General features: G+C 35.3%; 1 pseudogene; it reads right to left on the minus strand.

Annotated features, from left to right (window-relative positions):
• Positions 1-20,352: 20,352 nt before the first annotated feature.
• On the minus strand, positions 20,353-20,793 carry LOC150007256 (ATP synthase F(0) complex subunit C2, mitochondrial pseudogene; annotated as a pseudogene).
• Positions 20,794-72,089: the final 51,296 nt, after the last annotated feature.

The raw sequence follows: 72,089 nt of genomic DNA on the forward strand, positions 1-72,089 counted from the left end.
AATTCTGCCTTATATATTGAGTCTCTCAGAATAAGCTAAATTATCCTTCAGTCCAAATAACAAGTAACAAAAAACTAAAAAATATTAGTGACATAATACAACAAAGGTTTATCTTCTGCAGTTTCTTACATTATATGAAGGGAATGAATTGATTATTGAGGCCCATGAGAATCCTGAAAATATTTTGAGCAAGAGCAGTAAAAATAGAGCAAGTGTATTGCTACCGAAGTGGGAATCTGAAATGAAGCATTCTAAGTGAGCATTCAGATTGATGTGAAAATCAGTCTCATGAATCCATTGTCATGCCTCATAAAAGTATGTGCAGAAATTATGGGTAGGCTTCTCCAAATAAGCAGCAACAGTGCTAACTCTAAATAAAAATGTTATTTCATTCACCCTCTCTGATGTCTACTAAATACTACTAATAATTCATATAGTACTAATTTGAGTTTAAATAAATGTCTCGTATTTCATAGATGAACTCTGCAAACTTTTCTATGGGTTTTAACCATTCGTAGCTGCACCACCTGGTGCTATAGTAAATATCAATTCTTTATGTTTAAATCTGTCATTAAACAAATCTGTTATTATATATCAATCATGCTAATGATAGCTTTTCTGATTAAAAGATGCACTGATAAACTTCTTTTCAAATTGCAAACAAGTTACTTGTGGGCTTTCTTATGAATTAAAAAAAAATTTTTTCCCCACAGTAATTCCAAGCCTTAAAATAGGAAGAGCAAAGTAAAAGTTAATCTGTAAACAGTGTTTTCATTCAATAAAGTTGATAAGACTACAGCAAACTTGGTAGCTAAAAGGATAATAAAACAAAAAATATATTCCAGAATTAAGCATTGATTAACAAGAAGAAAAGTGAAATATACAGATTAAAATGTCAGATATTGAAGTTCTCTGCCGTTTCATTATTGTTGATAGCAGTAAACATTATAAATCTCAAATTTACCAGGCAGAATGTCATGCAATTTGTCAAATTCAGTTTAGCTAGAATGAGGTTTGTTGCTTACACAAACAACTTGTTAATTCGGTTGGCACCTATTCTACTGCTGCTGCATAAATTCTCAACTATAAGCTATAACATACATTTTAATTTGCTGGCCAACAGATCAAAGACAAGTATTCAGTCAAATGTGTTGTAGTTACACTGATTATTGCCATCTCATTTTCCAGAAGTCTATTTTTTTGTTCAAGTTTTCATTCAAACTAAAGTCAGACTATTCCACATTTCCTCTAATAATCTTGACATCTATTATCCCATACTGTATACATAATCATAATTCTTGAGAAAGTCTATATTTTAGTTGAAGAATTTTCCTTAAATGCATTTTTTTGGTTCTGACCCTATTTAATGATATACATTTTAAAATTATTGTAAAAAACCTTTGAAAACACATAACAACCTACTCTTCAATCATAATGCAACAACCAAAAACTCATATCAGTATTAATTTCACATATTATTTTTTAATGAGCAAAAATAAATATAAGTAAATGAACTGACAAGATTTAAATAAAAATTTGTTTTAGAGATTAGTATGGAATTACTATAAAAGCCAACTCAATTGCATGTCATTGAATGTTAAACATGAGAGAGAATATCCTCAAGTCATTTGTTTTCAAAACAGGAAACAGGCTGAGAGACCTAAATTAATTTGCTCAATGTCAGATAATGGAACCAAAATAAGAACCTGGATATACTCATGACCAGTGTTCATTCCACTGTATCTTAAGTGTAACAGTTCAGCTCTCTAAGCCATTAAGGGGCATTAACGATCTGCAAAGTACTAAATATAAGTTAGTCAAAGAGCTTATAGTCTAATTTAACTTTTTATAAGCTAAGGCATTTTCAGAAGTTAGTTCTGCCCTCCCCGACCCCAAATCTAACTCTAATTGCCTTTAAAAAATAAGTTAATGCCTAGATTCTCACACAGCAAGGACTAGGAGGTAAAATGAGCTCAGGATTGCTTGGTTCAGCCATGCTCCCATGTTAACTCTTTCCACAGCACAAGGTTTATGCACTTGGTGGATGTCAGAAGAATCAGTTAGATTGTCTAGCTCTTAGTCAATGAGACAAAGAAAAAAAACCCACAAATTTTCTTAAAAAAAAAACTAACCCACCACTTTTCCTAGCTCTTTGGTCTAAGGTGACTTAGCTCACCCATTCCTTAACCAGTCGCATATAAGCAACGTAGAGTACTGTAAGTACTTTGGACTAGGTAGGTAGCCAATGCAAAGTGGACATTAGGTACACAAATGTACATTATCAATAATCTCAATTAATTAGTATTGGTCACAGTATATGATTCCCTTCAAAATGCTTTACCTATATATGTGTAAGTTACCCCAAAATTTAATTTTTAAGAAGACAGCTTATCATTTTTTAATTATGGCTCTACCATTTTTACCTGTATGACTCTGGGCAAAATACTTTTTGTGTCTCATTTTACTCATCTCTGTAATAAAAATTATAGTCGCTATCTCATATATTTTTGAATTAAAATAGATAGTATAGTGCTTATAATTATCCATGACATATAGTAAGTACTTTATCAGTGTTATGTACAACTATTATGTACACAAAGATATAAGAAAAATCTTTTTGTTTACAAGTTGTATCTAGTGGGAGCTAACATCTGATGGAACGTGAGTGTTGCTAATGACCTTTTTTACTTACAGATTCTTAACTATATATTCCTCTGTCTACTTCCTCAATAATGTGCTTTCACATCTTCCAACTTAGAAATTAGACTTACAGTAGTAACAAATCACCTCCCCTATTACGCAAGTGGGGTCACAGAACATTTATGTCTACATATTTATCAAGATTTCCTATGTGGAAGCAAGAATATACAATGGAGAAATGACAGTCTCTTCAGCAAGTAGTGTTGGGAAAACTGGACAGACACGTGAAAAAAATGAAACTGGGCCCCTCACTTACCCCATATACAAAACTAAATTCAAAGTGGATTAAAGATTTAAATGCAAGGCCTGAAATTGTGAAACTCCTAGGAAAAAAAAACATAGAGAATGAACTCTTTGACATCAGAATCAGCAACATTTTTCTGGATACATCCCTTTGAGCAATGGAAGCAGAAGAAAAAATAAACCAATGGGACTTAATTAAACTAAAAAGCTTTTGCACAGTAACTGAAACCATCAGTAAAAGAAAGACAACCTACTGAGTGAAAGAATATATTTGCAAATGATATATATGATAAAGGGTTGTTATTCAAAATATATAAGGAGCTCATACAACTCAATAACAAAAAAAGTAAACAAATAATCTGACCAAAAAGTGGGCAGAAAACATGAAGAGACATTTCTCCAAAAAAGACATCCAGAGTTCCAACAGATACATGAAGAGAAGTTCAAAAGCACTTGTAATCAGGGAAATGCAAATCAAAACCAAACAAGATACCCCCTTCATACCTGTCATTATTATGAACAGATATTATCAAAAAGTCAACAAATAACATGTTGGTGAGAATGTGCAGAAAAGGGAACCATTTTGTTTTGCTGTTGGGACTGCAAATTTGTGGAACAACTAGAAAAAGCAGTAAGGATATTCCTCAAAAAATTAAAAACAGATCTACCACGTGACCTAGGAATTCCAGTTTGGGGTATTAACTTGAAGAAAAAAACCCCACTATTTTAAAAACATATGTACCCCTATGTTCATTGCAGCATTATTACAATAGCTAAGATATGAAAGCAACTTAGGTATCTATCAGAAGATAAATGAATAAAAAGTATGTGATACACATACACACACACAATGCAAAACCATAAAAACAGAATGAAATCTTACCATTTGTGACAACATGGATGGACCTAGAGGGTATTATGCTAAGTGAAATAAGTCAAGGAAAGACAAATATTAATTTCACTTATATGTGGACTCAAAAAACAAAACTAACAAAAACAGACTCGCAGATACAGAGACCAAAGGATGGCTGCCAGAGAGAAGGGAGATGGGGAGATGGATGAAACATGTAAAGGGGAATATAGTCAATAATAATGTGATAAATTTGCATGATGGCAGATGATTACTAGAATTAGTGGGGTGATCACATTGTAAGGTATAAATATGTCAAATCACTATATTGTACACATGAAACTAATATAACTAATAAAATAAAAATAAATAAAACCCAATTCATTTAAGCAAACAAACAAACAAAAAAAAAAAACCAAAAGACTACTATGTGTACCACTAGAACTGCCTTGAATATGAACAAGATATATTTCCTATTGTCTAAGACAGGGGTTGCCAAGATTTTTTTGTAAAGGGCCATACAGCAAATATTTGAGGCTTTGTTGGCTCTGTTGCAACTATTAAACTGTACCACTGTAGTGTGAAAAGGATAGACAATATGTAAAGGAGAGGGTGTGACCCTAATCCAATACAATTTAACCAAAAAGTATATGTAAATCTCTATGGCATGAGAAAACTACCCTGATTTTCTCTCCTTAAGAGGTAAATCATACCCTTATGGTTAATCAAGAATGTGGTAAGAATAACAGGTCAAGAGTATTAAAATCTGGGAAATATTAGGGTGCTAAAGAATGCTACTTTCCCATCCAAATGGTTTGTTTCTTTCTTTGGGGGGGGGGTGAATTTCCTTAGAACTAAATTCCTTCTAACTTCACACAGAGAAGGGTGAGATGATAGACCTGGTTTGTGAGGTTAGAATGAGAAAGAAGGCAAGTATAGTCCTTCCATTTTCTTTTCCTTTCTATTTGGTGGCCCCCAAGGACGATTCTCTTCTGCTCTTCCCCAGTTTTGAAGGGGTAAGCTCTGCTTCTGTGTGGGGAAGCCTGTCCTGGTTTATTGTGACTAGTAACCAGGCAAGTAAGTCTGTCTGATTCTCTGGATTTATATTTGGTAACTCAATTGCCTTCAGATCCAAAGTACATTCCAGTATTAGCTTACTTAGTAATAAAGGTGATATTTCTATCTTACACATTTTAACATGTCTATTTCTTATTTTATTTTAAACTTACGTGGGAAAGGGAGGCGGGGTTTAGTGAGTGTGTTTTCAAACTCTAATATCTATTGCGTTGTTCAAGACATGGGCAAGAATTATAATTTGGTAGGGACTTTTGGCCAAACCAGAGCCCACAGCTTTGGACACTAATCAATTATTTTAATGAAGTGATGCCTCTTCATTAAAGGGAAGACAGTCCACGGAGTAGGGGAGAACAGTGCCTCACAAGCTGTGGTTCTTCCCAGGGTTTTGGGCAAGAGAGTTTTATAGAGCTTTAGAAGCAGCAGTGTGGCAACAGGACAGGACTGGCTGGGGTTACTTCTCTGACCTTACTTATCTAGATCAAGGAATAAGAAAATATGTACAGAGCCCAGAGTTCATTGGCCTCTGGATAATTTCTGACTAGCTATACGTACTGAGACTCCAGTTAAGGGGAGCGTTAATGGGAACACAAAAGTTCAGTTTGCTGATGTGACAACCCAGGGCAGGAGTGGCTCCGTCTTGGGCCTTAAAATTTATTTCAGTGATTCTAACACTGCCGATTCCCTGGAGACATAGACCCCAGGATCCTGAAACCTTCTGCCTTAGTTGTACTTTCGAGCCTCTTAGATTTGCCATGCACATGGGGATCCCTCGGCCTGTAAGCCTCTCCCACTGCCCATCACACTGGCCATGAACACCGAGGCCCCATTTTTACCCACGCGCAATTCACTGTCCTGGACCCTGGGGCCTGTGCTGCAGGAACGTGAGCAGGTGCCGCCTCACTCAAGGCTTTAGCAATTGGGTGGAAGTAGGCTTGGGAGGAGGGTCGGGAGGACGCAGTATTTACCTGAGTGGTGTCCATCACTGCAGCCTTGGCATCGGAATCTGTGGGCGGAGCAGGTCAAAGCCTCTGAGACTGAGGTGGGAACCTACCCGGGCCCGTGTGCAGCCTGGTGCTGCACGTTACTGTCACTAAGCATCAGACCCGCCTCCCTAGACAGGAGACTTGACTCCTCTCCTCTCAAGGCGTTTCAGTTCCTCTCGAACCCCACCTAGCGTCCTGGGGTCTCTAGGCATTAAATTTTAAAGCACTAAAGAACATATACACATAACCCAGACAGGGACAACAGTGTGGTGATGGCAAGAAGGAAGAGGGGGCAGGAGCTGGGTAAGGGCTGGCAAAGGAGGAGAAAATGGGGACATCTGTAATAGAGTCAACAACAAAAAAATAAATTAAAAAAAATAGTGTAAAAGGTTATTTTGACCTTGGTGGTTGGTAGAGGATAATATGAGCCATGAAGTGTTTTTAAATAGACTTTTTACTATTGTGACTTGGGCACGTGTCTTTAGACCCTGAATGATGACCACACGGGAGTTACAGCGTGCTGAGATTTGGAGACTGAACCTGCCTCCTCAGAATTCACATGCTGAAACCTGATGTGATGGTATTAGGAGCTGAGGGCTTTGGGAGATGATTATGTCATGAATGTAGAGCCGTTATGATTGAGATTAGCACCCTTATAAAAGAGACCCCAGAGAGCTAGCTAGCTGGCTAGCTAGCACTTTCTGACATGTGAGATTGCAGGGGAAAAGTCTGCCTCTACTGTTTGAGATGGTAAATAACTCGCTTCAGAAGCAGGTTGAATTAAAACCCAGTCAGACCAGTTGGCTGTTAGGAGGAGGAGGGGAAGAAGAAGAGAGGGAAAAGGTACAATAAGAATGCTTTGAGTAGCACATGACCAAAGACTTAGTTTTCATACAACCACAATGCGGACAAGCTTGAGAAACAATGGCAGCAACTTCCTTTGTGACTATTTGAGGGTAATTTTCCAGCTGAAAGAAATGTAGACACTTGAAGGAAAATTCCATAGGAAGCATTTCTATAGCAAGAGTCACTGGCATAAATCTCTATGGTATTGAACTGATTATTTATTTATCTATCTATTTATTTAAATTTTTACTAACTAGACAACAAGAATATGTTGCATAACTCTTCAGTGATCCAAACTGAGGTGGTATAAAAAAGCACTACATGACTCACACCTCTTTCTAGTCTTAAAAGCTACTCATGAACCTGACTTACAAGACTCTAGAAGAAATCCAGGAACTATGTCATAGTTTTATATAGTCTTCCCAATGATTATCAAAGATTAGTTCTGAGCTCAAAAATTGGTAACTACAGAGTGTAACACATCCTATATTAAATCAAGGAGCTATTAGTAAAATTCTAAAAATGAAAGACATCAGATTAAACATTTTACAGTGAATCCAAAGGCAAATATACTTTAATTTATTGGGTCTAAATGTTATTGAATCAGACTATTACTAGTGCCTATTATTTATTTATTCATCATTCAACACATACTTATATTAACACATTATAATTGTATAAATACTTGGATATCTTGAGAGAAAGTAGACAAAAGGAAATTATATTCTGGTTTTAAAGAAGTGACAGCTATTTCAAAAAATTGTCTTTTACTACAACTTTTATTGAAATCAAATATGGTTAAGCATTGTTACAAAGGTCCCAAATTTTTTTGTTATTACAGTGTTTTGAAGTTTTAGAAATAAAAGATTAAGATCTTAATTCCTTACACTTAAGACTGCTTTGTGATATGAAAGTTTTATCAGTTGGTTCAAAGTAAAGGAAAAATTAAGTAATTTCAGTGGCTTTGTGAAAGTCCATATCACAATTCCATAATATTTTAATTTTGAAAGGTAGTATCTTGACTTATCATACAACTATTTGTCAGACAACAGAGTTCAACAACACAAATTAATTTCTAAACATTTTCAAGATATTTTGAATAGGTTATTTTAAATAGATGTAATTTTGTTAATTAAAATATTCATGGTCTATGGAATCTGCACGATCCTTCCCCATGTGGGAAGGCAACCCTCCCCTCCACACCCCCACTATTATTAGGGATTTCTGGACCCAAGGGTAGGTAGGACGACGACCATGTCCAGCTTGAAGCAGCTAGAGGAGCTTGAGACCTTCGCCCATTGTCCTTTATAAGATTACAAAGGGTCTTAATATCTGAGAGGGGGGGATAGTTATTTTTTACGAACCAGGGGTATGGACTTGGGGGGGGATTGCTGGGGGAGGGAGATGCTGGGTGGAGGGGAGTAAAGGGGAGAAAATTGGAACTATTGTAACAATATAATCAATAAAGAAAAGCTGGAAAAAAATAAAATAAAATATTCATGGTCTATATAACTAATTGTCAAAAATAATTAATTAAACATATTTACTGCTAAATGGAGAGAGGCCTCTGGGCACAGTTATTACACTTGATTAATTGCTTACACATTTTCAGAGCAGCAGGCATATGGTTTGTGTGTTTAAAATATGAACTCCGACCAGAACCTGCCCCTGGATCTGTTTCTAAGGAAAACTATCTGTGTGCCCCAAGTGATCGATTCTGGAATAAACTAAAGGTCAACTTAGAATAATATAGAATCATGCATCTCCAAGGAACCCTAAAGGGTTGTCTAATTCAATCCTCTGCTGACTTCACATAAATCACCCAGACTTAATGAATGTAGGGAGTCTTGTAAGAGAGATACCAAGAAAAGGAGATGACCACATTCTCAGGGGGTGAAACCTTCTCTTGCATCAAGTCCATAAGTATTCTGTTGCAATTACACTAATTTATCTTCTTCTAGTTAATAGGCTAGAGAATATAGGTCACAATAACAAATTGCATAGCTGGGATAATCATTCTAGTTAGAAATTTCAGAACATTTGGTTTCAAGGTTTATTCTTCACCCTTAGTCTCACCTCATATTCCATATGGTACACATGAAAAGTAATGCAAAAATAACTCATGGACACTGACAAAAGTAGTGGTAATTGCCAGGGGAAGGGGAAGGTGGGAAGGTGTAGAAGGCTATAGGGGGTTTAAATGGTGATGGATGGAGACTTGACTTGGGGTGGTGTACACACAATACAGTGTACAGATGATGTGTTGTAGAATTGTGTACATGAAACCTGCATACTTTTGTGAACCAGTGTCACCCAATAAATTCAATAAGAAGGGAAAAAACAGAAAAAAGTAATGCAAAGATGAGATTTTCTAGACTCCGAATCATTAAAAGAAAACCATTTAGCATTTGTGTAATAATTGGCCTACAGAGATTCACTAATGATAATCAGAGAGGTATAGTAGTTACAACTTCTTTTTCATGTTAAGCATAAAAAATTAATATTGTATTGAGGCATCACTTTATATAACAGTTTATTACTTCCAGAATATGTTTTACTATAAACTGTTTATCTTTAACCTGAACTCATGTAGAAATAGAGTAAACCAAAGGGGAATAAAAGAAAAACCAATAATTAAGTAGTAAACATGAATGAATCTTTGGGACATATAATGTTGTAGAAAACTGCAGCTTTTTCTCTTATAAGGAATTAATATGAATTCAAAAATGGATATTAAAATCACTTGTATTTCCTAACAAACATTTCAGTCAAATCTCAACTTAAGTGTATTAGAGCTAAAGGAAGAAGACACACTGCTATTAATCCTTATCAGTAATTCATTTCTGATTTTGAAAATATATTTTAAATGTGGGCTACCATAAATAATTTCAGAGTTTTATATTTTTTGTTTGCACTTTCTATAAAATATATGTATATATGTATGTTATTATAAAAAACTATGTAATATGTCTGTGCTATATTATAAAGTTGCAGCTCTATAATAACAGCCTTTGATTTGCATCAGTATATTTTTACGAGTACTGCCAAGGGTAAATGATGGTAATCAAGACCAAGAGATACATAAAAGTAGTTCTAGGCCTCATTTTTCCTAGAATGAATTGTGCAGAATGCAAATCTATTCTTTTCCATGCATCCAGTTACCAACTGAGTGAAATACCTCAAGTCATCAGATGGTCATATGGGATTTTCAATATTTAACTGCCCATGATATCTGTAAGGTCAACTCAATTGTTTGTACAAAGGTAATTGTTTATGATAGTAAGAAAAAAATAAAATTAACTTTGTTATATTTATTCAGTTTGGTTTTAAGTACATAAAATTGTAAAGTTGTTTTGACCTACTTCTGAAGAAGAAAATCTCAGTCAGAAATTTTTAGATAGCACAATTTTTGAATGATATTTTCTAATAATTCAAAATATTAATGTATTCTCTTTCCAGTGCCATGATTTGGACAGGCTCCAAGTCTGAAGTACGAAGTCAAGCAAGTGTCACTTGCTCGGCTTTGCCAAACTTGGGCTTCAGAATCCAAGGAGGTATCACTGTCATACAACCCTATGCTGATAGGTGGGTTCTCCTCTTTTATTTGTAGTGTGATCATAAAGTCAGTTGACAGCCACAGTTCTGTTGTGGTTACTTTATTGTAATAAACTATCATTATAATTAAACAAATGCGTGTCCATTATCTATTATGTGTAAGGCACTGTGCCAAATGCAATGGAAAACATGGGTGACTAAGAAATGATCCTAAAATCAAGTTTGAGAAACAACTCCCATATATAAATAACTTTAGTACAAGGCAGACTGGTAGTGTAATAATAAAAGTAAAGTAGAGTACACATGAATTGATTCTAGGAAGAACTGTTATATTGCCCAAAGGTAGTGGCCTTTTATATTTGCATTTACTGTGACTTTATTAAGTCACAGAATGCCCATGTTTATTTGTTAGAATCAAATTGAAATCACTTGATATTTCCCTTTATTTTATTATGCACAATTATATGAGAATCCTTTGGTCTCACTTACTATACTTCTTTTATAACTTTAATTTGTATTTTTAATTACAGTTTAATTTAAGCATTATTTTGTATTGTTTAAGGCATATAGCATAGTGGTTAGACAATCATATACTTTACAAAGTATTCCCCCTGATATTTCCTGTACCCAACTGGCACTATACATAGTTATTAAAATTAATATTTTTAATCAAAAAATATTTAAAGATAAAACAAACCATTTGCTTAAACATCTCTTGGTAAAAATAAGCTTAGTAAAGGAAACATATGTCACATGATAGAGGTACAACCCCTCGTTATTGTGCCCATGAAAATATGCAGGTTTTGGTACCATGCTTTGCATGTTATTTTTTTCTTTGCTTCTTTGTAATTGGAAGATAAAACCCAAAGTGTTGTTAAGATTTGCATGGTGTCTAACACAAAATAACCTTTTAGAAATTACTTGCTATTATTAGATTTATTTCTATATGATTTTATGCTTTTTTTTAACATAGTGGAGCACATTTTTCATTATGTTATAGTAATTCTTTGAATGCTTTAATTGGAAATGGATGATGATAGAAAAATTGCCACTTCATAGAAAAACGAAAGAACCATGAAGAACCCATATTTTTGTTCTTTAATTTTCAGTGTTCACATATTACTTGTTTAGAAAGAGTTTTACAAAAAAAGGTATTAGAGAACATGCAATGTATGAAAATAGGTTCCCAGTTTTCACTGAAACTTATAATGCATTATTGTCTACGGACCATGAAATGAAACACCTGACTTTATTATATATATACATATATATATATATATATCTTCTTTTCTAAATAAATTTCAACTCTGTCTCAGGATTTTTAAATTATAATTTACAAAATGCTGGTATCTGGTGGTTAGATAATTCAGCTTTTTTTCTATACATGTGTGTGTGTCTATTGTACACATAAATGTGTATAGTTTTTCCCAAGATGTAAGAAAATTCCTTTATAATTTATCCAAAAAAAATTGTTAGATTTATGGCCAAGATGGAGGCGTAGACAGACACACTAATTCTCCCTCCACAACTAAGAAGGAATACAACTACCTCAAAACTAGAAACAACCAGAAGTTCCAGAAAATCAAACTGCATGGAAGTCCAACAAACAAAGATATAAAGAAGAAATACTCATCCAGACAGGTAGGAGGGGAGGAGCCAGGCAGAGAGGACAAGGTGTGGTGGTGGCAGCAGCGGCAGCAGTGGCAGGCCAGCACGAAACACAGTCATGTGTTTTTAAAAGTCAGGAGGTACACCTGGGGAGCATTCCCAGCTCCTCAGAGACCCTGCAGCTCATGGTCCCAGCACCAGGGAAAATCAAGCCTCATTGCTTCTGACTGTGTACACCAGTGGGGGTTGGGGCAGAGGCAAAAACTGCCAGTCTCTCAGCAGAGTCCACTTGTTTAAAGGGCCCCCACAGTCCTAGAACATGCACAGACCCACACACTCAGGTAATAATGGTCAGGGCAACAGCTAGAGGGGACCCGTTCCATATGGAAGTGGGTGAAGTGCCTGGAAAAGGGGAGAGTGCTGAGCATGTGGCATTGTTCCCTCTCAGACCCCTCCCCCACATACAGCACTACAATGTGGTGAAACAGGTCGCCCTGTACTGATGAATCCCTAAGGCTCCACCTCTTACAAAGTAACAGGAATGACAGTTCTACCTGAGACACAGAGGCAAACAAACACAGGAGCCTGTCAAGATGAGGAGACAGAGAACTGTGGTCCAAAAGAGGGAGTGGATCAAGGTTCCAGTGGGAGAACTAAGCAACGAGGAGATAGCCGACCTACCAGATGATGAGATAGACAACCTAACAGATATAGAGTTCAAAACCCTGGTGATAAAGATGCTTGCAGGCTTGACAGATATGCTTGAGTATGGCAAATGCATAAGAGAAGAAGTAAAGGCTATGCCTAGTGAAATGAAGGAAAATCCACACAAAGCCAATGGTGAAGGGAAGAAAATCGGGCTTCAAATCAATGATTTGGAACATAAGGAAGAAAACATCAGTCAACCAGTACAGAATGAGAAAACAAGAATTGAAAAAAATGAGGAGAGGCTTGGGAACCTCTGGGACAACTTTAATCGTGCCAACATCTGAATCATGGGGGTGCTACAAGGAGAAGAGGAAGAGCAAGAAATTGAAAACTTACGTAAAAAAATAATGGGGAAAACTTCCCAAATTTTGTGAAGGAAATAGACATACAAGTCCAGGAAGCATAGAGAGTCCCAGGTGAGCTGAATCCAGAGGGGACCACACCAAGACACATCATGATTAAAATGCCAAAGGTGAAAGATAAAGAGAGAATCCTAAAAGCAGCAAGAGAGAAGCAGAGAGTTGCCTACAAAGGGATGCCTATAAGACTATCAGCTGATTTCCCAAGAGACATTTTGCAGGCAAGAAGGGACTGGCCAGCAGTATTCAATGTGATGAGAAGCAAGGGCCTACAACCAAGATTACTCTATCCAGCAAAGCTATCATTTAGAATGGAAGGGCAGATGAAGTCCTTCCCAGACAGGGTAAAGTAAAAGAGTTCCCCATCACCAAGCCATTATTAAATGAAATGTCAAAGGGACTTACTTAAGAAGAAGAAGATCAAAACTATGAACATTAAAATGACAACAAACTCACAACTATCAACAACTGAATCTAAAAAATAAAAACAAAATCCAACTAAGCAAACCCGAATAGAAACAGAATCATAGGTATGGGGATCATCTGGAGGGTTATCAGCTGGGAGGGTAAAGGGGAAGAAATGGGGAAATGGTGAAGGGATTAAGAAGCATAATTGGTTGGTACAAAATAGACAGGGGGAAGTTAAGAATAATATAGGAAATGGTGAAGTCAAAGAATTTACATGCACGAACCATGGACATGAACTAAGGGGGATACTTGACACAGGGGAGCAAAGGGGAAAAAGAAATTGGGACTATTGTAATAACATAATCAATAAAATATACTTAAAAAAATTCTTGCCAACGTATTGGAAATATAAAAATCGAGTATAAACTTCTAATATTAAATCTACTAACTACTTATTTTTGTTTTAGTTATTTGTTAATGCAATATTTCTTTTCTCATATTGGATTAGTAGACTACTAACTATCACCTAATCAATTAATATTCTCTTTTTTGCTTTTAAAATGTAAATAACAAGGTATAATGTGAACCATTAATTTCCTCATTAGAATTTTCAGGGTTTGTCTTCTAATAGTAACTAATTTATATTCCACTGATTACATGTTGTATATCTCTTCTGATTGTTTTCTTTTTGAATCCATGATTAATCTTTGGAATACACATGCTTCGGGAAGAAGCCTCAGTAATGAATAACATAATGACGGTGACTCTAGAACACTTTGCACAGCCAGGGAAGGCAGTCTTCCAGCAAAGCTATTAATGTCAGAACTAATTCAGTTCTCAGAGAGTTTTGTTAATCATTAGAATGTTTATTCATTGAAAAAATCTCTGTTCCTCTCTAGCATGAACTGAAATTATGAATTGAGAAATGAACAGTAAGTACTCTTCCTTCCCACAAAAGTGGGAATCTGAGTTCCAGGCTAAACTGCAATGTAGGGATCCTGGCTAAGGTAAATGGGCTGAAGTACCAAGTACTACAGAAACCAAGGGAATGATGGTACAGCAATTACAAAGTCATATATAGCAAGCTAAAGAACCAAGCAGAAAAGAGAATTCAGATAGGAGGCCTTAGGAATAGAATTTGAAGGTATTTGAGCTGGAAGCTAGAGGGCAGCCGGGAGAGATTACTGTAGTGTACTTGCTGGACAATGGTTGATGGGCAAAAACAGTTAAGGTGTTACATGTGTATGGGATTTACATTTAACTCCTATATTTCTGAGAAATAATTGAAGGAAAGAAAAAGGAAGAGCTCGAGGAGGGGGAGAAGGAGATATAAGCCATAACTAATAATCTTTGCAGGACATGTGGTATTGTACTGGGCCATGCGGAAAGGTGTTTCATATTTGGTCCCATACCAAAATGCCCATGGAGATGCTTGGTCCACACAACCCACCGACCTAACCCCATGCATCACTACCAGCTAAGCTACTGAGGCAAGAAAGGTTATTATTGGCAGTACAACCACAAAACAGTTATTGGACCAGTACAACATGATAATATTTTTTTCTGTATTAATCCCCAAAAAGCAGAGGTATAAATAAATGTTACAGGCTATTTGAATCCAGGAATGTTTTCTAAGTTTGCACATTTGGACAGGACCAAATATCAAGAAACTTTCACCATGAAACAAATACCTGGGTGTTTTGTACAGGACCAAATGCTCGCTAATTTAAATAAAAATGAAACATTAAACTGAGAAAGAATGGTCAAAATGAATATATATTGAGCATCTATTATGTGCCAAGCACAATACTGTGTACTTACAAAGTATTCCTCCAAGTAAAATATATGCCAAGGAAATATTTTCTTTCAGACTAAATACTGTGAAAAATGTCATGGTGATCTATAAATAGAAGCTAATAGCAAACTGCCTAATTTTACCGCATAAATCAATATTATACAATACACATTGAAAGTGGTTTTTCTCATAAATAACAAAGACAAATTCCTATAACTCTGATTCCAAGTATTTATGCTTTTAACTGCTCCATGATTGATGATGATACAACTTTTGCTGTATGGTATATGTATCTTTTTAGCATTCAAATCAACATGTGACTGCTTCAAGTCATAAGATTACAATAAATATTAATGCAGGGTCTTTTTGAAATTTAACAGAGTGCACTGGAATAAGTAGAATTATGAGAAACGGAGTCACTAGACAGATGAAAGATTTATAAATATTGAAAAAAGCAACAGTACTCCTTAGATATTTTTTAAGAATATAAATAAAACAGTGGGAACTGAGATTAGCATTAATGTTAGAGCCACAGTAAAATGGACAATGCTTAGAAGAGTGCAAGTGTTTTGAAAGACTTTTATGAAAAAAAAGTCTTTTTATTATATACAAATCTACACATTTTAGTTTTAATTATGCATAATATGTGGCAGAACTACTTTTAAAAACAACACTTTTAAACTGTATCAACAAAACCAATGTCTAAACCAATACAAAAATTTTAATTAAAAAATTTGTAGTAGATCTATAGAAATACAATAGTTTTCCCTCCTAGTGAACTATTTATTTATTAGGTTGAAGTGACTAAAATTAACTGGTGTTTAGGGTGGAGAGAAGTGGATATAATGCCAATGAGAATACCAATCAATATGAAAACACTTTTTATAAGATCTATGTCATTGTTTAGAATCAACTATATCCACAAACTCATAATGCAATTTAGGTGTTTAACCTAATTTCAGAAGAAGGATTGTGCTTGTATATAAAGTTTTATTTTCTTAAACAGTTAAAAATCAAACACAGCTATCTAAAAAAAAATATTTAATTGATAGAAATTAGATTTGATGCATTTATTATTTCCTTGGGTATAAAACAAATTTCAACACTATTATTTTTAAATTTTCAGAAACATTATGAATTATCTCTTGGGATAATATGAAAATAATTTTACTCTTACTTAAACATCTATGAAAATAAGAACTAGTAGCAAATATTTACTGAGACTTCTCCATGCTAGCGCTGCTTTAAATACTTTTTTTGACAAAACTCACATTTAATGGCTAATTTAATATTTATAAACTTCTCCATCAGGTACCATTATCTTTTATTTACAGATGAAAAAATATAAACAGACATGGAGAACTTAAATGCATTGCCTCAGATAATATATATAGAGTTTTAAAGACATAATTTAAAACCAGCGCTTATACTCTTCAACTCTGATGAGCTATATATGAAGGCGAATGTTCTGCAGATTTCTTGTAAAAGTAAACCAAGAATTAAATATTAATGCTTAGTCATTAAATATACATCTATATAACACATGCTAATTTCTATTCTAAGTAATTTACACATATTAACCCATTTAATGCCAAGAGGCTAAAAGCACAGCACTTCAGGCCCAGAATGTACGATACCTTTATATTATAGTTAAGAATACTGCATCCAAGAGAAGAGAAGCAACACCCAGTAAAATGTTAATGTGGTTTGAAAAATACCAATATTTGTGCTACTTGTGTTACCATACCTATGACTCAAAGCTGTTTTTCTTAAAAAAAATTAATCCAACAATTGCATTAGTTACATACAGGGTGTGATTTCCCTACATAAGAGATGAGAAAATGGAGAATGTGAAAGATGAATTGTTGGAGCTTCATGAATATGGTAAGTAGTAGGGCTAATGCCTAAAATCTGTGTGCTCATTCTCTAAGTTCTAATGCTTTTCTGCTTGAAAAGTTGTGAAATACCCATATGAGGTTGTTCAAAATTTCTTTCCATTACCACTCTTTTAGAGCCTACTGTATGTCTGAAACTGTGCTGGGCACTTGGAATACAAAGACAAAAATATGCTCCTGTGAGTACAGATTGTGTCACCTGAAGTCCCAGTCCTGTGTTTCTTTCTGTTCAGCATTTGTCTTGAGCAAGAGTACCCTACTGCACTGATGAATTCTTTTGTCACCTTCCTTAAAGATCCAAGAATATCGTCGTCGTCGTCGTCGTCGTCGGCAGCCGTCCGTCTCAAGAGACGATGGTGTAGCTTCTTAAGAGTCTATCTGCACCGCCGAGAATGGCTGTGCAGTCCAACTCGGGAGTGACATGGTATCTGTCTCCTCCCGTGTTGAATCGACATCTTGTGATGACGCTGAAGCTACAGAGCCTGGGCAGGGTAATATGGAGGGTCTGCTGTTGCCCATGCAGCAGACCCCCCCTCTCTTCGCAGCTGAAGGGTCCAAGGGAAAGACGGAGTCGATACAGCTTGGCTTCAGGTGCGCCGCAGGAGTTGCCGGTGTTGACTACAACGTCAAACCGCCTTAGGGACTCCGGCTCCGGATTTTCTGTCGGGGTTTACTCCCTTAGCCTTTCCCCTGAAGAGGTATGCCGCAAGGCAGCGGAGGTTTTTTGGAGTCAGAGTTTTCCTTCTCTGATGTACCCTGACTGGAAGATCGAACCAGCGACACTTAGCTCGCAGGCCGACGCTCAATCCACTGAGCTAAACCAGCCAGGGCAAATCCAAGAATATAATCACATCAAAAAATGTAATTACTATTAAATTTCTTAATATTATCTGGAAGAATGTTCAAGGTATGTTAAAAAGCACTTCAGTCTACCAAGGGAGTTACTTGAAAGACCTACAGCAGAAGTGAAGGCTTTCACCAGGTGGTTAAAGTTATAATAGACATGGAAAAATGATGTGGAGAAAGGAAAGTAAATCAGTGTAGCTGGCATATAGCAGAAACAGAGCAAAATGGAAGAAATGATAAGGGTTAAGTTAAATTTTCAGTGAGTGCACGCTCTGCTTTTGGCATAGTGCTAAATGCTGAGGATAAAATGATAAACTGTAGACAACATACTCTACTGTCTGGTAATATAAAAATGCAAGCAAATTAAAGAGTCATTGGAAAGAGTTTAGAATATATTAATAGACTGGAGTAGAACATCAAGAACATTCTTATATTGTAATTTCTTTTAAGAAATGATCTTGTTACACCAACTCATTGATGCCTAGAGCATTACTTGGAGCATTGAAAGACAAAAAGAATTTATTTATTTTTGTTTTAAATTTTTATATTTGATTCAGAAAACTTTAGCACTTTAATAACAAACAGCTAATAGACTACCAAACTGTACCAGGTATGACTCTAAACAAAAATTTATATAAAAACCAACCAGCAGAGCTGAAAATAAAAATAATTAGATGTAAGAAAGTCTCTAGGGACTATCCATAAGCCAATAAAAAAAGAAATCTGCTCACAGCTATAAAAGGGAGGTGGAGTTATAAATAAGGACAAGCAAAAGCCAAACTATTGACTAAATCGTAAGAAAATAAAAGACCAATTTTTTAAAGCTACTTTATGATAGAAACATTTGGCTAAATAAGTAAAACTTCATTAAAAAGATAATTTATTAAGTACCTTTTATATATGCCATCGCCTTTAAGAATCTCTTCCTAACCTCTTACAAATTTTCCACATAGATAAGTCCCCTTCAATCCCTTACAGTATTAATGAGGCCAGGTCCTTTTTCCCATTGCATTCTATCTTCAGTGAATTAGATCTCAGCAATCGAACTTGAGTCAAAGTCACATTAGACATTTTCCCCATACTTAATTTTCATGTCTCTCCCCAATTAATACCTGCTAAGAGAAATTGGAAGATAAGAGTGTTTTTTCTTTTTTTCCAGGGCCTATAATAATCAGAACCAGGATACCGGGGAAGTCAATAGTTGCCAGAGGGGTCAGCTGCCATTGAAGGAAAGTATTGTTTCAATTTATTCTATGAGACATACAGCCATGAGGATATTCACTAAAATACAGTGGAATGGAATATTTTTTCTTATTCATGCAGTGCTAAAAAGACTCACATGTAAAAGAAATAACTTCCTGCACTCTATGTATAAAATTTCATTTCTGAATTGCATATATTTCTGTGCATTCTATCCTCATTGTCCCACTACCTGTGAAGGAAGGAAATTACCTCTCACTTAGTCTCTTGGGTCATTTCCCTGACCATGTCTCCTCAAAGCATTCTCCACCAAGCAGCTAAAGGCATCTTTTTTTTTCTTTCCCTTAATTCAGTCTCATCATGGTACTCATCAGGTTGTAAACCTCATGAATTGGTAGTTCATAATTTCCTATAGAATAAAGTCCAAATACCTTAGGTTCATTCACAGACTTTCACCATATAGTTTCTCTCAGACATCTTTCCTAATTTCCCAGGCAAAATGTGCTGCTTCCAGGACTATTTTCTTCTTTTCTAATTTCTTGTTTCCCTCTCTGCTTTTTGTTTCTGCTATTCTACTAGAAGTTTCTTTTATTCCCTCCTTTTTCTCACACTTAGCACTTAATGAAATCCAAATAAAGAGTTATTAGTTAAATAAGTGAATAAATAACAGTGAATGTACAAAACTGCCCCTGACCATGGGCTTTGTCATGCATGTGGCCTTTAATTCATTCATACCTCTGGTTCTTAGTATATCTGGATTGGAAAGATCAGTACCCTTAAAATTGGAACATGTAGCCTCAAATCCCAGTTACATTTTCTGTTTCATAAATGTTATATTCTTTGTCTTCCCTGGGCCTGCTTCCAACAACAGCAGCAACAACAAAAAAGAATGTTTCCTTACATAAGAGTTATAAGCATCAAATATGGTTAATGTATGCAGAAACTCTTGATAATTTATATAAATATGTCAATTTCTAAGACACTGGTTTTGATTATTTTGTTACTGCTCTAAACTGTTTGATCCTGATAGGATTTTTGTGGCATGCTCGTTAATCATTGTCACAAGTAAGACAGCAGAAATAGCCAGCCTACTGCTCTCAATAGGCTGAGAAAATATTTATATAATTTATTTTTAATTAATACAGTATTTATTTATCTTTCCTCTGTCAAACCCTGCGCCAACCACTTCCCCCAGGCTTCCTGGGAAGGCATCGGAAAAAGAACATACAGGGCAGACAAGACATGGGAGAAAGAACTATGGGAGGTGGTGATGGCTCCTTCACATGGTGAAGACGATGAGAAAAGCCACCATCCAACAAAAGAGCCCCATAGCCTCTGACAGGGCAAAGCCCAGAATGGCGCAGGAGAAGAGCTGTTGCTTCATAGAAGGGTTCCTGGCATAACCAATGATGAGGCTCCCAAACACAGTCCCAATTCTAGCCCCAGAGCCTGCCACCCCTACCATGGCAGCCCTAGCCCCAATGAACTTGGCTGCTGTGTCGATGTCCCTTGAAATGGCGCTGGTTTGGAAGCTACGGCTAGAAATAAATGAGGTCAGAGGATGCAGGGCTGCCAAGTTGCTGAGGCTCTCATCTGTCAGTGTCTCTCTTCGTTTCGCCACCACTGCAGATAGTGACCAGCTCAGCAGCTGAGAGGAGCTCCTGACCAAGGTGGGGGTGGACACAAATTTGGCGCAGGTATGCATTTTCGGGGAATGAGGGGCTGTGGCAGGAGAGCTGCTCCCAGTGCAGAGAAGACTATTTATATAATTTTGATGCTGAGATAGTGAACAGCAGATTTTCCAGTAATTCTTTTCACCCTGGTGTGGACTAGACATGGTCATGTATGATGAGGTATGTAGGTGGCAATGTAATTTCCATGGAGCCAAGAGTCCCAGACCAGACAACATCTCAGCCACTTCCTCAGGTTCCAGCTCTAGGCTTGCTTTTCTCTCATATGCTTTGAGGTCACATATCCTAAAGTCACAGCCAAGTGAGGATCTCAACTTGGGCTTAGAAAATGACAGTAACATAGAACTACCTGTGCTGCAATGGCAGGCAATTTGGGTCTTGAATTAAGTCTTTCAGAATACAAATGATTTAGATATGTTAAAATGAAAGCTACAGGGCATTCCAAGCAACAAAAACTATTAAATGAATTTTATCATTGGGAAAAAAATCAATGAGATAGTAGGCAAATTATATGTCTGTTATGCTTTGAACATTCCTTTCGTTGCTTTATATAACTACATGATGATTAATTGTTGGGGAGATAAAGGGTACAATGGGTCAAGTTAAGTTCCACAAACCGAAATAAGCAAAGTAGACAAGACATAAATAGAATTAGGCATTAAACCTTTTCTTTTCCTTAAATACCTTTTTGATACACACACACACACACACACACACACACACACACACACACACACATAGTATGCCCGGAATCATTAAGGATTTCCTAGTTTTAATTAGTAAACATTTCAAAATATATCTGCCATTTCAATAAACTTAATTTCTATTAGATTTAATAATATATTTTCTGAGTCTTAGAAGATACTAGATTTTTATTTCTCCTTCAAATACTATTTTAAATGTATATCAACATGAAAAATGCATATAAAAGTATCATACTTTTAAAAGTTACTCTTCTTAAGATTTTTTGTAGAAGAGCTAACATTTACTTTTATTATTTTATATATATTAATTTACTTATTTATTTAATATACATTCTCATCAAGACACTGGAAAATGCAATGGTGAGTAAAATATAGACTTTGAGGAAAATTCCACAGCTAGGATAACATATTATTTTAATAAAATATGAATTTCGGATTAATATTTTGCTTTCTTAACGTAATAACACAGCATATTTATAAATACTAACATTTGGTAAAATTTTTTTAGCATTAAAAAAGTGGTAGCAAGGGGATTATCTGTTTTAAATTAAAATTAAAATTGTTTTGAAGCAAAAATTAGAGTTTTAATTATGAAAATTCAAAAAATCTACCATGCTACTTGTGCCTTTTATTCAGTTATCTGAAAGTGGATAGTGTTGTGCTCATTGGTTATATTGCAAACCCTTTAGGTAATTTTAAGGCACAAAGGCTCTAACAATTTCCTTTCTTTCATTCCACGATTACATGAAGAATGTGTCTGTATAAAAAATGATTTCATATTTTTTGAGGTTGGCTTATACTATTATATAAGCTGGTGTTAATTTTAAATAGATCTCTCTCCTAAAATAAGTAGGGTTCAGTCTTGTTTGTTTCTCCCTCCTATTTTACCGTCTATTATGTATTTTCTTTTGTCATTATTCCTTAAGAAATCATACCAAAACCATTTTGGATACCTGTTGTCGAGGAATTTTTTATGCCATTTTCAGGAGAATTAAAACATTCAATGTCATAATCATAGACTTTCATAAAGCAGAACACATTTTTAGGCATTGGTGACTGTTAACCATTTCCTTTTAGAATTATGCCACATGGTTATTAGTTTTAAATTCTTAGTAGCCAACAGCAGCAAGTCTACACATTGTTTTGAATTAGATTCCCTATTTTATAAATTTAAAGTTATTCATACAATTTAACAATCTGCTTATTGTATATTCTAAAGGATTTATAACTTGTTATAGAAATAATGAACCATGGAAGTACATTATTTTATTATGCCCAATAATCATAACTTTATATTTTTTATTATTTATTTATTTATTTTTTAAGTATGTTGTATTGATTATATTGTTACAGTAGTTCCATTTTTTTTTCCCTTTGCTCCCCTCTGCCTAGTACTCCCCTTCCCTCCAGCAATCCCACCCCCTTTAGTTCATGTCCATGGGTCATGCATAGAAGTTCTTTGGCTTCACCCTTTCCTATATTATTCTTAATTTCTCCCTGTCTATTTTGTACCAACTGATTATGCTTCTTAATCCCTTCACCATTTCACCATTTCTTCCCCTTTACCCTCCCAGCTGATAACCCTCCAAATAATCTCCATACCTATGATTCTGTTTCTATTTGAGTTTGCTTAGTTGGATTTTGTTTTTATTTTTTAGATTCAGTTGTTGATACTTGTGAGTTTGTTGTCATTTTAGTGTTCATAGTTTTGATATTCTTTTTCTTAAGTAAGTCCCTTTGACATTTCATTTAATAATGGCTTGGTGATGGTGAGCTCTTTTACTTTACCCTGTTTGGGAAGCACTTCATCTGCCCTTCCATTCTAAATGATAGCTTTGCTGGATAGAGTAATCTTGGTTGTAGGTACTTGCTTCTCATCACATTGAATACTGCTGGCCAGTCCCTTCTTGCCTGCAAAGGGTCTCTTGGGAAATCAGCCAATAGTCTTATAGGCACTCCTTTGTAGGCAACTCTCTGCTTCTCTCTTGCTGCTTTTAGGATTCTCTCTTTATCTTTCACCATTGGCTTTCTAATCATGATGTGTCTTGGTTTGGTCCCCTCTGGGTCCAGCTCGCCTGGGACTCTCTATGCTTCCTGGACTTGTATGTCTATTTCCTTTGCAAAATTTGGGAAGTCTTTCTCCATTATTTTTTCACATAAGTTTTCAATTTCTTGCTCTTCCTCTTCTCCCTCTGGCACCCCTATGATTCAGACATTGGCACGTTTAAAGTTGTCCCAAAGGTTCCCAAGCCTCTCCTCATTTTTTTTTCAATTCTTGTTTCCTCATTCTGTACTGGTTGACTGATGTCTTCTTCCTTATGTTCCAAATTATTGATTTGAAGCCCAGTTTTCTTCCCTTCACCATTGGTTTTGTGTGGATTTTCCTTTGTTTCACTTAGCATAGCCTTCATTTTTTCTCTTATGTGTTTGCTGTACTCAAGCATATCTGTCAAGCCTATGAGCATCTTTATCACCAGTGTTTGGAATTCTGCATCTGTTAGGCTGGCTATCTCCTTGTTGCTTAGTTCTCCCACTGGAACCTTGATCTGTTCCCCCTTTTGAGCCATACTTTTCTGTCTCCTCATTTCGTCAGGCTCCTGTGTTTGTTTGCCTCCGTGTCTCAGGTAGAGCTGTCACTCCTGTTACATTGTAAGCGGCTGGGCCTTAGGGATTCATAAGGACAGGGTGAACTGTTTCACCACATTGTAGTGCTGTATGTGGGGAAGGGGTCTGAGAGGGAACAATGCCACATGCTCAGCACTCTCCCCTTTCCAGGCACTTCACCCACTTCCATATAAAAGTGGTGCTCTTCTAGTTGCCCTGGCTGTGGTTCCCAGAGCGGGTGGGCCTGTGGATGTTCTAGGACTGTGCGGGCCATTTAAACAAGTGGACACTGCTGAGAGACTGGCAATTTCTGCCTCTGCCCCAACTCCCACTGGTTTGCATAGTCAGAAGCAATGAGGCTTGATTTTTTCTGGTGCTGGGACAGTGAGCTGCGCGGTCTGGTGAGGTTCTGGGAATGCTCCCCAGTTGTCCCTCCTGACTTTTTAAAACATATAACTGTGCTTTCTGCCAGCCTGCCACTGCCGCCGCTGCTGCCACCATCACACCTTGTCCTCTCCGCCCAGCTCCTCCCCTCCTCCCTGTCTGGATGAGTATTTCTTCTTTATATCTTTGTTGGACTTCCATGCAGTTTGATTTTCTGGAACTTCTGGTTGTTTCTAGTTTTGAGGTAGTTGTATTCCTTCTTAGTTGTGGAGGTAGACGCACCATGTTTGTCTACACCTGCATCTTGGCCAGAAGTCTTCACTCCTATAACTTTATAATTCATTGTCACTTCTGTATTCTGAGAGGTGTCTCAAATCCTGGTTCAACCAAATATACATTACCACTTGCATTTGCTGGACACTGTATCAGTGGTAGTAATCAGCACAATTACAATTGCTACCCTCAAGTCTTGTTATTTATTTAGAGGGCAATACTATATGAAATTATTTGACTTGCACACGATGTACAATGAACTGCAAAATTTTGTCACAGGGGCCTGTGACTGATTTGCAGATTCTGAAAAGACCTTACATAGTCAAAGGGATTCTGACTGTAACCTCTGAGCCAATTTAAATAGCAGCATTCTTCATTCAAAATACATAACTATTCTTCACTCTTCTAAATTGAGTTGATGCTCTCACTCTAGAAGAATAGATAGTCTTGGGGTATTTTACATGGTTGAGGAGTTATAAGTGTCTTTCAGGCAAGTAGAAAAACATGAGTCCTGAAGCAGGATGGACACAGCGTGAATGTCTGTGAGACAATGAGGAACTTAACGGCGAGGATGAGGTGAACAGAAGAGCGAAGCAAATGATTCATAGGCAAAACAGAAAGAAAGTCTAGAGACGACAGTATTAAAGTCAAAATAGATTATACGGAAAAGTTTCAGTGGAGAGGTGACATAGTAAAAGGGCCTATATTTTAAATCTCACAAGTTTCTCTTGCACATTAATGAGCAAATAAAAATGGAAAGAAGAAAAAAAAAGTTTCACAATAAGTAGGTGTGATAGGCAAACCAGCTCAAAACTATTACCATTAACCTAGACGTGTTATGATGACACCTGTGACTGAGACTTGTAGGTGCCAATGTAAAAGTGACCGAGTTTTCTTCTTTTCAGAAATAATAAATCTTAGTAACTGTTTTGACAAAAGGAAGAAGAGAGGTGAATGAAGACAGATGTAATGTTCTGCAATGACATGCATGCAGACAACGGCACTGGGAAATGAGCTTATTTAGAGTCTAGATATGGTTAGAGGTGAATCACTTACATATTCACTTATTTTTAGTCACTTACATTGTCTTTTAAAAATTTGTGGCAGTTATTCTACCTTCTCTGTCTTTCATGCAGGATATCATTTACTATTTTCCTTTAAAAAGTTACTTCTAACATTTATTAAGTTAGGCATTGTTCTAAGTGATTTATAATTTTGACTTGACTTATCTTCACAACATTCTATAAGACAGTTAATTAATATTACAAACTTTTACAGATAAGGGAAATTAAGTCCAGAGACAAAAAAGAAAGCTTGGCCAAACCCACAAAGCAAATAAATTCTGAGGATAATTTTAAACCTAAATAGCTTCTGCTTTTATCTACTGGTATGTACAGCTTCCCTCATCCCAAATAGCCAGCTTACTGTAGCCAAGTAATACTATTGTATCTCTTTTAGCTCTTACATCCTCCTCTTTTTCTAGGTAGTGTCATTTCATTGTTCAAATACTCTTCATCTTTTACTCAACCTGTTACACCAGGATCACAACTGGATCTCCTATCCTCTAAATGTTTCCTACTTTAATGATCCCCTACATTAGAAAACTGGCCATGCTACACCAGCACATTGAAAAACTTTCAAAGATATCCAATAGCCTTTCACAGGAAATCAAAATATACATGGAAGGTAAAACCGTCTACAATTTGATGATTGTACATTCACCTAACTCCCTTCCCCCAAACTGCCAACAAATCTACTGTCTAAGTAGAGAGACTCACTGCCACTCTAAGTTCTGCCATGTTTTTCAGACCTTGTGGCTTTTGCATATGTTATTTTTTAAGTATATTTTATTGATTATATTGTTACAATAGTTCCAATTTTTTTCCTTTGCTCCCTTCTGCCCAGCACGCCCCCTCCCCCAACAATACCCCCCCAAGTCCATGCCCATGGGTCATACATACAAGCTCTCCTGCCTCACTCTTTCATATATTCTTCTTCTTCGTCTTTTTTAAAATAATTAATTAGTTAATTAATTATTTTAACAATAAAAAATAACAATCCCTCCCTCTCAGATTTAAGACCCTTTATAATCTTATAAAGGACAATGGGCAAAGGTCTCGAGCTCTTCTAGCTGCTTCAAGCTGGACATGGTCGTCGTCCTACCTACCCTTGGGTCCAGAAATCCCTAATAAGAGTGGGGGTGTGGAGAAGAGGGTGGCCTTCCTACATGGGGAAGGATCGTGCAGACTCCAGGTCAGTTGGCTGTCCCTGGACAACAGCATGCTTAATAGGCTGGCATCCTTGTTGCATTCTGGAGGCAACAGATTTGGAAACAGGGTTAAAAGATATCATTCAATCTATAACCACTAGATGACAAAAGACAGGTATTAATTTTTCAATGTCCCACATTAGGAAAAAGAAGGGCTTCTTTGGAGGAAGGTGTGCCAGGTACATTTCACCTGTCCAAAACCCTTTTGCCCATTATACTTAGTTTGGGATGAGGGAAATATTTTAGGTTTCCCTCCTCTCAGACCTCTTGTCTCTTTCTGTCCAAGCCATTAGGACAGAAAAGAGAAACCAGTTTTAAAGTGAAGCCCACAGACCATCCCATTCTTCACCAACCCAGCCACTTAGTTCAGTCAAATTGTTGAGTCTCAGGAGGCAGCAATGCAGACAGGATTAAGCGAGGCCTATAGGTACAGAAAATCACTCAGGTTATGAGATCATAGGCTTATGCCTTTGAAAACAGAAAACACATGTTAATTTATGCAACATAACCCACATACAAGTCTCTAAATCTGTAGGACTGTCTTATCGGAAAGACATCCAGTTGCAAGGCATTTGACATTCTTATTGCCTGTAAATCAAACATCTTTGATAATACCACAGACATAGTTTAACTTTCAAATGAAAACAAATTTAAATGAAAATAAACTTTTAAGACGGTTAGTTGCACTACTTTATAGTCTACCACTGAGCATTGTGATTTTCCTTGAATCACAATTTTTCTCACTAAGATTACCCTCCTTGTCATTAAAGGGACTGCATTAAGTCCATTTTTAATTTATCCTGTTCATTTGTATAAACACAACAGGAGCAGCAAATGATCACTTATGATCTTTAGTTCTGCTTTGCTGGAACTTACGCAAGGAACATTTAGGGTGACCTTCAGTCTGCCCTTCAGGGCACAGAAGCAGAACCACATACCTGGCATTCAGCCTTGTCTCTACACACCTGTATTTTCCAAGTCCTTCTGGTTTTCCATTGTGCCTTAAGGTCCCTTCTAGCCATCTTTCAGGAAAACAACCTTCATTCCTTCCCTGGAAAGATTGCCATGGACCGCACATCCAACCAAGGTACCAGGCTTTTTATCTCATGGCCTTTTATTACCTTTGAAAGTCAATCTCAGTTCCTCAGGGCTTTTTGGTAATAACCAGAGCCCAAGCATGTCTCTTTTAGGCATGAAATTCCAGTCAAAGTCTTAGTAAAAAATAAAAACTCTGTTAACAACTGGTCTTATTAATTTTATGCCAAGAAACTTAGGTCATTACTTACTTCTTTAGAATGCCAAACTCTGGAGGGATAAGATAGGGAGAAAAATATACAGTGTGAAGGAAAATCCTTGTCCTTCTAATACTCACTGAACTTGCATTTCCATTCTTTATATTTTTATTTTTTCCCCCACTAAAATTTTTTTCCATTACAGTTTTCCCACTATTTCCCCCCTCTTGCTTCCCTGCATCCTGACCCCCCTTCTCTAACATTTAGTCCCCACCCAGTTGTCCATGTCCATGGGTCATTTATATATGTTCTTTGATTAGACCCTTCTCCTTCTTACCCCTTCTCTGCCTCCCATCTCCCCCTTTGTTACTGTTAGTTTATTCCTTGTTTACATACCTCTGGTTCAATTTTGCTCATTTGTTTGTGTTGTTCATTAGTTCCCCGTGATAGGTGATAGCATAAGGTATTTTTCTTTCGTTGCCTGGCTTATTTCGCTAAGCATAATTCTCTTTAGTTCCATCCATGTTGTTGCATGGTAGAAGTTCCTTCTTTCTTTCAGTACTTATTCATTGTCATTTTCCCCCTTCGTATTCGTGTTCCTCTCTGTCTCTCTCTGTTTCTTCATCTTCTTAAAGCAGACCCTTTAGCATCTCTTGCAATGCTGGTTTGGTGGAAATGTATCCTTTTAGCCTTCTTTTGTCTTGGAAACTCCTTATTTCACCTTCCATTTTGAATGAGAGTCTTGCTGGGTAGAGTATTCTTGGTTGTAGGCCTTTGTTTTTCATTGCTTGGAATATTTTTTTGCCATTCCCTTCTGGCTTATAGTGTCTCTGCTGAGAAATCTGATGATAACCTTATTGGAGCTCCCTCGTATGTTATTAGTTGTTTCTCTCTTGCTGCTTTTAGGATTCTCTCTTTGTCTTTGAATGTTGCCACTTTAATTATGATGTGTCTTGAAGTGGGCCTGTTGGAGTTCATCTTCATTGGGACCCTTTGTGCTTCCTGGACTTGCGTGACTCTTTCTCTCCTCATGTTAGGGAAGTTTTCTGTCATTAGTTTTTCAAAGAGGTTTTCTATCCCTTGCTCTTTTTCTTCTCTTTCTGGAATTCCTATGATATGGATATTATTACGTTTCATGTTGTTTTGCAGCTGTCTTAGAGCCTCTTCGGTCTTGTTCAGTCTTTTTTCATTTTGTTGCACTGTCTGGGAGTTTTTGTCTACATTGTCTTCCAGCTCGCTGATCCAATCTCTGCTTCCTCTAGCCTGCTTTTAATTCCTTCTACTGTGTTCTTCAATTCAGAGATTGTATTCTTCATTTCCTCCTGGCTCTTATTGATAGCTTCCATGTCCTTTTTCATGCAGATGTAATTCTCAGTAAGTTCCTTATAGTTTTTCTGGAGTTCCTTGTAGTTTCTGCTGAGCTCATTGAGCTTCTCCATAATCCATGTTTTGAATTCTATATCTGATAGTTTGCTCCCCTCTATTTCATTTAGCACTCTTTCTGGGGATTCTACCTTTCCTTTTGATGGGGGGTTGTTTCTCTGTCTCTCCATTTTTGTGACTCCTATTGTTTGTTGGTGCTTCTTAGAATGATCTGCACTTCCTGGATCTGCCCCTGGTGGCATCAGATCCTGTACCAGTCTGGGCCTAGGCAGCCTGTTGGAGACTTCCAGGGATCTACTACCTTTGTCTGACTCCTTTGGTTCTTAATCTATTCAATCTGTGATTAGCCATCAGGTTTAAGGACCGTGGGTGTGGCAGCTTAATTCCTGTAGGCAGGGCTTTTGCTTCCCCTCAGGCTGACGCCACTTGGAGGGGGGGAATGGTCTGCCTGCAGTGTGGGGATGAGTCAGCACTGGGATGTGGTCGGCTGCTTCCCCAGCTCTCCCCTCAAAGCCACCACACCAAACCCTCCTCAAGCGTCTCCAGTCCTCTCTGCCTTCCCTCTGCTTGAGCTCAGCACAAGTGGGGGCCAAAATATTTTTGTATGTGATCTACTTAAGAGCTCTTTTTCTTCAGCTGTTTCTCTCCGGTTAGCAAGAAACCCTGTGGCTTTTTGCTTTTCAGAGCTGGATACTATTTTACTTTCCACTCTCTTGCTGTAGGCTGGGAAGCCCAGCTGGGGGTTTAGACCCTGCCCTTCTCAGGGGGAACCCCTGGCTGCTGAGCTGTTTCTCAGTCCCTCAGCTGCCACCCATGTGAGCCCAGCCAGCCCTTCCGCGTCTCCGCACTCCCTACCGGTCACGTTGCGATGTAGCGGCCTTTTCTGTCTCTCTGTGGTTATAAGACTTCTCTCCAGCTGGTGTTCGGTTGGTTATTCCAGATGATTTCTCCAAAATTAAATTGTAAGTCCAGACTAGTCCTGGGAGGAGGTTAGTGTAGCTTCCACTTACTCTTCTACCATCTTGTTTCTGCATATGCTGATTTGACTAAACAGAGAGTGTCCATGGTTAAGTGGAAACCCCCTAATCAGCTTTCATGGTTGTAAAGCATGCTGTGATTGATCCCACAACTGTCTGGACTTGATTTTATTTTTGTTTTTAACACACACTTGGATTCTCAGTTAGTTGTCCTCTCATGCCAGCATAATTGAATGTACTGCACCAATTCAGGAGTGAGACTTACAAAAATTTAGTCTCCTGGACCTTTTGTTTGTTTGTTTGTTTGTTTTTGTGAGTGAAGCCAGAATAATTTGCTCACATTCCCTAGCTTTTGTTTGTATTCTCTGTGGCCTTTGTCTTTGTACTTAAATGTACTCTTGCATCACAAGCTTCTGGGGCTACCTGAAAAGCCTCCTGGCATCAAAGAGTTTTATATTTCTCTAGTCTCTAATTAAAATGCCCACATCTCCAGTTTTGAGAGCTCTGCTTTTGCTTCATAACAATAAATAGTAATATGTTAGTAAGATGAACAAATCCCAGCTACTGAGTGATAGAAAATGTGTTTTTTCTTATAGTTTAAATATCTGCTTAACTCATCTAAAATGCAAAGCTCTTTGAAAAGACCTTTCAGAGTTAGGATACTATCAGGAAACACAATCATTGTGCTTTGCTCTGGCAGAGATATGCAGAGTCAGTTTTGATGTGGTTTAATGACAGTAAGTCAAATGTAATGCTTTGCTTTTAGATAAAGCAAGCTTGAAAATTAGGTAAAAGAGAAAGTTCAGTTGAATGAATAATTTGTTATATGAAAATAAATTTAATAAAATGATGAATATAAACTTAATTTTCATCTGAATTCAGCAAGTGTATTTTATTTTTATTTCACAGAACATCCTATATACAGAGATACACCATGAGTTTTCTTAATTTTTATCAAATTATAAGCTATAATAAATTGACACACAATGTTACTATTTTTGATTTTTAAAAGATGGTTATAATAGATGAAGATAAACGTGAAAAAATCACATCCAACAATTTTCTTTGAAGTTTGGTGTGAAAAGACACATTACCAGAATATAAAGTTGAATCTTTGGAGGACATAGATGAAGACAGAATGTTGAAAGTTGTCAAATCCTTTGAAACTGTATAATTTACACAGGTTGAATGAACACAGAATTAAATTGTATTTCTGATTAGGATAGCTGAGTTTCACATATATTTTGGCCTAATAATATAAATTATTACTCATATTTGGCATCATTATCTGTAATTTCTTTTCTGTAACTTATCTATTTAGACCATGGTTGATCACTAAGAAGAGATACCTACTCACATTAGTTCAAGCAAAATAGAATTTTGTAAAAATTCACTGAAACCCAGGAAAAGATAAACAAATCAAGCATAATATAGGACGAAGTAAGGGTGACCTCAGAGCCTTAGCAGGAAGAGATCCTGGACTGTTACTCTAGGGCTCATTTCCTGACTCATTATCTCCTCCTACCTTCTTCAGCTTCTTGTTTTCTACCAGCCTCCTCTACTTAGACAGAAGCCAACTCCACTTTCAACCCAGCATGCTTTTTAGTTCAAGTACCTACCATCATCAACTAATTAGGCTCTATCTTTCTTAATTCTAGTGGATCAACAAAAAGAAAATGGCATTGCTGGCTTAAAATTTAGAGTGCCATTTAGCTCATGCAGTGGCCTTGAGTCAGAGTAGCTGCTTAGGAAGAGGGTTTACACGAAGATATGTTAACTTGGATGTCAGCCACCTAGCTACTTTTATTAAATAATCTTTTTAAAACAATACAAAATATTTTATAATTTTATTTTTTAATTGCAAGTTATGGATATATGTATTCTACACATACATTAGTAATGGATTCAAAAGGTTATAAACCATTAAGATAATTTCTATTTTTAATATGTTGTCAATAAGTGTTATAAATAAGATGCAGAACACACACACGTGCATGTGTGCGCTCACGCTAAAATAAATCTCTTGACCTTAAAACCACTAAGCAATCATAACAGTAGAATAGACTACCTATCCATTTACAAGTATCAGGCTTCCACTGATTACAACCTATAGGTGATAAATAATCTGATGCTTAGTTAGAACTGTTGTACATGGAGAGGTAGAGATTGAACATGGAAGAGGGGTAAAGATATGGATATAGAGATAAAGAAATATTTTCTACTGTTTTTACCATATTGTTATTCTGAACATGTTAATTTTATTATTTGGATTATTATTATATTATTTTACGTATGAGATAACTAATAACAGTATTAATATTTCAAGGTCTAGGCTGTTATATACAAATATACATTATGTAGATGCAGAATTGGAAAAGTACTTTGATTTTTTTAACAGCTTTAACATCTACCTCCGTAGGTTGGGTTGCCTGGGAAGCAGACTCTGAGATGGATGTGACTGTGCAGGAAGTTTAATAGGGCGTGGTAGTGGATCAATATATGTGGAAGGGAAGTAAGACTAAACAAAGGAAAATAACTGAGGCATTATGTGCTTTCAAGAGAAGCTCCACCAAAACCACAGAGAAATCTGAAGCTGGAATAACTTTTTAGAATTCTACCAATTTGGGCAAGAGGATTGAGTCAGTTATATCCATGCATAACTTTACATAAACCTTGGAAAAAAGAAGTGTTGACAAAATTAACCATTCAATGAATGAGGACTGTCCCAGGACTTTGATGAGGCAGTCCTGCAGTTCTTATATGGAACTGACAGCTGAGGGCTTTCTACAGCAGCACTGGGAGCAGCTGTGGGAGTCTGACTTTTATTCCTAAAAGGGAATATGGGAAGCACACAGAGATCACCATACTAATTCTTTCAAAATTATAAATGGTGACTACTCAACTTTCAAGTAATAAAAGTCAATCCAAATATTAGATATATTTCAATGTTCAACTTATTTGTAATTTAAGTGATACATTTTTTTTACAGATCATATGATTCTGGTAGCTCAATACTTTTGAATTAAATATCCCAAATGCTTTATATTTATGTAAAATAATTAAAGAAAATATTCTTGGTCACTTTTATTAATAGGTCATTTGAAAAAATTTAATTTTGAGAGGCCACAAATTTTCTGCTTCATAGTACTTACCTATTTGCTCTTTGATCAGTATCTAGCTGCAACAAATTTACATTTACTCTCTATACAACAAAATTTTCATAATACAAATCTGAAGCTGCATTTAAGATAGCATTCATGCACTTGTTAGTTTTTGCAGTTTTAAAGGTAGCCTTAGAATTTGTATTGGAATAAATTTATTTTTCCTTGCCAATCAAAGGCCCTAATTTCAAAAGCTTAATCACACATTCAAATAACATGCAATTGTCCATAAAGCAGTTATTTAGATATGGAAAAATTGTACTGTGTCAAATACCAATGGTTGTAAAAGCATCTTCACCTTGTATATCAAAAGAAGACTGTGAAGACTTTGTTATATCGATTAGCCCCAGTTTGTTATGTTTCAGAAAGTGAGTTTCTCCTAGGAGTTAATGGAAGATGCATAAACATTTTTAAGTCAAAGGCAGAGTGAGGTGAATTGTTACTGCAGAGCCTTAAATGAATTATTTTAAGTTCTCAGAGCATCCATCAGGAAGAAAACTGTTTTAGAAAACCAATGTGATATGTCAAGATGATGGGACTAAATTGGCCATGGCAAGGTTTAGTCAGTGTTTTTGGCTGTTTTCATTATTGATTGCATAACATTGATTACGTTAACTGTGCAGAGCTCCAATTTGCTTATTAAGTTTGCTAGAATAACAGATTGACATTGGCAGAATTTTATTTTATTCCAGTTGCTTAAGTAAACCTTATTTCTCATTGCTTTAGAAGAATACTAAAAACAAAACATAATTTTCTCCCTCATCTTAAATTCTAGATTAAATTCTAGATTTTAACTTTTAATCTATTAATTTCATTACATGAAAATAAAAAATAACAGTTATTAATAGTTTATGGTTGAGTGTATTATTTTCTAAGGAAAGAATGAATAGCAGAGTGACATGTTTGTTTCTAAATTTCATTCAACATTAATGAAGCAGAAGAATGAATGACTATCCCATTTACTTGTTGTGTCTTGGGCCATTAAATACTGAAATAAGTTACATATATGAAAATATTAAAGAACAGAAATAAATCAATAAAATGGATACTACCTAAAAATTAAAAGTCCGTGGATTTTTTGTAATGCACTTCCATGTTCTATATGATACGTGTTTATTATAAGTTATTTAAAATTTTTTCAAAAAACTATTCCAAGAATTTTTTGGTGGAAAGAAAATGAAACTATTGATGAGGAAAAGGTAGATTCCTACTAACTGAATATGCCATTTGGGAAAAGAAGGAGCCTTGACTCAGGCCTTGGTTTCCAGGGTTTACTCTTACATACTCAAACTTTGGAAAGGAATAGGCTTTGACAAGTTTTAAGGAATTAAATCTAAATAAACATCATTGGTCACCACTGAGAAGACTGTGAGAGTAAATGTAAAGGGTTGAGTTTCCAAGGTGTATGTGTAAAGTGACAATATTATTATAAACAGGCAGGTAAGCATCCTTGAGATAAAAGGATAAGAAAACAAAAGTCTAACAGGGACCTTGCATGCTTTGCCTCTACCATGTGTGATCATGAAAACCCTGGCATTGAAATGTTGAAATGCCTAAGTTACTCCTGAATACACTAGTTCTGGGACTTGGCCCAATCACTTAATCTTTGTGCCTCAGTTTCCTCATCTGCAAAGTAGTGATAATACCAAACTTACAGAGTTGTCATAAATATCAGATGAGTTAATATGTGTTAAATGCTTAAAACACTACTATACAAACACTAGTTAAACTTACTATATCCATGATTATTTTATATTCATGTTAGTGGCTCCTTTATGGTAGGGGTGAGTATAAGAGCATGAGTGGCAGGACTAAAGTTTTAAAACAAGTGGAAAAACCAGACATAGCCTGGCCTGGCCTTTTTAAAAGATAAACCTTTAATTCCTTCCATATTCAGAATTCATTAATTTTTAAAATACTCCTTTTCTATTTATATATCTACTTTTCTTTTTTAAAATGTAGGATTATGTCTTAATTAGAGGTAAATTAATTTCAGGGAAATTTTCCCCAGATATTCATAGTTTTTTTTTTCCATTCTGTGCAAGATTCTAGCAGAAAACTATAGCATTAATTAATCTATAAACATCAAATGAAATGATGAAAAAAATCTAATTTGGTTAAAACTAAATAAGCTTAAAATAGATCTGTGATATTTCTGTACAATACGAATTAAAAATCATTGCAAGAACAATGGTAGGCAGGACTGTTACTCGAGCAGACCACAACAATTCCTCGTAGCATAAATCTGAGCTGTTTTACCCTTATCTGCAATGTACGTTCTTAATGATCTGTTGTTTTTAGACAAACTGAACTTCTTTCCTTTTGCCATAATAAGGGAGAACATAAATATCTCCTTTAGATTCCTACTTTATGACTGTATCCTTAAAAATTTAGTTATTTCACTCTCTCAAAATAAAACATGTATCTTCTGTCAAAACTGGGATTTTTTCTATATTGGATATTTTCCTTAATTCAATAGTCAATATGAAATAATTGTATAAAGTGAGCCAGTTTCTTCAGGTACCTGTGGAAATATTTGGCAGTTGCATTCTCCTGGCAGGCACAGTGCGCAGTTCAAAGACAGATAGTCCTTGGGACATATTTTCTAGGGCGGAGAAAACTGGCTTCACTTGGAGGAAAAAAAAATCCAGGTCAAATCATCCTTTCATAGTTTTATGTTATAAAACTCCAGGGCAGCTAAAGCAAGGATTACTCAGCCTTGGGTAAACCTGCTGATGCTGCTTGAGAAAAATCTTGTGTTTAAGCTTTTAAAAAAATATTTCAATGGAATCTAAGTGTTCCAGTGAATGTTAAGAGTTTCTTAGAATGGGTTCACATAACTCCCCCAGTCAGGTGTTTGTGATGAAGGCCACTGGTTCAGTGTTCTAACTCTTGTAATGCAGTGTCCAAACTGTTTGGCTACAAGCATTTGTTCTAAAACAGCAATACACTAAGGACATAACATTCCTTAACCAGAGAATGACTTTTGTTCTTAATTATCATAAACCTAGTAATATTTAAGAGAGAAAGTCAAGGACCTTCACACTCATCCTACATATAACTTGTGTAATATACTAAATTTTATCCTCATACTTAGTTAGATCTCTGAAAAGCTACATTCTTGAATAATTATCTCAGTTCTCATTGTGAACATCATCCTCATTTTTATAGTTATTCTCTCAAATAGTAGAGGACTTCTGTGAAGTTATTTGAAAACTAATCTTATATTTTAGGAAAACTCATCAATGAAACTCTGTTATGTTACTGAATAGACCTAATGTGAGGGACCAAATGACTTTTTTTGGGGGGGGGGTATAATTTAACATGAGGAAAGAGTTTTCTTCAAAAATTGCTGTATTTTTTGTTCACTTTTTTATCCAAGAAATATTGACTACTTTGGGGGCCAGTGTCTGCTGCATGTTAGATACTCAGTAATGCTCATGGAAAGCTCATTGTCTAGTCAGGGAGACAGACAGGAGAACTGAAGCTGAGATCCATGAGAGCACTTGAGGAGGGAGGGTGGACTAACCTCCTGGAAGACACAGGGCGAGTTCCACTTGGAAGAGGTGATATTTGACACAGTGTTTGATTATGAGTGAAGTTGTGTAGCTCAGAAGAACAGGCAAAAAGGTGTAAAGGACAAGATAATAACTTTTGCAAAGGTACTAATGTGAAAGGTAAATAACCAGAAAGGATATGTATGGGTAAGAGAGAGAAATTCCGTGTATCCTGTGAGAAAGACTGGCAGGAGTTGGGATGGAAAGGCATTCTAGAGGTAGGCTGTGAAGTACTTGGGATGCGCCTGTAAACCTGACTGGAAAACCAGGAAAGCTGGTTGCATACATTCCTCAATGTTATAGCCAGTGGGCCCCAGTGGGAATTGGGCCCTGAGAAAATGCTTTCTGTCCTTTGAAGCTTTCCTATTTCTTTTACCTCACTTGATCACTTTATCATACCAGCAGCAGAGATTTTAACTTTAACTCAAACTTACCCTCCCTATTTTATGACCATCTGAAGTCTTTGTACCCAACACACCCTGACCTGAGGGAGATCTCAACATTCATTCAATTGTTGTCTGAACAATATCTGTTTTCTGTAATCAATGTTTAACATTGATTGATGAGCTTTATGAGCATGCTATATGCCCTTAAGCTTACTGCACTCAATAAAAGAACTTGGAAGAAAGCAATCAAGGCATTTATCTCTCAGTCATTTGCCAGCCTTCACTCCTCTAGCACTAGTTGCCTGGGAAGTCTTCATTTCATCTGCGACATGAGGGGTTGTCTACAGGTTGGGGGTCCCCAACATCTGGTTATGGGCCATTGCATAACATAATGCCAATAAGTTTAAAGTTGATATTTTCATTATGAGAAACAATGTATTATACCACTCTATGCCCATTATCCATCTCTCCTGAATTGATCTCAGTATAACAGAACTTTAATATTTATTCTGCCATTTGGTTCTAAAACCAACTATTTCCTAAATGCAATAACTTAATAATAAAACTGAATTATTACTATCTTGTGTCAAAACGAGAAGCATGTATAATTATGCTTTCAATGGTATAAATTTTGTTATTCACATTTGAAAACTCATGTCATTGCTAGCATGATAAAATTTAATGATGTATAAATCCTTTATAAAATTCTGAAGAGATAACGCCTTGTCAAAGGATCAGTTCAAACTAACTTAACTTCCTGGATTTTTCTGATTTAAAACTGCTTTACCTAACAAATACTAGGAAACCTCTAGTTTTCTTGGGTGAAAATAAAAAAAGAAATTATAGATTACAATCATCAAGGGTTTTCTGTAAAAAACTTATTTCTAATTAATTCTGCTTTCTTAATGTAACTTTTCAAGATATTTTAAAATAAAGTAGATAATATCATGATTGTTTTAATAATTTTATTTCATTACTGAATTGGTCTCATTTACAACAGTCTAAGTGAGCATTTGTCACCTTTTGTCTATTGTTTCCCTTCACCCCAAAAGTATTTATTAGGCTGAAATCTACAGGGAGGATACAGTTTTGGTGACAGAATCTTGTATGTATTGAAAGTCATATGGTCAACATTAGTTGCCTAAAGATACATGGTTTAATACAGCCCCAAACACACATGCACATCACCCTCACAGTTATTTGAATTGGGAAGTCCTGGAGGCACTGAACTCATAATTTTTAAATCATATTTGTCCTTAATCTTCTCCACTCTACTTCCTAACTCACATAAAGTTAGTACTGAATGTCCACACTGGTGATGCAGAAGGTCTGAAACACCAGACCAAACATGATTTCTGTGTTGGATGAGTAATAATTTACTGGAGACCCGTTGCATTATATTATAGTATTATTTCTTAATTGAAAACATTTTGTTTCCTAGATATATTAAAAATCAACTGGATTAAAGTTGCACTAAGTGACTCTAAAACACTGAAATTCAAGTTAGGACAATAAAATTTTTTAGAAACTCAGAGGAGGCAATTTTTTTTCCCTTCATCTCCAAATTCAGGAAAAAATAATTGACTAACTTTCTACAGAGTATTTTTGGGGTCTGGTTTCCATGACATTAAGTTTCATTTTGTTTAGTTTTGCTTTTATTTTTTAAATTGAAGAATTGATACCAGAGGTAAAGAGGTCAGAAAGAAAGAACTCAGAGGCAGGCATGCTTTTAAGTGAAATGATAAAGCAATGAAGGCTAAGGACTGACGCTTGAGAATATGCCTGAATAGAATGACAAATGTTTTTCCTGCCTTACTGAAGTGAGTTGGGTCATGCTTTTTACTCTTCTAGCAGTTTGGATGTCTGAGATTATGAATGTCCATATATTTTCATGTTATCAGAGGCACACCTGGTGGAAAGATATGGAACTGGTATATATCAAGAATCATGTGTTCTAGCTTGCCTTTTCTAATTTTTTTTTGAATGAAGGAAGCAGCACCTATACGAAATAACTAAATATATTACTGAAACGCTCCAAAAAACTGAACAAGTAAGCCACCACTTTGGGCACTCTTGCATTGATTAAAATAACATAACAATGCCCATTTATATATAACTAATATTCCTTATACTACACATATATAATTTCTAATAAAGCAATGTAGAGTAACTGAAAAAGTATTGTCTTTGGGTCAAGAATTATGGGGTCTTCCTATAATGTGAAATTCTTGGTAGTTTATAATTTGGGTTTCAGTTTCATCATTCTTAAAAATGAGTTGCTTCTAGAATAATGAGCTCTAAGTTTTATTTAAGCTCTAAGATGATATGACTAAGGAAGAATGACAGCCATACGGCTGGCGCAGCCCCTTTTTCTCTCCGTATTCTTTCACTTTCGGCTTGGGCTTGAGTGGCTGCTACATTTATATAAACTTAGGATCTTAGGGCAGTGTTTTTCAATCCTGTTCATCTCAGGACTCTCTCATGCTCTTAAAAATTATTGAGGACTCAAAAGAGCTCTTTTGTTTATGTGGAATACAGTACATTGCATTAAAGCTTAAGTGATCACTAATGTTAAAATTACTCTCCAATTGCTATTTGGCTGTCCTCCATGCCTCTGCTCTCATCAGTTATTAGCCTGAATCAGGTTGAGCTTCAGAGAAAAGGAATTAACTTTTATACCAGTACCTTTAGATATAATATTGTGATCTCAGCTGCTATCCTCATGCTTTTATCTAGAGTTTAGAACCTTTTTCTGGGTGAGTTTCAAGCAAGGCTTTCCACCTTGTCAAAACAGATCAATAAAATTTTTCTTCTGACTTTCTTACCTAAGGCATCTCTACTTCCTGTGGCTGAAAGACACTGGGAATTTTTGTTTCTGGCAACTTGAAAAAAATAAAAATGTTGGTTTTAAATTTGGTTTGTTTTCAAATTTTAGACATTTTAAATTATAAAAATTACAATTTTATAGTTACAGAGTTGTGACAAAATTCTAGTCTGATGTTTTAAAAACTGTTATGTTTATTTTCCTCAAATTATAGATCTAAAGATGTCTTAAAGCTTAAGAAGTTTGAAGGCACTAGATTTCCTAAAACAGTAAACTATTATCCTGGAAGTAATCACTATTTATCTGTCTGATATTGTAGTAGAACGTGGAATGTGACCTTGATTGCAGATTCATAAGCCTCTCTGTGCAGCTACTGAATTATAATTCTCCTACCACCACCCTCTCTTGAAATTTCATGTTCTTTAAAGTGTGGAGTATATCTGTACTGTATTTCTTCCTTCCAGTCATGGTTGTTATAGAAACAAAACTTCAATTGTATCCTATGGATTTGATATGATTAGAAAAATATAGAGGCTGCCATCATGGTTACATTAAAATAATCAATTCCAGTTCTACAGGAATACACTAAAGAATATAATATGGTGTGAAATAATTTTCCTGTGGTGAAAGAGTACTTTGCAATTATATATATCAAGGGGAGCTGAGCCTGTCCCAGGAGCAATTGTATCATACAAAATAATCATAAGCAGATGGCTATTTTCTTTTCTAGAAAGTCAGCATTTTTATATAGGTAATATTTGTAATAATGCACAGAATAAAAAAGAAAAGAAAATATAATCGCAAACTTTTGTTAGTGCTACTTTTGTAACAAAATAGGCAAGAGCTAAGCAATTTCACAAGGATAGGTGTGTGTAATTTCATTTTCTGTCCAAATTTTGATACAGGCATTATTGTTTTCTATTAATACAGGTAATCAGTTTTATTTAAATTCATTTTATTATTTTGTTCTCCCAAATGTTATAATATAATACATATTTAAATCTGCCCAGTAGGAAATGTAATTGAGCAGTAAATGATTGCACACTTCTTTAGAAAAAAATTCAAAAAAGAAAACAAATTATTTCAAATTATTTAAACCTAAAAAATAGCATAGAGGGTAGAATATCATACACTGATAAAATAAATACATGAAATTTCATGGAAAGGATATTTTTCAATAAAAATGTTTATGGCTAATTTTCAGGTACTATGTTACTTTTTCAAATATAAATGAAAATGCATTTTATCATGTATATTCATGTTGAAGCTATGTTTATAAGAACAGTGAAATTTTTAGCAAAAATGTTGACATGACTTTAAAAAATGTGTTTCTTTTTAAAACCCTCTAAAACTATCATATTTATTTAGTGCCATTTTCAAAAATCTTTATCTGATATAACAGATGAAACTCTTAAGTTACAAAAATTATTTATTAATGATTTTCTCTAAATTCTTTCTTAAAAAGAAAAAGATATATGAAAGGGTTATGCAATATTTTAAAAAGCCAGAATTTATTTAAAAGCTTTTAAAAATCAAAATGTCCCTGAATAAAATCTGATAAGATGAATATTAGTGTAGTGCACAAATAAAATAAAATAGTTCTAGATTCATTATGTTTTAAATGTATACGTTATACAAATATGTATATTTGCATAAAACCAAAACATTGGTCAAATTCTTGGTCAAATCAGAAGAAAAATTTATCCAATTTTTAATTTTGCCTAGGTCTCTTTAATTTGTGAATTTGTGTGTCTCTCACATACATGTCAATGAAAAGAAAGCATTGCAGATTATTTCTAGACTGATAGAATCAGCAGCCACAGAGTGAGGACAGTCTCTGTAACCCAGCAGCAACTTGCTCTCCCACCCAGGGAAATCTGAGTGTTTGGGACATTCAGACCCCCACCTTCCTTGGATGGATCTTCTGCCTATTTTACCTATTTTCCTTCCTCTCTCCTGCTAAGCCCTTTTTAAATTTTGAGTAGCAAAGATAGGGAACATTGATGGTTGATCTTAAAGATCAGAACTATGTTATACAATAGGCAAAAAGAATCCTGTAGAAATAAAAAATAATAATCTCAGAAAACCAGCAATATGTATTTACTAAAGGCTTAGCCTAGAAATATTGAAGACTTGGTTCCAGTTCCAGATCAACTCAATAAAGTGAATATCACTATTAAGAGTTACAAATTTTTTTTATTTTCCCATTGCATATTAAAGTTATGCTTAACTATATTGTAGTTTATTAAGTGTGCAGTAGCATTATGCCTGAAAAAATGCACATATCTTAATTAAACAATAGTTTATTACTAAAAATGCTAACCATCATCTAAGCCTTCAGCGAGTAACAACCTTTTTGCTGGTAGAGGAAGAGTCTTACCTTCAATTTGTTAAAAATAATACTTGCAAAGAGCAATAAAGCAAAGTACAATAATACCAGGTATACTTGAATAAAATTGCTTGCCTTGTCCAGTTAAAGTAATAATATTGAAATCCAAGATTCCATTAAAAAAAGGGAAAGCAATCACAACTATACATACATGTATACATTTAAAAAGCTGAGTATATGACCACAATGGAGCGGTTCTTCAAAATAAAACAATTATTTGTTTGCTTATTTCTTATTGGTTTGTGAAGTGTCTCTAATAAGAAAATCTCCATATGGTTTAAGACAAAGAATAGTAGTGCCCATTTAAAAGGGCACTTATTTAATGCCATTAGTGTGGTATACAATGGAATATTTAATGTGAGACCATCACTGTGTAGTTTCCCATTTCTAGCCTCATTTATGTTGTGCTACTGATTAAGAATAAAAGGGTGTACATAACTACTGGACACTGCAGGACGCAGACTGCATCCCCCGACTTCTTGACTGCTCTGGCTCTGCATTCTCTCCCAACAAGGACAAGGAAAGGTACATACAGTGGATGGCTGCTGTCCCTGTCTGATGTCTATTGCTCCTTATTCCATAATAACACCTGAATTTTGTTTTAGTAATTCAGTACTTGAATACTAAATTTTGAGGAATGGGAAGGTGCATCACATCTACTGACCCATCATGTATAGCAGACACTGGCTTCTGATGTCTGGAACACGCTAATGGGAATGGCAGCATCTACAGAGATCTTCATTAGTGCCTACTTTTCTTTGCTCTTGACTTTTCTAAAACTTGTCCTTTCTGAAACCTCTTCATTGTTTCCCCTCAACATCATTCTGAGGAAAGCCTCTTCTCTTTTTATGTGTGTGTGTTGTGTACACACATTTATACATACATACATACATACATACAGGTGGTCCCGGACTTTTGATAGATTCACTCATGATGTTTTGACTTTACTATGGTACAAAAGTGATAAGCGTTCAGTAGAAACCATACTTTGAACTTTGAATTTTGATCTGTTCCTGGGCCAGTAATATGTAATTTGATACTCTCTTGTGATGCTGGGAAGTGACAGAGAGCACAGCTCCCAGTCAACCCTGGGATCGTGGGGTAACAACTGATCCTCTACAATGTATTCACTGTGTTAGAGGATTTTGCCCACCTGGAGGCTCATGCACAATAAGTGTTGAGCACATTTAGAGTAGGCTATGATGTTTAGTAGGTTAGCTGTGTTAAATGCATTTTTTTATTATGTTACATTTGGCAATTTTATTTTTAAATATTGTATTGTAACTTTAAATATATAACTAAGCTCCAGTCATTCCCTTTTCTCAGGCATCTGTGTGACTGTATTAACTGAGTGACCAATCTCTTCTCTTAGACTTTTATTTTGCCTTCTCAAGATCAACCAATAAACTTAGAAAAATTAAAACTTCATGCTGAGTTCTATGCATCAGTTATCTTTGGGCCTTCCCTGAGTGCCACTGGATAATTGTAAAGATTTGTCCTTATACTGACTTTTCAAGAGAGGGTTGCTAGAAGTAATTATATTTATTCATCTTAAATTTTTTAATTGATTGTGCTATTATAACTGTCCCAATTTTTCCCCCTTTGCCTCCCTCCACCTGGTATCCCCCCCTCCCTCTGGCAATCACCCTCCCTTAGTGCATGTCCATGGGTCATGCATATAGTTCTTTAGCTACTCCATTCCCTGTACTCTTCTTAACTCCCCCATCTCTGTTCTGTACCTACAAATTTGTACTTCTTAATCGCTGCACCTTTTGCCCATTTTTCCCCTTTTCCCTCCCAACTGATAACCCTCAAATGATCTCCATGTTTCTATTTCTGTTCTTCTTGTTTGCTTAGTTTGTTTTTTAGATTCAATTGTTGATAGTTGTAGATTTATTTCCATTTTAATGTTCACAGTTTTAATCTTAAGTCTCTATAACATTTCATATGATAATGACTAGGTGATGGTGAACTCCTTTTTACTTATGACATTTTCAATTTACAACAGGTTTAGCAAGACATAAACCCGTAGTAAATTGAGGAGCATCTGTATGTGCACACACACACATACATACACATGTATATGTACACATGTAATATGTGTGTGCATTTACTAAATTATCCAGAATTGGGTTCTACTGGTTGTGATCAAGACCTGCAATTATAATAAAATTCAGAGTTAGAGTAAATTTTATTGTGGAGGAGAGGAGTTGAAGCAAAACACCACCAACAAACAATGTTCAAAAAGGTAGGAAAAGCATTTGAAAAGGAGAGTATCAGCCAAAGTAGGCAATAGACTTAAGAAACGGGAGTAGAAGGACAATAAATACTGTAGCAAGATTAAACAAAATGTGGATGAAGAAAGATCACTGCTTTTAAGAAAGAAGATGATGATCTTTGTCAGAGAAAGTTCAGTATGCTGATGCTCCAGGGGCAGGGGAAGGCAGTCACGCAGTCACCTAGACTGCCCTGTGTTGAGCTATCAAGGGAAGAAGAGGAACTTAAGGAAAGAAAATGAGAAAGTCAGCTGCTTGGGAAGAGGCAGGGCTGAGGATTAATATGAAAGATTAATATGAAATTGATCTGAGATATTTGAGGTATGTGAGAAGATAAAAAGGAAAAGAAAACATTTAAAGCTATCATAGGTCATAATAGATGGTGTAAGTATACAGAAGAGGTTAAAAGAGTGTAAAAAGTTAACAGAGAAGGGAAGAATGGGTGTAGGAATTTGTTTAGGAAAAAGCATACACACAGAAGTGAAAAAGTGCAAAAAACTTAGATTTATAGGTCTGTAAAATTTTAGAACACGAAGCTTTTAATTGTTCATAGTATTCCAAAACGATATGTGAAATAACTGTAACAAATAATAAAACATTCCTTTTTATGCACTCTCAATTGTTATGTACACATGATTTTGTTACATTTTTGTAATTTTAATGAAAACTAAATGAAAATTGAAAAAGCAATAGATACATAACTTTTGAGTACTGTGTTACTTTGATTCCACTTAAAGAAAAAAAAAAATCTAAGTAGGAATTACCTATATATTTCTACATGGTATATTTTTCTACTTATACTTTTATAGAAATACTTTGATATAGTTTTACTAAAAGATAATAATTAGTATAAACCTATTAGAAAATTCAATTTAATTTTAATTATAAAATAGCCAGGTAGACATTTTTATGATAGGCATTATAAAATTCACGAGTAAGTATATAATTAATATACATGGATTAATGATATGAGAGATGTTCCCTTCTCTACCCAGAAAAATGTACAAGTTGGTAAAACTGTCATTAATACTCATTTTATCTTTACTTTGTCAAAGAATTTTGTTGGTCTTCATTAAAGCACTCACTTTTATGTTTTAAATGTATATTGTATGAAAATTATTAAAATTATAAACAGGTACATTATACAAGAGAAAAGTATTAATTTACTTTAAAATTTTGAGACATATAATCGTGAAGCATTTGTTTTGTATATGACACTAAGAAGAAAATGAGAAAAAATATTTTCACTGTCTCTATAACAAATGTATAAGTGGTAAATGGATAATGGATAATGGCTAGCAAATGGATCATTATTGAATAACACTAAAGGCAAGGCAATTAAGATAGACTTTCAATCTTCATGGACATATGAAATATCAACATTTATAGGTTTACAGAAACAATTAAGATAAGTGTATTATAGGTGGAGGACAGAATATGAGAAAAGGTATTTTTTCAGTGAATGTTGCAGTCAATGTAAGTTTTTGTTATGCCTGACAATTAAGGGTGTTCATTAGCACCAAGTAGCAAAATGGCCAGTGAGGGGTACGTCTTGTGGGATTTTTAAATCCGATGAAAAAGACTATATTCTATAGTTTTAACTTTATAGTCATAAAAGAGGAACAATTAAGGTCTAAAACAGAATATAGTATGATTTGTTTTAGAAAGAATATTTTTTATGAGGCAGTGCGGGATGAACTAGAGGCAGTGAAATCAAGGAAGGAACCAAGAGAATAGCAAGAATTAGGATGCTTTTTACAATACCTTTCATTGCATTATTCCCTCATGAATCTATATAGTACTATTTCTAATATTAGAGTAGTGTTTATCACATAAGAGCACAGTTTATTGTTTGAGCTCTCCCATTGATTGGAATCTTCTCTCTCATCAGGAGAGTTTGTCATTTATGATTACATTCTCTGCATTTACCTCAGGTAAAAGTTAATTAAATATTTTAACTCAGGTGTAAGTGAAAATCAAGATGTGAGAAAAAAAGCATTGGGAATATTAGGTATCTGTATATGATAATAAATGTCAATGCTAATGAGAAAGTCCAGAAGAAAACAGATAGAAAATTATGAGACTACATGGCTCCACCTACCTTAGGAGAACAAAGATTTGTCTTTTATCCTTTCTAGATAGCTGGAATATGTCCATGCTACCAAGCTTGGGCAAGTAAATTCTCCTGAATAAGACTTAAATCCTGAGAGAATGCAACAAAGGCAAAGAGTTTAAGGTAATAACAGTGTTGTCTACCAGTGTCTAGCTGTGACAGAGCAAGTACTGATATCACAAGTAAATGTTCCTGTGTCAAGGTTTTGCCTTTATCTGTCCTCCCTTGCAAAGGGCTGATTCTCCAGAAATCTTAAAGCTTCTATAAGCAACTGTTTACAGACTCAAATTCAGTTTAACACTGATTTGGTCAAACATTTTCACAACATATTGGAGGATGGTGCCGCTGGAATGGATCTGAAAGAGGTGTATAGGAGACTCAAACTCGAAATATTGACATTAAAGAGGCAGAAGAATGAACAAAATTTTTAGAGGAAACATATTAGGTAACAAAATAAGTGTGGAAAATTTTACATACAAAAGTAAAAGAGTTGTAAGAGGAAGGGGGCACTGATTGTAAGAAGGTGAAGTGATTAGTCAAAGAACATATTATATATGAAGAACCCACGGACATGGACAACGGAGTGGGGATTAACTATGGAAGTCATGGGGGGGGGCTTTAAGAAATAGGACAAAGAGAAAAAATTGGGACAACTGTAATAGCATAAACAAAATATTTCTAAAAAAGAATACCACAAATATTTGAGTTACACAAATTTTGACTTGGACATTACAAACAAGTGCAAGACAACCCTGCTTTTTAATTATGTTTGCACATTTTTCCATATTATAAAATACTTGTCACATTTTACTTCCCAAACAGATCTACAGAATCTAGAACTCAAGAGATGACTATTACTTGATTTTCTATTACTTTTAGTTGAATTAGTTAGAGTTAGGAAATAAAACTTGACAGCAAAATTGAAGTATAAATTACTAATCAGAATAATACATTTTGACTACAGAATTTGTTTTAATAAGCATATACACTATGTTTGTTTTTTTAATTTTATACAGATTTAAAATAATTTTTACTCTTCAAATGATAATAAAATATAATCTCACTTTTTATATGAATAAGAAAATATCTTGACCAATCCTATAGATTAATTTATAAAAAGTAAAAATAAATGCTTTAAATGCATTGATTGTGGATTTCATTTCAAATGCCAATTTAAATTTAAGTAAACTTTCATTTTCACTTTCTCAATTTTTGCTAAAAATTCATTTTAGAGCCTTGTTTTTAAATTTTAGCACCATTAAAACTTCATGATCTCAATTGTCCTATTTTAGATATTTAGTGCCATGAGTTTACTTAAATGTTTATATTGATATATTAATTTTTACTTGTATGTTCATGTTGCATAAACTACTTATATGTATATCTCTATATGTGTACAGACATATAGATATATGTTTATGTGTGATAAAATTTTTAGACAATACTGATAACATCCATTTCTTAACTGCTACTTAATATAATTGCTTTTTAAAATTAATTTATTGTTGTTCTGTTACAGTTGTCCCATTTTCCCCTCATTGCTCTCCTCCACCCCGCCCACCCTATTTACTCCCCCACAGTTGATCCCCACCCTGTTGTCCATGTCCCTGAGTCATTCATACTAACTCTTTGACTAAACCGTTTCCTTTCTTTCCCCTTTCTTCCCCTCCCCATTCCCTTCCAGTCACTGTCAGTTTGTCTCTTGTTTCCATGCCTCTGGTTCTATTTTGCTCATGTGTTTGTGTTGTTCATTAGGTGCCTGTATTAGTTGAGATCATATGGTATTTGTCTTTCACTGCCTGGCTTATTTCACTAAGCATAATACTCTCCAATTCCATCCATGCTATTGCAAAAGCTAGGAGTTCCTTCTTTCTCTCCACTACATAGTATTCCATTGTGTACTAGTCTTTTGATCCACTCATCTACTGATGGACACTCAGGCTATTTCTAGCACTTGTCTATTGTAAATAGTGCTGCTATGAAAATAATGTTGCTTAGATTCTTTCAAATTGGTGTTTCAGGATGCTTAGGGTATAATCCTAGCAGTGGAATCACTGGATCAAAAGGCAGTTCCATTTTTAATTTTTTGAGGAAATTCCAAATTGTTATCCACAGTGGCTGCACCAGTCTGCATTCACACTGTCAGTGCAGTAGGGTTCCCTTGTCTCTGAATCTTCACCAGCACTTGTAGTTTGTTGATTTGTTAATGATGGCCATTCTGACAGGTGTGAGGTGGCATCTCATTGTGGTTTTGATTTGCATCTCTCTGATGGCTAGTGATGTTGAGCATCTTTTCATATGTCTATGAGTCCTTTGTATGTTCTTCTTGGAGAATTTTCTGTTCAGGTCCTTTGCCCATTTTTTATTGGGTTGTCTGTCTTCTTGGTATTGAGTTGTATAAGTTCTTTTTATATTTTGTAGGTCAAACTCTTGTCTGAGGTATCATTGGCATATATGTTTTCCCATGTGGTTGGTTCCCTTTTCATTTTCCTGATGTTTTCTTTAGCTGAGCAGAAACCTTTTTAGTTTGATGTAGTCCTATTTGTTTATCCTTCCTTTATTTTCCTTGCCGTATGAAGTATATCGACAAAAATATTGCTGCATGGAATTCCTGAGATTTTAATGCCTATATTTTCTTCTAGGACTTTTATGGTGTCACAGCTTACATTTAAGTCTTTTATTTATCTTGAGTTTATTCTGGTGTATGGTGTAAGTTGGTGGTCTAGTTTCATTTTTTTTTTTTTTAATGTCCCTGTCCAGTTCTCCCAGCACCATTTCTTTCTTTTTCTTTTTTTTTCCCACTGTGTGATTGCCTCTCATGCCTCCCCAACTGGGGACCTGACATGCAATCTAATTATGTACCCTGACTGGGAATCGAACCAGCGACACTTGGTTCACAGGCCGATGCTCAATCCACTGAGCCACAGCAGCCAGGGCCCCAGCAGCATTTCTGAAGAGGCTATTTTTACTCCATTTTATGCTCCTGCCCCTTTGTAAGATATTAACTGACCATAAAAACCTGGGTTTATTTCTGGTCTCTCTATTCTGTTTCACTGATCTATGTGTCTGTTCTTATGCCCGTACCAGACTGTTTTGATTATAGTGGCCTTGTAATATAGTTTGATAGCAGGTATTGTGATTCCTCCTACTTTGTTCTTCTTTCTTAAGATTGCTGAGGCTATTAGGGGTTGTTTTGGTTCCATGAAGTTTTTTGAAATATTTGTTCTAGATCTGTGAAATATGTTATTGGTATTTTAATAGGGTTTGTGTTGAATCTACAAACTGCTTTGGGTAGTATGAACATTTTAATGATGTTAATTCTTCCAATCCATGAACATGGTATGTGCTTCCATTTATCTGTATCTTCCATAATTTCTTTGTTTAGTATTCTGTAGTTTTCTGAGTACAGGTCTTTTATCTCCTTGGTTAAGTTTATTCCTAAGTACTTTATTTTTTTGTTGTTGCTATAGTAAATGGGATGTTTTTTCTATTTTCTATCTCTAACATTTCATTGTTGGTGTACAAAAATGCCCTCAATTTGTGGATATTGACATTGTATACTCCTATTTTGCCAAATTAACTTACCAGGCTGAGTAGTTTTTTGGGGGAGTCTGTAGGGTTTTCTATGTACATTATCATGTCATCTGCAAATAATGAAAGTTTTACTCCCTGTTTACCAATTTGGATGCCTTTGATTTCTTTTTCTTTTCTGATTGCTATGGCAAGAACTTCCAAAACTGTGTTGAATAGAAGTGGAGAGAGTGGACACCCTTGTCTTGTTCCTGATCTTAGAAGGAAAGATTTTAATTGTTGCCCATTCAGTATGATGTTGGCTTCAGGTTTCTTGTATATGGTCTTTATTATGTTGAGGTATGCTCCCTCTACTCCCATGTTGCTGAGCATTTTTATCATAAATGGGTGCTGTACTTATCAAATGCTTTTTCAACATTTCTTGATATGATCATATTTTTTTTATTTTGTTTTGTTAATATGGTGTATTATGTTTATTGATTTGCAAATATTATACCATTCTTGCATTCTTGGGATGAATCCTACTTGATCATGGTATATGATATTTCTGATGTATTGCTGGATCTGGATTGCCAATATTTTGTTGAGGATTTTAGCATCTATCTTCATCAATGATACTGGCCTGTAGTTTTCTTTCTTTGTTGTGTCTTGACCTGGTTTGGTATCAGGGTAATATTGGCCTTATAGAAAGAATTTGGGAGTCTTCCCTCTTTTGGATTTTCTGGAATAGTTTGAGAAGGATAGGAGTTAGTTCTTCCCTAAATATTTGTAAAATTTACCTGTGTAGCCATCCAGTCTAGGGCTTTTATGTGCTGGAAGTTTTTTGATTACTGCTTCAATTTCACTAGTTGTTATTTGGTCCATTCAGGCTTTCTAATTCTTGATTCAGTTTTGTAAGATTATATGTTTCCAGAAATTTGTCCATTTCCCCCAGGTTGTCAAACTTCTTGTCATATAGTTGTTCATAGTAATTTCTTGTTTTCCTTTGTATTTCTGTGGTATTGCTTGTGATTTCTCCTCTTTCATTTATGATTTTATTTATTTAGGTCCTCTCTCTTTTTTCTTGATGACTCTGATTAAAGGGCTTGTCGATTTTGTTTCTCTTTTTAAGAAATAGCTCCTGGATTTACTGATCCTCTAAATTGTTCTTTTAGTCTCTATATCATTTAGTTCTTTTCTTATCTTGATTATTTCCTTCCCTCTACTTGCTCTGGGCTTTGTTTTTGGTCCTTTAGTTCTTGTTGCTGTAGGGTTAGATTTTTTATTTGAGATTCTTTTATCCTTTTAAGGTACGCCTGTATTGCTGTGAACTTCCCTCTCAGGACTGACTTCACTCTGTTCATAGGTTTTGGCCTGTTGTGTGTTCATTTTCATTTATTTCCATAAACTTTTCATTTCTTCCTTGATGTTATTGTTAACCCACTTATTATTTAATAGCATGTTATTTAGTCTCCATGAATTTGAATGTTTTTGAGTTTTTTCCTTGAAGATGGTTTCTAGTTTCAAGCCCTTGTGATCTGAGAAGATGTTTGATTTGATGTAAATTTTCTTGAATTTGTTGAGGATTGTTTTGTGTCCTACTGTGTAGTTTATCTTTGAAAATGTTCCATATGCATTTGTAAAGAATGTATATTTTTCTTTGGGGGGGGAGTAAACGGTTTTTCATATGTCAATTAAGTCCATTTGATGTAGACTCTTGTTTGATGCCACAATATCCTCGGTGTCCTTTGCTTAGAAGACCTGTCCATTGTTGACAATGGGATGTTAAAGCCCCCTACTGTGAGTGGGTTGATGTCAATATCCTTCCTGAAATCCTCCTAGATTTTCCTTATATGTTTCAGTGCTTCTATGTTGGGTGCATATATATGTTTACAAGGGTTATATCTTCTGATGGATTGTTCCCTTAAGTATTATCAAATGTCCTTCTTTGTCTCCTTCTATGGTCTTTGTTGTCATATAATTGTTTTTAAGAAGTTAATTAAATGCATATTAGTACACTAGAAAACAAAAAATAATCCTGCTTTTATTATTTTTTTTAAATTAACTCTAGCTATAACTATCTTTTATGGCTATGCCTAAATATCTTGAGAATAGTAACACTGAAAGTTTTATATGCTAATAAGAATATAATTTACATTTATAGACTAAGTTTAAGTAATTCTCATATAATTCTATTGTGTATTAACTAGGTTTCCCCTTTTACATATGTTCATTAAATTCAAGCTTTTAAAGTCACCTAAGTTGTAATAATTTATAATAATTGCATCATACATGCTAATTTATGCTCTCTGCGCTGTTAAATGAATCTCTAACCTTTAAATCAAATATTGAGGATCATAGACACTTAAAATATTTAAGTAGTTTATTAAAAATCTCAAAGTTAAATGAATTACCTACCAACAGATCTATTTAATGTAGATTACTCTAAAGTTGCATACTTAATCAGGAATTGAATCAGACCTAGAATGCTAGATTTTCTAAATCCTTAACCCTTTCCTTTATACAATTATATCCCCACATGCAATATATTATGGCAGAACACTGAGAGAAATAAAAATATTCATGTTTACAATTGATTAAATGGAAAATTATAATAGTTTCATAGTTATTTAGTCTAAATCTAATGTATTTTTATACCAAATATTTAATTTTTATAGTTTCACATTTTGTTTTGGTATGAGACCTAGTTGCCAAGGAACACTGAAGAAGAAGTTTTTAATTAACTCAATTAGAAAAAATGTAGGGTAAATACGATAAACATTCATTAAAACTTTGTATGAAGTCATATTGTATAAATATGTGATTATCAATATCAACTTACTAAAATAGTAAAATTACCTCTTGGTTAAAAATATCTCTTCATATTAGCATAGTACAGCATCTATGGGGAAATTCACTTATAAGTTTATTAGAATAAACTAATTAAATAATTTTCATGTCTTCTTTTACAATATTATATACTCAATTCCTTTTCCCCAAATTGTACTAAATTATTGGAGTGACATTGGTTAATAGGATAATACAGGTTTCAAGTGTACAAGTCCATGATACAAGATCCGTATATTGCACTGTGTGCCCACTACCCAAAGTCAAGTATACTTAACTCTTGAAAGTCATAAATTTGGACTTATCCTGGCCTTTTGTATTAGTGTAGTATAACAAGGATTATCACTGTATTCAATAAGTGGGGAGAGAGGACTGATGAGCTATGAATAGAGTCTCAGAAATTGGAAGCACATGCAAAGGCAAGCAGCTAGGGTATTAATGAGATTGAAGAATACAGATGAATCACTAGGTAGAGAGGCTGGCAGTTTGAGAGATGTCTAACTGTATGTTGGACAAAATGACAGAACAGCAATGCATTTTGAAAAGGTTTTGGTAACCAGGCAGTAGCAAGTGGGTAGGAGAGTCATAAATGTGGGAAGTAAAAATTTAAGGCACTAAATGGGTAGGGTGTAAATTAATAATAGTTAGCAGACACACTGAAATGCCAAGAACTGAAGAGGCATATGGGACAGCACAGATCTCTAGTGGAACAAGGTCAGAATGGGTACTTCTCTGCTAGAAGTGGTTCCCCCATTTATCTTGCAAATATAATTCATGTGGGGTAAAGCATATGAATCCCTCTGGTTAATTTTTATTTTAAACCTTAGACCTGGTTCTCAAAATCAAAAATCAAGTAAGTAATTATTTTTACTAGTATATTCTAGTACATGTGTCCTACTAACACTAGAAGAGTCACAGGTTACCAACACCAGCTAAATAAAAATAAAAGAAGCCAGCCAAGCACCTCTCTCCATTGTAGACTTCTTCCCTATAGGAGCTTGAACTGTGGAAGAAAAGAACTCAACTTTGAATGCAGTTTGAGTTTTTACTATAACACTGAATTTGATGTAAATATTAATGAATTAAGGCACTGATAAAATCACTGCAAGATATCTTTATTACATGAGAATGGGGTAAATGAATGTGCAGGTTTATCCAAGAGAAAAAATATAGTATTACATTTTTTAACTATATGCTGAGATTTCCATATGTTCAACAGGCATCTTAACTTTGCTTCAGGCACTATGACCTTCTTCACAGCACATGTGGAATTACTTAATTTTATATCATCTTTGGCTTTGGAATTTAATACTCTCATTTTCTAGATGACTGAATATAAGCCAGAATTTGGTCAAGAAAGAGAAGCTACACTATGTGTTTTAGGTATGAAAGGTTTTACATGTTCAAAGAATTTGAGGCTCACACAGCCATGAAAGGAATGGAATAGCGAAGGTCAGGGATCTCAGGTGCATCAGGTAGGTTTCAAGTACTTGCCTAGAGGCCACTATGAATTTCAGGACCCACTTGGTGCTATTACAGATGATTTCAGTCTGCAGCACCAACAGAAGTAACTGTCCTGCTAACTCGGCTACTTACAATACTCAAGTAGATGATTTAAGGATCTTGACCATACTTCTGACTGAAGCTTCAAGAATCATGCCTGTTCCTTTCACTCAACCTTCCAAAGCATGCACAGTGCCAATCACTGACAAACTCCAGCACAGAACCACTAAAGGCAGAAGAATCTAAAACATGCAGCTCCTGAAAAGGGTTGCAGTGGTCCCGTGGTCCCAAGGTCCCAACTGACAATGCATCACACCTAATTAGGAACTTAATCATTAATGTCCTTTACCTTGTGACATTCCTTGTAGTAGTGTATTTTATCCTTATTAATCTCTTATTTGATATTTTAACTATGTTGTACAGGAAGGCAGAAGGCATATTGATTAATTTGCTCCTTCACTTATTCATTCTGCATATAAGGAGGGGGGAGCTTTAATTATCTCTTAGTCTCTGTTAATCTCTGAGCACTTGTAGTAGGAAGCTCCTTCTCCTCAGAAGAATATTCTTATCCTTTACATTTATATGCACATAAAAAACACCCAACAGTTCACTGAAAGAGTGAGCCTGTGAGTGAATCAATACTCTCAAATACATAAATATTCATTTTCATATGTGGGTAGTAAACAATTATTTGTGTCTTAGACAATAGAATGTTGTAGCTAAAGGAGGACTTCAGAAAGATGTCTGGTGTGAGGTTCTGTCTTTGGTGTGCAGCATGTACAAACTGAACATTTGGGAACATAAATTCACAAACGGGTTAGCTTTTCTCATGCCACACCAAAACAAGTGTTCATTTTAAATTGATAATGCTGGTTATATGGAGTCTAAGAAAAGTAATTTAATTTTATATCCAGTTACAGGGGAGATATCACTACATATCACATAGATGAGTGGATTAAACAGCTGCGGTACGTTTATTCAATGGAATACTACTCACTTGTAAAAAAGAAGAAAATTTTACCATTTGCGACAGCATGGATGGAGTTGGAGGAGATTATGCTAGTGACCTAAGCCAGTCAGAGAAAGACAAGTACCATATGACTTCACTTATATGTGGAATCTAATGAACAAAATGAACAAACAGGCAGAACAGAGCAGACTTATAGATAGGGTGCAGGCTGACAGCTCTGTGTGTGTGGGATGGATGTTAGGGATAGAGGTATCGAGCAAAAAAGAAAAAGGACTCATGGATACAGACAACTGTGTGGTGATTGCTGGGGACAGAGGGCTTAAGGGGAAGAAATCCTAAGGAAAAAGACAATAAAAAACTATTTAAAGAAGCATATATGAACAATAATTATACCTGAGAACACTATACATTTAATAAGTCACACGTGTTCTAATCCACCACTTCTATCAGTAATGGCCACATTAAAAAAAAAAACAAAAACAAAAAGATGAACTCAGATTTGAAGGGGCAATGGGGATGGGGTGGTAAGAAACTCTAATTTCCAATATGCAGCCAGAGCAAGAAAAATGTGCTGAAAGCGGGGGTAGCCTACGTGATGGTTAGAGAAATCAAATGTACATGTTATGGTCTTTTGTGAGGCCAGCTTGACAAACAATTTACCAATGACTTTCTTAAATCATCCAGTTGATTAAGTAGGTAGAGAGTGGGGATGTATGGGGCAGAGGCTGAGCAGGAATTGTCCTGCCATCACTGATACTTCTCATCCACAGTGTGCTCTAACTAACTGAATGAATTACTGTTTCTTTACATATTCAAGTCTTCTAATTTTTCAAATATACTTGATCTCTGAGGGTTAAAAATGTAAAGCAGAACTTATAAATAAGACAAATGTCAAAGGAAAGCACAAAACATCATTAAGTGTATCTGAATGCTAAGTTCTCCAGCTGACAGCGATATGAAGCGCACATAAAGATGAAAAGAAAACAGCTCAGTTATCTGGGGGGTCAAAAAAATATCTGGGTGATGACTTACATATTTAAACTAGCAGATATTTATTTCACAATGTCTTTTCAAAGGAACAAAATGGCAGGGCATGACACGTTATCTTAGTTAAGGTTTATATGCTGTTTTTTTTTTCTATAGGTGAAATGATTAACAGTTTTAGCATTTAAACAAGACTACCGGAGCTTACAACTAAATCCTCTTGACATGAAGTTCTTGTTTCACTAGTTATTGTTTTGGTCTATCTAAATACTGATTAATTAAAAGAGAGATATTCAGAGAATTAAAAATAAGAAAGACTATCAGTAAAAATGTCTAACTTTTGACAATGTAGGCTATATTAACTAGTTCACGCAATTCTATCCTTTTTCTACTCAATAGTTTTCACCTGATTAAATATCATTGTTACTTTGTCTTTAAAAAAATAAGATTACTTTCTGAAATGCATATTTAGATTTATAAAACATCTGTAAATCAATGTGATTTTAGAGTTTTCATTCAATCATTACTATTCTTCAATTATTAATGAACCAAGACATTTCTGTACTTTCTTTAGGCAAGATACAGTGTATATAGAACATTGCCTTAATAAATACTTGGGGTGCAAAAGCTATACTAAGATGAAAAGAAAATTTAATTTGAGGTTATTGGGTACAGTCAAAGAGAATGAACTGAGAAAGGACCCAGAAAAAAGAAGAGAAGATGTAAATAGGTTGGGTGCAACTTCCTGAATGATGAGTATCCAAAATTCAAGTCATATTTTTTTCTATTTGATGTTTGTAATACTTCAATGAAAGCCCTCCCTTCCTCCTGAATCTTTTAAGAAACCATCCATTTAAATAATGGAGCAAAAGTACTAAGATTACATTTTTATCTAGTTAAAAAGAGATGCCCATGACTGGATAGTGTTTTTACTTATATCCCCATTTAGTATTTTTTATTCTTTTTCTTCTAATCTCTGTCATTTAATTTGGCATCTTTATACCCTTTGATTTTCTTGCAGAAAATATGATAAGAAATATGAAGCTAAATAAAGATCACACTTATAAATGCTTAGCTTTCTGAAATGTAACCATAACAAAGGCTAATAAAATAGCTTCTTTCAATTTACAAATAAAAAGATATGCTTTTATTCTAAAAATATGTACATATGATAAATATGTTTGCCATAGTGGAAAGAGTATAATGTGTTGAAAAAGTAATTCCACATATTTGCATCCAACTATGATGTCCTTAAATTCATTCAATGTTAAAGACACTACTAAATCAATTTAACTTATTAAATTAAAGTTTATTTTTTCAGATAATATTAGATGATAGCCAAATTGCTACAGGTGAATGAGCAGCAGAAGGGAAATAAAGGCAGGACCCTCACCATTGCTAACTAACAAAGAAGTTAATAGAGGAAGCTAGAAGTAGAGGAGACATGTCTCACCCGCTAACCCAGCAGTCCTGGGCCTGGTCTGATAATATTGCCAGGTGTTCCAACATCACAAGAAACACTATGTTAGCCTGGGAGGAGGAAAGTCTTTGAAATTCTATGTATCCTTTCCACTACCTGGGAAGGAAAGCCTTTGAAACTGTGCTTTTATCCCAGAGCTAGAAAGGCAAGAGCAGGGCCATGGTACCCAAAGGGAAGAGACCCATAAACTAACTTTGATTAATTGTCTACCTCTGGTCACTATCTGTTTTATGAGGGGGTCCCTAGTGCTTACAGAAAGGGCTCATACATAACTTTGGGTAACTGCCCCTACTTTAATTTACTGCCTCCCTTCACTTATGTGTTTTATAACAAGACGAACAAATGGAGTTTGCAGCAAGGTAAGGATTCAGGCTAACAGACCCCCACATACACCTAAGTTTGGATAGTCATGCCCCCCAACCATGCTGAGAAAAGCTGAATCCACCTTTATCTATCAATCAAAATGTAACTTCTTCATCCCCATCCTGCCAACTATAATATATATGTGTTTCGAACAAAGGACTCACTGTCTTGGCTCTTGGCCCTCATGGCACTCTTGACACTCTTGGCCTTTTGACTGCAGGGCCTCTGGCCACACTAGGGCGAACTTGCCACACCGGCCTTTGGCCACCCTTGCCTTTGCTCTCCCATTCACCAATAAACTTAGCTTGCATGCTAATAGGCTTGCTGATCTCTAATTCTTTACGGCATCAGCGAGAAGAACCAGGGTTTCGCCAATAACAAAATGACATACTGACAATTTAATATATGCTTTATCATATTGATTACATTTTGTATATGTACAATATGCATAGAATCTTACATTTTTATAAAGTTCAACATTTTTTTGAATTATCATGACATCTGAAATTAAACCCTACTCCCTGATCATCTCTGGGAAGAAGGGATAAAGGGAAAGAAGATCTCAAAAATAAAAAGTAAAGGCATGCATTGTTACTCTTACATATTTTACAGCTCAAAATAAATTTAAGAAATTAAATGGTATATATAATTAAGTATTTAATGACCTAAATGGAACCTGAAGTCAAGTTTCTCAAAATCCAGACTTTGTCCCACAATTTACTAGTGGGACCCTTCTTAAAGCAAGGGCAATACTGAGCTAGATAATTATGTTGACTTACTCTTAAATTCTAAGTGGCCTCATTGATTATATTTTTAGACCACTCTCTCTACTCCTAAGATATCAAGAAAGCAGATTCCATGCTGGGGAATCACAGCTTGAGGGTACTTAATCATCTTTGAGTAAAGAAAAAAGAAATAGAAAAATATCTTTTTAAGTCTCTTTCTCCAATAAATTTTGAATGATTTGCTAGAGATAAGTGGAAACCCATAGATTAAAAGAAAGTAACAACAACCATCCCAGGAGCTATATAAAATATAAATATTTACTGACTATTTCAAAAGTCAATAAATGATCTTATATTTGAAATAGAAACATGTTTAGGTGAGAACTCCTGGGTTCAACAGATGGCAGGATTCTACTGTCTGTTTTAAATAACAACCAAAAGGGGAATAGAAAAATGGAAATGAGTAAGTAAAATGAAGCTGATATGCCAGGCCTAGGGGTCTTTTTCTGTTCTCTTTTTATGCAATGATTCTAATGAAATAAGATGATGCCTGCAAGCCAATTTCTGCAAATAAAAAATGCAGCAGAATTTTACAGGCATTTTTATTTCCTTGACTGTGTATATTTGAAACACTGTATCATTTACATAACTATTCTTGATATTTTGATACCTTAAGATGACAAGCTTTTTAAACTTTAAGTTTTTTGAATTATGGGTAAAAGTCAATAAAATATAACTACTAGAGCAAATACTTAGGGCAATTAAAGAGGGAATTTATGTTGATTATTCTAATATTTCCTCTACACAAAAATAATATAAAGTAAGCACATCTTATTTTACATATTCTGTTTAATGAGAAACCAAGAACCAAAAATATTTAAAGAAATACTAAAGTATATATATTTTTGCAATACTTTGCCTATTTCTTCAATAGAAGAGATATAAAGTTTTGAAAATTTGAGTGGAAATACAGGAGAAAAATAAAGTTTACAAGGAGAGTACCAAGTTACTGAATGGTTAGAACAAAACATTGCTTGTTTAAAATTAAAAATTTTTTCATTGAAGACATCTTTAAGAAACACATGCATCCAAATATATCCAAGTATGTGTAGATACAAGCATGTATAAAGTCACAGAATTACAGTACTAGAACCTGTAAAAATTAGTTTATATTGCAAAGTATAACTTCAACTACAAAGTATCAACTATTTAAATGACTAAAAAATTTGAATTGATTTTTCTCAAACATAAATATCATTTGCTGTGTCGTTCATGGTCTCCCCCATTTCTACCTGCACTGCTTGTGTTCATTCGTTGACAAGTGTTCCTGGCTCATTCATCTCAGAATCTCTTCCCAAAGTTCAGAATCTATAGAAGAGGTTTTGGTCTGCCCTTCTCACCAGCTCTTTCCTTGGCTTCTGTGTCTCCTTTCAGGTTACAGGCTAATACTGCACTGTCTCTTCATCCCAGGCTCTTCTATTCTTTTCCTCTCAAGCCGTCACCCACATTTTGAGAACCAGTGGTCTCCAACATTGTTCTACCCAGATACTCCACAAAGACTCAAATTAATATGCCAATATTTAACCATCGACTTTCTCCTAGAGTGTGTTCTGCCCAGAATTTTCTATTTTAATTTATGACAAAGATCTACTCAGTCATTAAAGTCAATCTGAAAGTTATTGATTTTCCTTTTACTTGTCTAGTACTAATTAATTTTACTTAAACTCTATATTCTAAAAGTACCTCCTCCTACCCATCTCAGCTCCTTGGAGAGTCCTTAGCATCTCTCTCTAGGTAATTACTCCTAGGTCATTTACTAATGAAATAGTATATACAAGGTTTTTAAAAATTATTTGATGCTAAAAAGATTTTTGTCTTTGTTCAAATATATTTGTTATTCTCTGGACTATCATACGAAACCAGTGTTCCCTAGGATACATTTTGGAAAAATTAGGTCGGGATGAAATCTGAACTTTGTATGACAGAAAAAGGAAGTCAACAAAGTAACTGGTGACTATCTCTTTTTACTCTTCATTCTATGGTCTGGCCACATCAAACTTTGTAGTTTTCCAAGCATGTCACACCTCTCTCACCTTTGCTTAGTATGCTTGAATTCCTTTAAACAGTTCACTGCATGCTTGCATATTAAATACCAAGTCCTATGTAATCTTTTGACTGTGTCCTGATGCATCTGCACTTTCCCAGCAAAGAAGTCATTATCCTGTTTGTGTTCTCCCAGATTTGGTCATGGAATTAAGTGTTGCAGACCTCCAACCAGTGGGTTCCATGACGTTGTGGATGAAATGAATAAATGCACACAAACTACAAGAATCCTGTGGAAAAGAGGGGACAAAACTGGCCACTTTCTAAAGGAGAGAGAGAGCGGTTTGCCCCTGCCTGAACAGGATTTTAGTAACTCTTTAGGTCGATTACATCCAAGAAAGTTATGAATCATTGTGCCAATTATTGTCTGATATGATTATTACTTTTATATAACAGAGAAAAGAATGTTATACATGCATGGATGATAAGGATAACTCATGGAGCCACATCCTGTTCTTGAAAATCAGCCCAGAATAGGCCCTAAGAAAGTGCTTCAAGGTTACATGCTGAACATCCGTTGTTCTCAGCCCAGGATGAGGGGGTCCTTTAGCAGAAAGCAAGCTTTTAAGCTATTATAGAAACACAGGCCTGGTTCCTCATGGGAAAACCTGTGTGTGGAGTGGGTCCTGTGTGCCGCGATGCTCCTAGTGGTTTTCCAAATCTTGGGCTGATCTACATTTGCCACCACCAAGCACCCTGGATTCCCATAATTAAGAACTGAATTCGTCATCTTCGTAATCCACATGATCAAATGGAAATCCAAGAATGCTGACATTAAATAAATGTGTATCATTAAATAAATGACTAAAGCCTAATTCAACATTTATTGGACAATTCTTATGTTCCTGGTACTAGAAGGATTAAAAGATAAAGATACTTTTACTATGTGGATAGTAAGAGAACTCATTTAATAAGATTGTTATGATGATTAAATGAGTGAACATAAATCATTTGGAACCTTGCTAGACACTTATTAGTTCTGTATAAGTTTTTGTTAAAGCAAATGAGTACTACAACTCAGCTGTCAAGAAACTTACAAACCTAGAGCAGAAAGTACAGTTTGCAGAGCCACTGATTGTGCCAGGCAGGACTCTTTAGGTACTATAAAAATTTTTGAAATGTATGAAATATAGAAGATGGTGAAATAAATTTCAGGAGAAAGAATTGAGAGGGAATCTCAGAATCAAGTGCTGGGAAGAAAAACAATAGAAAATAAAATGATTTTGTGACTTAAAAGATAGCTTGAGAGTGACTGGTCACTTGAAATTAGTGCATAGATATTCTTACTCTTGAGGGAGAAAAGCAAGAATTATATGCTCACAGTGTTAAAAAATTTATTCATTTATATAAATTTTTGTTTCATTTTCAATAATGTTCTAATACTTATTTAAAAATTATCAAATATAGTTGTCATATATTAGTTTCAGAAATACAATATAGTGATTTGACATTATATATACACACACACACACACACACACACACACTTTATGATGTGATCACCTCAGTTTAAGTCTAGTAACCATCTGTCACCATGTAAGGTTATTATAATATTATTGACTATATTTCCTGTCTTGTACACTATATCCCTGTGGGTTATTTATTTATTTATTTATTTATTTTTTCAGATTTAATGTGTTTTATTGATTAAAATATTACATTTGTGCCAATTTCCCTTCCCTCTGCTCCCCTCCACCTGGTGGCCCCCCTCCCTCCAGTTGTCCCCCCCTTTTAGATTATGTCCATTAGTTGTGCATACGGTTCCTCCCAACCTCTCTCCGTCTATTCCATTCCCTCCTACCATGATCCCCAATTCCTATATCATCTCCCTCCCTCTCCCCACTCCCCCTCCCTGTTGACCTCCCCCCAATATGCTTCCCTTACCCACAGTTCCTTTTCCACTCTCGCTGCCTGTTTAGTTTGCCTTTGTTTCATCTCCCTAGCTTCTGTTTTTTAAACCAGTCCCTTTAACATCTCATATAACAGTGGTTTGGATCTAATGAACTCTTTCAGTTTTATTTTGTCCTGGAAACACTTTCTCTGTCCTTCTATTCTGAATGACAATTTCGCTGGATAGAGTATTTGTGGTTGTAGGTTTTGGATTTTCATTACTTTGAATATTTCTTGCCAGTCCCTTCTTGCCTGTAGGGTCTCCCTTGAGAAGTCAGCTGATAGTCTAATTGGGACCCCTTTGTACATAATTCTTTTCTTCTCTCTTGCTGCTTTTAAGATTCTCTCTTTATCTTTAATTTTTGACATTTTGATTATAATGTGTCTTGGAGTGGTTCTCCCTGGGTCCAGTCTCTTGGGAACTCTCCTTGCTTCCTGGACCTGCAAGTCTATTCCCTTCCCCAAGTCTGGGAAGTTCTCCTTTATTATATTTTCACTCAATTTTTCAAGTTCTAGTTCATCTTCCTCGCTCTCTGGCAAACCAATGATTCTTATGTTGGGCCTTTTATAGCTGTCCCAGAGGTTTCTGATCCTCTCATCGTTGCTTCCCATTTCCTCTCGCTGCATTGGTTGACTGCTTGTTCCTTCTCCATATTCCAGTTTGTTGAAATGAACTCTGGATTTTTTTTCCTCACCATCTGTCTCGTATGTGGTTTTGTTCCTTTCGTTATGAATGTTTTTCGCTTCTTTCTTATCTTTTTCCTGCTCTTTTGTGAATTCTGTAAGCCACCTGATAACAACGGCCCAGAACTGAACCTCTGACAGGTTTCTTATCTGTTCATCTGTCAGGTTCTCTATCTGCTGCCTGGTGAGTTGTGTCACCGGGATTTCTATAGTTGTCTGCCTCATTTTGACAGATGCGTTTTGTTTTCTTGGACCGGCTGTAGGGGGCCTGTGCCTGTGTACGCGTCACAATTCAGCGACCGGCGCCTGTCCGCGACGTATTTCGCAGCCCTGTGGTGCTTTCTTTGGGGGCGGGGGTCCAAGATGGATTCACACGGTTATTCAGCTAGGAGACCGGGATCCGTCCTCCCGTCCCCCTGGGCCTCACTGTTCAAGGCGATGCGGTGGCTGCTTTCCTCAGCGCTGGGGTCGCGCACTGACAGGGGCTTGGCTGCAGCCGGGATTTTTCGCCCCCCGCCGCTCCGGGTGCGACCGCAAACAGCGCTGCCCTCTTTAACTCTTACCTGCCCAAATGGCACCGCTGGTTTATAACTTCATATGTTGGGCTTCCGTGTAGTTTTATTTTCTGGAATTTCTAGTTATCCTTTGTTTTGAAGTAGTTGTATTCCTCTCTAGTTGTAGAGGGAGACCTAGGGTGTCCGTTTAAGCCTCCGTCTTGGCCGGAAGTCGGGTTATTTATTTTATAACAAAGTTTGTACCAAGCTCTCATTTCCCTTCACCTTTTCCACTGGTCCCTCCAATAATCTCCCCTCTGGCAACTGTCAATTTGTTCTTTGTATCTTTTTTAGTCATAGTAAAATAGCATTTTTATTATTGTGCTACTTTTTAGTACAATGACTCCTTTTGTTTAAATAAATGACACTAAAAATGAAACAACTAAGCCATTGGCTTCAAAAAAGTTTAACCCAGTACCTTAATTGTTTCAAGTCCTTAATATTAATAAAAAAGCAATAAAATATTTGGGGTTTTCATTAAGTAGTTAATGAAACATCCAACTTGGGAAGGCCTGATCCCAGGAAAAATGGTAAATGTATTCATATAACTTAAGTATAACAAATTATTTTTATTTCTTTGTAAATCTCCCAGAATGGTATTTCTACGTTATTATATTCCCAGGCCCATTTTATCCAATATTTATAAAATGTATTGAATTTTTTTAGTAATAAGTCTTTTATAAAAGGAAAATTTTAAAAAACATGCAATAATTTTTTACCATATTTTACAGCCATAATATTAATATAATACCTTGAATATTTATAAAATAATTTTATTGTAAAAGAATTTTTTTTCTTAAGCCAAAAATTATTATTTGGTATAAAAATATTAATTAATGGTGTTTTTGTTTATTTGTTTTACCCTCTTCATTGCAAGTTATAAGGGGTGTTACAATTATTATTTTTTTATTTTTTAAGATTTATTTATTTATTTTTAAAGAAAGGGGAAAAGAGGAAGAAAGAGAAGGAGAAAGAGAGGGAGAGAAACATCACTGTGTGGTTGCCTCTTGTGCGACCCCACTTGGGGACCTGACCTGCAACCCAAGCACGTGCCCTGACTGGGAATTGAACCAGCAACCTTTTGGTTCTCAGGCTGTTGCTCAGTCCACTGAGCCACACCAGCTACGGCAAAGAATGTTATAATTCTTAAAATTCTAATAATCTTAAAAAACAAAAACTGAGTAGAGAGGAAGGAGTCTAAAAACAGATTATTCAAGTTATGTCATCATTTAGTTTCATTTTATTTACCTCAAAGTCAAGCAAAGTCATAACATACTGAGACTGAAAATTAAAAGTAAGTACATTTTCTCCAAATCTAACTAGTCCACAATTTGTCAAAGGAAAATTCTAGTTATGTTCATTTTTAAACTATTTCTGCCATTTTCTAGTTCTGACAATCCACCTTTAATATTTGTTATATTTATAAAGTTGAAGAGATTTTCAAACTCTTGTGATTAAGGGCAATTTCAAATATTAACTGAGTTTTTTCCCATGCTATAGAAGATGGACCTATCTAAAATAAGCAAGAAGCAAAAGAAATTAGAAGTTGTTTCTAATGAGACCTGCTTTCATGTTATGTAATATATGCTACCACTATCCTAGAAGTAAAATAAAAAGACGACGAACTCCTCGTTAGCATATAGAAAGTCTTTAAACACCATTACTGCCATTGAAGGTATAACAACCAGCTAGAAAATTTACCAACTCATAGAAATAAATGAATTAATGATTGTTTTTATCTTTGCCATAAAGAAGGAGGAGGAAGAATGATCAGTAGGCTTGGTTAAGTACAAATTAAACTTTGAACAAATATATGCTATCCATGCAGGGACTGAGGCAGTTAGAATGTTCAGGTGCTCTGGACATGAAGTCTAGTCCCATTCACAATTACTTTCCATGGACCTGAGAGTGTGCAAAGGTTGGAATCAGGACAGAGTTGGAAAAGATTCTTCCAAGGTCCTCTGTCCCTCCATGGAGTCCATTGCTGTCATATGAAAATGCAAAGAATTAGGTATCAGAGCTAAGATTATTGCTGCCAGGAAATGTGGGCTTTCACTGCAGCAGTGTACCAAGGGCCAGAGGCAGGACTTCAGGACAGTGAGGAATCTTCTTAGGTGCAGCAAGCCTGGCAGGACTGGAATGGGAAACCATAAGAATTCTCGAGTAACCCAAAATGTCATCAGCCAGACTACAAAGCAGAGAGAGAATTCCTAGAGTTTGAAAATTTGGAAGCTATCTGTAAAACCTAAAGAGGTCTAGGGAGGTTTATTCTTGCTCACATGCCAAGCACTTCTGAAAACAAAGTCTTGATCTCATCTTCAAAATCTTTGAAGCCTGTGGTAAACTGAGTCTAACTTTCAACAAAACTTAGACCAGTGTACTTGCAGGTTAGATTGATTCAACTCTCTTTCACCTTGCCAATCTAGAAAAACATATGACATTTTCTGAGAAGAATATATTAGTACCACAATATCTGCTATCCTTATACAATATTTAAAATGTCCAACTTATAATAAAAATTGAGTCAATAGAAGATGCAATGAAATGTGACTCATGGTCAAAAAGACAATCCTCAATGGAAGCAACCCAATTTGGGGCTCAATTGCTCAAATTATCAGTGAGGGAATTTTAATCCTGTTAAAAAATGGGCAAAGGACATGAATAGACACTTCTCTAAAAAGGACATACAGATGGCCAATAGACATATGAAAAGATGCTCAATGTCACTAATCATCTGAGATAAGAAAATTAAAATCACAATGAGATACCATCTCACACTGTCAGAACGGCTATCATCAATAAATCAGCAAACAACAAGTGCTGGCAAGGATGTGGAGAAAAGGGAACCCTAGTGCACTGTTGGTGGGAATGCAGACTGATGCAGCCACTGTGGAAAGCAGTATGGAGTTTCCTCAAAAAATTAAAAATGGAACTGCCTTTTGACTCATCATTTCCACTTCTGGGACTATAACCTAAGAGTTCTGGAACACTAATCAGAAAGAATATATGCACCACTATTTTCATAGCAGCACTATTCACAATAAATAGCCAAGATGTGGAAAGAGCCTAAGTGCCCATCAGTAGATGAGCATTTAAAAAAGCTTTGGTACATTTACACAATGGAATCCTAGGCAGCTGGAACAAAGAAGGAAATCTTACTTTTTGCAATAGCATGGATGGACCTGGATAATATTAGGCTGAGAGAAATAAGCCAGTCAGAGAAAGACAAATACCATATGACCTCTCTCATACGTGTAATGTAAAAAACAAAATGAACTGATAAACAAAATAAAACTAGAGATATAGACACATTGAACAGACTGACAGATCTCAGAGGGGAGAAAGGTGATGGGACCAGAGGAGATTAGCCAAAGAACATATATGCATATGTGCATAGTCCACAGATACAGATAAAAATGTAGTGAAGGCTGGGGTGGGTGCTTGATAGAAGAGGAAAAGGGGGAGGAAAATGAGGGGCATCTATTATAATGTCAACAATAAAAATTTTTAAAAGAATCGAAAAGTAATATAAAATAAAATAAATTACTATGCGTAGTAATATGTTAAAAGCTGTAACAAAAACGTGGACATTTGCAAATAAAAAAATATGTCAACAGAGATTGAAACTATGAAATAAATTCTGATAGATATGTGAGAAAGAAAAAATACTGTACTAGAAGTGAAAAATATATTTGAAAGGCTTAAAAGATTAATAACAGTGAAAAGATCAGCAAATTTAAAGACATTCCATGGAAATTATCCAAATGGTCACAAAGAAAAGAAAAAAAAAAAACAACAAAGAAAATAAAAATCAGAGAAGGTGATATCTGTGGAATAATAAATTATCTTACATATAATTAGAGCCAGAGAGACAGGAGTCAAGCAAACGTGTTATTTCAAGAGGTATGAACTAATAATTTTCTAAAATTGATGAAAAGCATAAAAGCATAGGCCCAAGAAACTCAAGCACTACAGGTAAGATAAATTCAAAGAATAAATCACCTAAGTACATTATAATAATATTGCTGAGAACCAGAGAAAGAAATTTAAAATCAGTAAGGTGAGAATACATGACATTGGAGGATCAATGATATGAATGATGATTGACAACATTAGAAACAATGGGACTAAAATGACATTGAAATTTTTCAAAATGTTGGAAAAAACTATTGGATAAGAATTCTATATCTATATCTTTCAAGAAAAATGAAAAAGAAAACACATTATTTAGGCAGAAAAAAAAAACAAAACCCTGAGGTTATTTGTCTCCAACATACTGGCTACACAAAAATTACTAAAGGAAGTTATTCAGGGTGAAGGGAAATGATATTAGATGGAAACCCAGTAAAAAATTAGATTTAGAAAAAACTAAGAGTCCCCAAAACTGATTATATGGATAAAAATCAAAGATATTTTTCACAACACTATACATACACATATTTAAAATTGTTTGAAGAATGGTAGAATAGTTAAACAAACATAGCAATGTATTATAGGTTAATATCATGTGTAAAACAAAATACATGATAAAAGAAGAGAGGTAAGAACAGTAAAATTAATCTATAGTATTAGATATCAAAAAGCTGTTTAAGAAAAAGTGGGATTGATTAGAGTGTGGACAAGGGAATTTTCTGATGTGATGAAAAGATTTCTTTATCCTGTTTTGTGTTACATGGGAATATGCAATTGTCAAAATTTATCTAACTGAAACCCTTAGATCTCTACAGTTTATTTTATGTAAATTATTAAAAAAACAATAAATACTTATTGAATGCATACAAATTCAGTGTGATCATCACACTTCCTTCCTTATTTTTACTTTTGGTTTCAAAGATGTTAACTTAGTTACTAAATTAGAAAAAATTCTTTGATACTTTTTCCTAAATGAATCTGTAGCAGAGAATATAAATATATGCTATTTGCAACAAAAAATAAGTAAAATAATAGAATTTACTTAGTTAAAAGAAATAATTCTTTTAAAGGATTTTTAAATTAAATTCATTGGGGTGACATTGGTTGATAATCTGGGTTTCAAGTTTACAATTCTGTTATACATCATTTGTATATTGCATTGGGTGCTCACCACCTACAGTCAAATCTTCTTCTTGTTCCTTAATAAGACCTTTTTTTAAAAAACTATATTCTATTGATTATGTTGTTACAGTATTGCAATTTTTTCCCCTTTGCTCCCCTCTGCCCAGTATCACCCTTCCCTCTAGTAATCCCACCCCCCCTTAGTTCATGTCCATGGGTTGTGCATATAAGTTCTTTGGCTTCACCTTTTCCTTTATTATTCATAACTTCCTTTTCCTATATTATTCATAACTTCCCTATGTCTATTTAGTACCAACCAATTATGCTTCTTAATCCCTGCAGCATTCTTCCATTTCTCCCCCTTCTCACTCCCAGTTGATAACTCTCCAAATGATCTCCATACCTATGATTCTGTTCCTATTCTGGTTTGCTTAGTTGGATTTTGTTTTTATTTTTTAGATTCAGTTGTTGATAGTTGTGTTTGTTGTCATTTTAATGTTCATAATTTTGGTCTTCTTTTTCTTAAGTAAGTCCCTTTGACATTTCATATGAAAACAGTTTGGTGATGATGAGTTCCTTAAGCTTTACCTCCTCTGGGCAGCACTTCATCTGCCCTTCCATTCTAAATGATAGCTTTGCTGAATAAAGTAATCTTGGTTGTAAGTCTTGTTTTTCATCACCTTGAATACTTTTTGCCAGTCCCTTTTTGCCTGCAAAATGTCTTTTGAGAAATCAGATGAAAGTCTTTTTTTTTTTTTTTTCTCTCTATCACATCAACTTTTTTTTTTTTTTTTAATCTTAATTTTTTGGTTTTTCAATTACAGTTTTCCCATTTTTCCCCCATTGCTCCCCCCCCAGCCCACCCCTTCTCCTGCAATCTGAAAGTCTTATAGGCACCCCATGTTGGTAACGTTCTGCTTTTCTCTTGTTGCTTTTAAGATTCTCTATTTCTCTTTCACCTTTGGCATTTTAATGATGATGTGTCTTGGTGTGGTACTTTTTGGATCTAGCCTGTTTGGGACTCTCTGTCCTTCCTGTACTTGTATATTTCCTTCGCCACATTGAGGGATTTTTCCTTCATTATTTTTTCACATAAGTTTTCAATTTCTTGATCTTCCTCTTCTCCTTCTGGCACCCTTATAGTTCAGATGTTTGCATGTTTGAAGTTGTCCCAGAGGTTCCTAAGCCTCTCCTTATTTTTTTCAATTCTGTTTCCTTATTCTGTACTGATCAACTGTTTATTTCTTCCTTATGTTCCAAATCATTGATTTGAATGTTGGTTTCCTTCCCTTCACCACTGGTTTTGTGTGGATTTTCCTTTGTTTCATTTAGCATAGCTTTCACTTCTTCCCTTATGCCTTTGACATACTTAGGGATATCTGTCAAGCCTGTGAGCATCTTTATCACCAGTGTTTTTAACTCTGTGTCTGTTAGGTTGGCTATCTCCTCATTGCTTAGTTCTCCCACTGGAATCTTGATCTGTTCCCCTTTTGGGGCCATATTTTTCCATCTCCTCATCTTGACAGGCTCCTGTGTTTGTTTGCCTCTGTGTCTTAGGTAGAGCTGTCACACCTGTTATGTTGTAAGGGGAAGAGCCTTAGGGATTCATCAGTACAGGGCGACCCATTTCACCATGTTGTCTGGGAGGGAACAATGTCACTTCCTCAGCACTCGCCTCTTTTCTGGGCACTTCTCCCACTTTTGTATGGGACTGGTGCCTCTCTAGCCATTGTACTGGCTGGTGTTCCCAGAGTGGGTGAATCTGTGGATGTTCTAGGACCATGGCGGCCCTTTAAACAAGTGGACTCTGCTGAGATACTGGCAATTTCTTCCTCTGCCTCAACCCTCACTGGTTTGCACAGTCAGAAGCATTGAGGCTTTATTTTCCTTTGTGTTGGGACCGTGAGCTGGGCGGGCTGGTCTGGTGCTAGGGGTGCTCCCCAGGTGTCCCTCCTAACTTTTTAAAATGTGTGATTGTGCTTTCCGCTTGCCTGCCAATGCCACTGCTGCTGCCGCCACCACACTGTATCCTCTCTGCCCCAGATGCACCCCTCCTATGTGTCTGGATGAGTATTTTTTCTTTATATCTTTGTTTGTTGGAATTTCATGAGGCTTGATTTTCTGGTACTTCTGGTTGTCTCTAGTTT

Source organism: Furipterus horrens, unplaced genomic scaffold (genome assembly GCF_987537825.1).
Source record: "Furipterus horrens unplaced genomic scaffold, mFurHor1.1.pri manual_scaffold_6, whole genome shotgun sequence".
In the NCBI taxonomy this organism is placed as follows: domain Eukaryota; kingdom Metazoa; phylum Chordata; class Mammalia; order Chiroptera; family Furipteridae; genus Furipterus; species Furipterus horrens.